This window comes from Lampris incognitus, chromosome 7, assembly GCF_029633865.1.
Source record: "Lampris incognitus isolate fLamInc1 chromosome 7, fLamInc1.hap2, whole genome shotgun sequence".
Lineage (NCBI taxonomy): Eukaryota > Metazoa > Chordata > Actinopteri > Lampriformes > Lampridae > Lampris > Lampris incognitus.
Genome location: NC_079217.1, coordinates 65,563,143 through 65,632,876, shown reverse-complemented (window position 1 = coordinate 65,632,876; position 69,734 = coordinate 65,563,143). Strand labels below are relative to the sequence as shown.

The 69,734-nt window shown below is 49.1% G+C and overlaps 5 protein-coding genes across 5 annotated transcripts in view; 3 read left to right on the top strand and 2 right to left on the bottom strand.

Moving 5' to 3' along the window:
* Positions 1–25,980, top strand: part of abcf3 (ATP-binding cassette, sub-family F (GCN20), member 3) — a 29,733-nt gene extending 3,753 nt beyond the window's left edge. Inside the window, exons 4-21 of the mRNA XM_056283313.1 lie at positions 2,010–2,065; positions 3,295–3,392; positions 3,693–3,815; positions 4,059–4,325; positions 6,076–6,156; positions 6,506–6,565; positions 6,662–6,718; positions 7,207–7,229; positions 7,382–7,437; positions 7,512–7,712; positions 11,662–11,738; positions 13,433–13,477; positions 14,962–15,094; positions 17,271–17,359; positions 17,500–17,591; positions 24,612–24,744; positions 24,864–24,951; positions 25,072–25,980. Of these exons, the coding sequence (XP_056139288.1) occupies positions 2,010–2,065; positions 3,295–3,392; positions 3,693–3,815; positions 4,059–4,325; positions 6,076–6,156; positions 6,506–6,565; positions 6,662–6,718; positions 7,207–7,229; positions 7,382–7,437; positions 7,512–7,712; positions 11,662–11,738; positions 13,433–13,477; positions 14,962–15,094; positions 17,271–17,359; positions 17,500–17,591; positions 24,612–24,744; positions 24,864–24,951; positions 25,072–25,230 (1,838 nt within the window). The 3' untranslated portion in view covers positions 25,231–25,980. The remainder of the gene's footprint in view (positions 1–2,009; positions 2,066–3,294; positions 3,393–3,692; positions 3,816–4,058; positions 4,326–6,075; positions 6,157–6,505; positions 6,566–6,661; positions 6,719–7,206; positions 7,230–7,381; positions 7,438–7,511; positions 7,713–11,661; positions 11,739–13,432; positions 13,478–14,961; positions 15,095–17,270; positions 17,360–17,499; positions 17,592–24,611; positions 24,745–24,863; positions 24,952–25,071) is intronic.
* Positions 25,981–28,749: 2,769 nt separating this feature from the next.
* LOC130115320 (PHD finger protein 13-like) lies at positions 28,750–32,743 on the top strand. Its single transcript, XM_056282928.1, has 5 exons — positions 28,750–28,896; positions 29,856–29,942; positions 31,029–31,608; positions 31,758–31,796; positions 32,514–32,743. The coding sequence occupies exons 1-5, from the start codon at positions 28,885–28,887 to the stop codon at positions 32,741–32,743; spliced, it is 948 nt and encodes a 315-aa protein (XP_056138903.1). The 5' UTR covers positions 28,750–28,884.
* A 5,521-nt stretch (positions 32,744–38,264) lies between these two features.
* On the top strand, positions 38,265–41,283 carry LOC130115621 (dual specificity protein phosphatase 14). The gene is made up of 2 exons (XM_056283356.1): positions 38,265–38,738; positions 40,111–41,283. The coding sequence occupies exons 1-2, from the start codon at positions 38,431–38,433 to the stop codon at positions 40,319–40,321; spliced, it is 519 nt and encodes a 172-aa protein (XP_056139331.1). The 5' UTR covers positions 38,265–38,430; the 3' UTR covers positions 40,322–41,283.
* Positions 41,284–41,586: 303 nt separating this feature from the next.
* On the bottom strand, positions 41,587–47,314 carry polr2d (RNA polymerase II subunit D). The gene is made up of 4 exons (XM_056283357.1): positions 47,066–47,314; positions 45,970–46,150; positions 42,914–43,009; positions 41,587–42,492 (listed from the first exon to the last, which is right to left on the bottom strand). The coding sequence occupies exons 1-4, from the start codon at positions 47,142–47,144 to the stop codon at positions 42,414–42,416; spliced, it is 435 nt and encodes a 144-aa protein (XP_056139332.1). The 5' UTR covers positions 47,145–47,314; the 3' UTR covers positions 41,587–42,413.
* A 4,217-nt stretch (positions 47,315–51,531) lies between these two features.
* On the bottom strand, positions 51,532–63,797 carry rnf169 (ring finger protein 169). The gene is made up of 6 exons (XM_056283733.1): positions 63,470–63,797; positions 55,617–55,687; positions 55,185–55,274; positions 54,436–54,560; positions 54,064–54,160; positions 51,532–53,696 (listed from the first exon to the last, which is right to left on the bottom strand). The coding sequence occupies exons 1-6, from the start codon at positions 63,774–63,776 to the stop codon at positions 52,533–52,535; spliced, it is 1,854 nt and encodes a 617-aa protein (XP_056139708.1). The 5' UTR covers positions 63,777–63,797; the 3' UTR covers positions 51,532–52,532.
* Between the last annotated feature and the right edge of the window lie 5,937 nt (positions 63,798–69,734).

Genomic DNA, 69,734 nt, shown 5'->3' with positions numbered 1-69,734 from the left:
GTGTTATAGACGCAACAGACTCTGAACAGTGTTATAAACTCTGAACAGTGTTATAGACTCTGGACAGACTCTGAACAGTGTTATAGACTCTGAACAGACTCTGAACAGTGTTATAGACTCTCTGAACAATGTTATAGACTCAACAGACTCTGAACAGTGTTGTAGACTCTGAACAGACTCTGAACAGTGTTATAGACTCTGAACAGACTCTGAACAGTGTTATAGACTCTCTGAACAGTGCTATAGACTCAACAGACTCTGAACAGTGTTATAGACTCTGAACAGTGTTATAGACGCAACAGACTCTGAACAGTGTTATAAACTCTGAACAGTGTTATAGACTCAACAGATCCTGAACAGTGTTATAGACTCTGAACAGTGTTATAGACGCAACAGACTCTGAACAGTGTTATAGACTCTGAACAGTGTTATAATTCTGAACAGTGTTATACTCAACAGACTCTGAACAGTGTTATAGACTCTTAACAGACTCCGAACAGTGTTATAGACTCTCTGAACAGACTGAACAGTGTTATAGACTCCCTGAACAGACTCTGAACAGTGTTATACACTGAACAGCATTATAAACTCTGAACTGTGTCACAGACTTTGAACAGTGTTACAAACTCTGAACAATGTTATAGACTTTTGATATTTGTTTTTATTTTTACTGTTTTTGTTTTTACTCTTATTTGATCTTACTCTTATTCCTGCCTCGTCTGGTTTTATCTGTGGGGTTTTTTTGTGAAGCACTTTGTAACATTGTGTTACAAACTCTGGACAGTGTTATACACTGAACAGCATTATAGACTGAATAGTGTTATATACTGGACATTTTTACAAACTCTCTGAACAGTATTATAGACTCTCTGAACAGACTGAACAGTGTTATAGACTCTCTGAACAGTGTTACACATAATAGACTCTGAACAGTGTTATAAACTGAACAGTGTTACGCATAATAGACGGAACAGTATTATAAACTGAACAGTGTTATAGACTCTGAACAGTATTATAGACTCTCTGAACAGTATTATAGACTCTCTGAACAGTGTTATAGACTCTCTGAACAGTATTATAGACTCTCTGAACAGTGTTATAGACTCTCTGAACAGTGTTGTAGACTCTCTGAACAGTATTATAGACTCTCTGAACAGTGTTATAGACTCTCTGAACAGACTCTTAACAGTGTTATAGACTCTGTGAACAGTGTTACAAACTCTCTGAACAGTGTTGTAGAATCTCTGAACAGTGTTATAGACTGTGAACCGACTCTGAACAGTTTTATAGACTCAGAACAGTCTTATAGACTGAACAATATTACACACTGAACAGTATTATAGACTCTTAACTGTGTTATAGACTCTGAACAGATTCTGAACAGTGTTATAGACTCTGAGCAGTGTTATAGACTCTCTGAACAGTGTGATAGACTCTGAACAGACTGAACAGTGTTATAGACTGTGAACACTGTTATAGACTGTCTGAAAAGTGTTATAGACTCTCTGAGCAGTGTTATAGACTGTGAACAGACTGAACAGTGTTATAATCTCTGGACAGTGTTATAGACTCTGTGAACAGACTCTGAACAGTGTTATAACCTCTCTGGACAATGTTATAGACTCTGAAAAGTGTTATAGACTCTGTAAATAGACTCTGAACAGTGTTATAGACTGTGTGAACAGTGTTACAAACTCTCTGAACAGTGTTATAGACTCTGAGCAGTGTTATAGACTGTGAACAGACTCTGAACAGTGTTATATACTCTCTGAACAGTGTTATAAACTCTGTGAACAAACTGAACAGTGTTACAACCTCTCTGGACTGTGTTATAGATTCTGTGAATAGACTCCAAACAGTGTTATACACTCTGAACACTCTGAACAGTGTTATAGACTGTGAACAGTGTTATAAATTCTGTGAACAGACTCTGAACAGTGTATAGACTCTGTGAACAGGGTTTCAGCTTGAAGGAATCAGGCCAACTCTCTCCTTTCCCTTCTGTCTAGGGCCTGCTGCCAATGATGTCCAAGGTATCTGGATGATGAAACGTTCTCAGAACACGGTAGGACCAGGGCAATAGTCTCTAGATTTAACGCGGATTCACATATTTTTCTTTGTTTTTTTTTTTTTTTACACAGTAGTTGATGGGTAGACTGGTCAAGAGATCAAGATTTAGTTTATTGTCGTGGGGGGGTTAGAGGGTGGGGGGGGCATGACTGTGGGGGACACACAGTTTGTCAATGATCCTGACTGCTTTTGGGTAGAAGCTATCTAGCATTCTGCTGGATTTAGCACAGATGCTCCTGTACCTCTTCCCAGGCAGCAGGATGGAGAACAGGTTGTGAGAAGGGTGGTGGGGGTCTTTAATGATGCTGGAGGCTCTGCCAACACAGCGGTGATGGTAAATCTCCAATAGGAAGGGGAGAGGGGGACAAATGATCTTGCTAGCTATCTTCGGGACAGAAAGGAATCAGGAATCGGGAACACTTTATTTGTCATTTCACTTCGTGCACTTGTGTACATGAAATGAAATGAAATGCCGTTGCCCACAGCATTACAACACAAAGACAAAAACACATCCAAAAACTACAAGAACACACATACCCAAACTAAACAAAAAATCACTGTCCAAGAGAATGAACACCAGGCAGGATGACTGTCAGAACCGCCGGTCTGCATGGGCTAGCAGTTAGCTTAGCCCGCCCCACTTCTGCATCCTGTCAGACCGCCCTCGGCGTTTCTTCCTCTGGCGCAGCTCCAGGCAGGGGCCGTGGTCCCCAGGCCCACCGGACGAAATAGACCGAGCTCTCTCAGCCAAATACACCTCCCTGCACTCCTCAGGCTGACATCAAAACACCACAGTCAACGCCAGGTGAGGCCATCGCCAGACCGCCCTCTGTGTTATCGGAACTTCCGGTCTGTATGGGCTAGCAGTTAGCTTAGCCTGCCCCGCTCTCCCAGCCAATCTAGCGCCAGCTCTCCCAGCCATCAAACAAAGACAAAACTTAGACACAGACGTGGACAAAGACACTGCATGGACGGTACTGGGTGAGACCGCCACAAATGTGAATTTGCGCCACCATCTTCCGACACCGGCACTGGGCGAGGCTGCTGCAAACGCGAATTCATGCAGCCATCTTCCCATACCGGAGGTGGTGGATTAGTAATTATTAGCGGATGAGGGGAGGACTGGGAACAAACTTTATCATCTGATGGTGGTGTCTTCTGCTACAATCGCTCTCTGTTATCTGATATATTTCTCTGTCTCTGTCTTTCTCTCTCTCTCTGAAGACTGTTGATGTGAAGAAGTTGGAGAAGGCAGAGGCAAAGCTGAAAGCCAAACATGACAGAAGGAATGAAAAGGACTCACAGAAAACCGCCAGTCCTCTGTCAGTATCCTCCATCTGTCTATTAAAATCTAGAGTTGCACTCAGTCCGTCTTTACATATCAGTCTGAATCTTAACATGGTCACGCTAAAGCTACCTGTCTGTCTGTTAACACGGACACAAACAGATCTGTATTTAGATCTGTAGCTACTGTTGTTGTGTCTTTCCTGCCATCATTGTGTATGTTTATTTGCTTCCTCCTGGTTTTGAAGACTGGGCTGACTCTGATGTTATTGTCAACACTTGGAGTATTGATGACATTAATTTATTAACTCTGACTGAACTTCCCATTCCCACCACAGGGTGCTGGAGGAGGCGTCAGCCAGCCAGGCCAGCAGTAAGAAGGACAGCAGAGTTGACCAATCGGGGAAGAGCCGCAGCTATGACATCCGGATTGAGAACTTTGATGTTTCCTTTGGAGAGAGGTGGGCCTTGCCTCTTCGGTCCTCTGACCAGTTAAAAACCAGTCAGAGCTGATGCCAGCATAATGTTTCCATTGGGAAAAATGCTTGCCATTTGAGGGACCTATTTCCTTTTAGAAAAGAACATGTAATCTAGGCAAATATTTATCTTTCTCTGAGAGGAACATTTCTTTATTTTAGTTTAGAGAAATATTTCCTGTGTTACACTACCTACTGCTTTGAAGAAGCTTGTCCCTGTTGTTCCAGGTCACTCCTACAGGGGGCAGAGCTATCCCTGGCCTCGGGGCGACGCTACGGTCTGATTGGTCGGAACGGGCTAGGTAAGACCACCCTGTTGAAAATGTTGGCCAGTCGCAGCCTGCGTGTTCCCGCCCACATCTCCATCCTGCATGTGGAGCAGGAGGTTGCCGGAGATGACACGAGGGCCCTGCAGAGCGTTTTGGAGAGCGACACAATGAGGGAGGGGCTCCTGAACGAAGAACGCCAACTGAACGCACGCATTGCCAACGGAACGTAAGTCAAAAGCCCCAGCTAGTAAACTGTCTCTCTCTCGTCACTTCGCTATCATCCATCATCATTCTATCTCCCTCTGTCACTTCTATATCATCCATCATCATTCTAACTCCCTGTGTCACTTCTATATCATCCATCATCATTCTCTCTCGTCACTTCTCTATCATTCTAACTCCCTGTGTCACTTCTATATCATCCATCATCATTCTATCTCTGTCACTTCTCTATCATTCATCATCATTCTATCTCTGTCACTTCTGTATCATCCATCATCATGCTATCTCTCTGTCACTTCTGTATCATCCATCATCATTCTATCTCTCTGTCACTTCTATATCATCCATCATCATTCTATCTCTCTGTCACTTCTATATCATCCATCATTATTCTAGCTCTCTGTAACTTCTATATCATCCATCATCATTCTAGCTCTCTGTAACTTCTATATCATCCATCATCATTCTAGCTCTCTGTCACTTCTATATCATCCATCATCATTCTAGCTCTCTGTAACTTCTATATCATCCATCATCATTCTATCTATCTCTGTCACTTCTCTATCATCCATCATCATGCTATCTCTGTCACTTCTGTATCATCCATCATCATTCTATCTCTGTCACTTCTATATCATCCATCATCATGCTATCTCTCTGTAACTTCTATATCATCCGTCATCATTCTATCTATCTCTTTGTCACTTCTCTATATCCTCCGTCGTCATTCTATCTCTCTGTAACTTCATCATCCATTGTCATTCTATCTATCTCTGTCACTTCTCTATCATCCGTCCTCATTCTATCTCTGTCACTTCTCTATCATCCATCCTCATTCTACAGATGTATACATTTATTGTAAAAAATTCTTAACAACAGTATGATGCTACAGCACAGTCTGCTCCTCTGCCTCTGCTATTCAGATATAAAGCTCCATTATAACAGACCTCACTAACGGTTATATCAGCCACCCAGTGCTCTGCTGAGGTTTATGATAAGTCTTTGAATGTTGGAAGGTTCCAGAAAGCCTGGACAGGCTGTAACATGTGAAGGGTTGTCTGAGATGTGTTATTTGACGTTGGACCTAGAGCCATGCTTGGGCCAAAAACGCACACCCTAGGCCGGCCCTGGCCCCTGGTGTTCAAGCACTAGCCTGGACCCAGCCCGACAATGTCCACCATTTTTCACCCAAGACCGACACCAATATCACTTTAAGCTCTCTCTGATACACCCAAACACACACCCATGGCATGGTCGACTGTACCACGCGTGGACATGTGTGTGTGTGAGATATGACTAATATAACAAATTTATAGTAGTATAATATAAATAACAGTATTTCATACAGTGACCTGCCTATGGGTGCTCTGTGCGTACTATGTACATGCAATATTTCAGTTTTTTATTTTTAATAAATTTGCAAAAATTTCTACAAAACCTTTTTCGCTTTGTCATTATGGGGTATTGTGTGTAGATTGATGAGGAAAAAAAAAGGAATTTAATCCATTTTGGAATAAGGCTGTAACATAACAAAATGTGGGGAAAGTGAAGGGGTGTGAATACTTTCCGGATGCACTGTATATGGGCACAATGAAAGGAGAGAAGTTAAATGAGCTTGATTCCAACCCAGGACCGATCTATTAAAAGAAGAAAAAAAAAATTGGCTCAGCCCAAATCGACTCAGCATGTCGGGACCTGTCAGACTCGACGGGCTTGCAGACCTCTGCTTTGACCTCTGGTTTCTGTCATTGCAGTGCTGACGGCTTGGAAAGCATCCGTCTGTCTGAGATTTACACCAAGCTGGAGGAGATCGAGGCAGACAAGGCTCCTGCCAGGTAAACATCTCAGATCACAGCCGACACTGAACACATTGTTTGTTTCATCTGTTGCCATTTTAGATTTGAAATGTAGTCATGGTAGAATGTTGACATCTCTAATATAAAAACTCCTTAGCATTTTAACACCTAAGAATCTGGTGGAAGATACAAAAAGTGCAGGAAAATTTGTGTTGTCCACATTATCAGGATGAGTCATTATCTAGATAATGATCATGATCATTAAGCTAAATAATTATGGTGGTCATTTTAGCCGTAAAGATAATTCAGAGATCTCTTTGTGATTGGTTGAATTTAGCATCAGTCACTGTCAGAGTTCTTAGCCCTGTCTTCTCTGTCACCCAATCAGAGCTTCTGTTATCCTGGCTGGACTTGGATTCTCTCCCAAAATGCAACAGCAGACCACCAAGTAAGTGGCGAACCTTGTTACTGTTGTGTGGGCTTCCGAGGGGCAGCTCTGGGAATGCTTGGCCTGTTTGTCATTTGTCTGTCTGTCTCTCTGCAGGGAGTTTTCTGGTGGTTGGAGGATGAGGTTGGCGTTGGCCAGAGCTCTGTTTGCCCGGTGAGACTATTTATCTGTCTAAGACTCTGATGTCTAAACTGTGTTAAAGCTACAATTCCCACATTTCCTTTGTAGTAAAACATATAAGGAACAAAAACGTACTTTTTTGTTGTTGTACAGTTGTTGTACACAAACTAATAGATCAGTAACAATAACACAGTTACTATCTGTTACAATAACTTCGGTATAGTCATAGTTACTGACACCACTTATTAGTCTGTTACATAGTTAATAGCGGGGCAGTGGTTAGTTTGTTACATAGTTAACAAAAGGACAGTGATTGGTCTATTATATAGTCAACAAAAGGACAGCGATTGGTCTGTTACATAGTTAATAGCAGGGCAGCGGTTAGTTTGTTACATAGTTAACAAAAGAACAGTGACTGGTCTGTTACATAGTTAACAACATGAAAGTGATTATTGTGTTGGTCTCCAGATGGAAAGTCTTGCTCCAGTCTAACTTTGTGTTTGTTCTCTGCTGGTTTACAGGCCTGATCTCTTGTTACTTGACGGCAAGTATCATTTAGTTAACAGTATGAATACACAATGGAATGATAATAACTATTACTTTATTTGTGGTATTGAAGTATTTGGGGTGTTAGTAGTATTTCCATAATAATATGATATTTATGTGTGGTTAAAAATCCTTCATGTTTTTCTTCAGAGCCCACTAATATGTTGGATGTCAGAGCCATCTTATGGTTGGAAAACTACCTTCAGGTTAGTCCTGTAACGTCCATCTCCTCCTCCTGCTCTTGATGAATAGTGGACTAAATATAATGTGTCACCTGCAGACATGGCAGTCCACCATCTTGGTTGTCTCCCATGACCGCAACTTCTTGAATGCCGTAGTGACGGACATCGTCCACCTGCACTCCCAGAGACTGGAGAGTTACCGTGGCAACTACGAGAACTTTGTCAAGACCAAAGAAGACAGACTGAAGAACCAACAGAGAGAATACGAAGCTCAATTGCAATACAGAGAACACATCCAGGTACTACTACTACATTACCCAATTATTACCCAGTTTCCCCTCAGGGATGAATAAAGTATTTTGTTTCCGATTAATGCAGTACTACTACAGCACTACTGCTACCCCACAATAAAACATGCAGACTTAGATGCCGCTCTGATGACCGAGTGTGGAATAAACCGCCGTTCTTGCAATCTGCTCGTCACGTGGCTGGGAGGTTCGTATCCCAGACTCGCCGTAACCGGTCACGGCCAGAGCGTCCACGGGGTAAGGCATTCATTAGGCCACCCTTACCCGAGGGATAGCGGGTGTAGATCGGTGTAGTGTTCGGGGAGTCGTCGTTCTCCAGCGACCCCTCTGGCCCACCCGGGCGCCTGCAGCCAAGCAACTGAAAGCATTCTCCCTATGCCTCCTTCGCGGCCTGAAGGTGATGCAATCCATGCGAGGCTTCAGTGTGTAAAATAGCGAGAGCAGCTGACACGAGTTTGAAGGAAGCTGGTGTTACGCCTATCTCCTTCCTGTGGAAACGTGAGCCAGGGGAGTTATTCCACAAGAGTTCCGGCCATATGCCAGTGGGTTAATCAGGTGGCATAAGGGGAAAAACTAGAAATACATTTGTAAAAAAAATACAGACTTAGGAGTTAAAAGAAAACTCCAGTATTTTGCTGGACTGGCCAGTGGGCCAACCTACAAACACAAATGTCTCTGACTGACTGACTGACTGACTGACTGACTGACTGACTGACTGACTGACTGAACGACCACGTTAGATCAACAACGTCACTGAAGTTACACAATAGGTTGGCCGAGCACCGAAAGGCGCAAGGGAGAGCGCAGAGTTAAAGCACCCCAAATAACAATCACTGACAAAACACTATCTAGTGGGTGTCCGGGTAGCGTAGCAGTCTATTCTGTTGCCTACCAACACGGGGCTCGCCAGATCAAATCCCCGTCTTACCTCCAGCTTGGTTGGGCGTCCCTACACACACAATTGGCCGTGTCTGTGGGTGGGAAGCCGGATGTGGGTGTGTGTTCTGGTCGCTGGACTAGCGCCTCCTCTGGTCGGTCGCGGCACCTGTTCAAGGGGGAACTGGGGGTAATAGCGTGATCCTCCCACGCGTCCCCCTGGTGAAACTCCTCACTGTCAGGTGAAAAGAAGCGGCTGGTGACCCCACATGTATCGGAGGAGACGGGGTGGAGCAGAGACCGGGACAGCTCAAAAGAGTAGGGTAATTATGGTGCCCGGGTAGCGTAGCGTTCTGTACCGTTGCTTACCAACGCGGGGGTCAGCGGTTCGAATCTCCGTGTTACGTCTGCTTGGTCAGGCGTCCCTATAGACACAATTAGCCGTGTCTGCGGGTGGGAAGTTGGATGTGGGTAATTGTCCGGATCGGCAGAGAGGGTGTGGAGCAACCGGGACGGCTCAAAAAGAGCTGGGCAATTGGCCAGATTCAATTGGGGAGGAAAAAAAAAAAGGCGGGGGGGGGGGGGGGACAAAACACTAACTGGTGAATTCACAAAAGGATTGTGCGGCTTTTGCGGCTGCTGAACCTGCACAAACAAGACAAAAAGAAGCCCGTGTAATTCTCAAAGCCCCTGCAAAGGCTGAAATGCCTCCCTGCTGCCAAGCAATTGGCATCTCGGTGCTCCGGTGCTATTTGCATGTATTTAAATTATGCATACATTTGGCACATAATTGGCCTCTTTCTATGCAAATGAGCCTCATTGCAAAACACCAGTGCTAATAGCCACATGCAGTTAGAGTGAAGATTATTAGCATCTTCAGAGAGTTGGTGGTGACTGACGCCCGGACTGACAAGTGATCATGGCAGCAGTGACTGTAGCCGGGTGAGGCATCGCCATGCCAGGCCTGCTGGTGACCAATGTTTCAAAGGAGAATATCACTTTTTGATTGATGTGTGTGTGTGTGCCGCCCTGTGATGGACTGGCGGCCTGTCCAGCGTGTCTTCCCACCTGCCGCCCAATGACTGCTGGGATAGGGACCAGACACACAGGACACGTCACGTCACGTCGCCATCAACATTCCGTCAACGTTACCTTTGACCTGCCTCACAGCGCACGTCGCGTCACGACATGTTCAGCCCACGCACGGCCGACGAGGGGCTGTAAAAACAGCACGAGCGCGCGGCAGAGAAAGCCAAATGACCAACGGCGCTAACGGCAAACGGCAGAGAGTGAGAGGATCTTCAAGATGCGTTAGGCCTACTGCATTGGGACTAGAGAACCAAAATTAGTTTGAAACCATAGTCTGTAAACAGCAGAACCAATATCATTATATCAACTTTATTTCTCATTATTACGATGTACTAGGCTGCTTGACGGATCCGTCAGCCATCGAGAATTCAAACTCTGTAATTCTTGACGTTGAACGGAGCTATGGGACGTGACGGGACGGGACGTGTCCTGTGTGTCTGGTCCGATAGGCTCCAGCATCCCCGCGACCCTGAGAGCAGGATAAGCGGTTTGTATAATGGATGGAGGGATTTAACTGAGACCGAAATCATTCGCTGACAGGCTGCAGGGTGCCAGGTCCAACAGTTCTTGCTATAGTTGATGACATCAAGGAGGACACTGAGCCTGCCTACTGTGTTCTTGGTGCAAAGCCACCATTTATACTTTTGCTACAAGGATAATCGCACTCAGCTGCAAAGCTTTATGGGTGTGTTCGCGCTGTATTAGCACAATATCTTTTGTGAATGGGACCTCGAGATGGGGCAGATAGCGGTTGCAAGTGATGCACAGTTCATGGTGCTATCAGCACCGCAGTTCATTCTTTGTGAATTCACCTGTCGGTACAGTCATGGAAAACTGAGAGTCATCCACATATAGAAACTAACGAAAGAGGAGGAGGAGTAAACAGTTAATTAGAATAGTTATAATCACAATTAAGTTCTAGTTCACATCAAAGATCCAAAGATATGAGTGGGAAGTATTGTTCTTGCAGCAGCTGCATTTATAACCTTTTTTTGTTTGTTTTTTTACTTGAACGTAGCTTAACCATGTCATGTGATACGCTGCTTCAGTACACTTTAACAACAAACATTACTGGGACCACGGCAGAAAACTGCAGATGAGCATGGAATCTCCAGGAATCCACATTATACACACTACCACTGACCAACCCTCGAACACACTGGCCAACATTTCGAACACTGACCATACACGCTGCAGACATGTATTTTGGATTTTTTCCCCACTTTTCTCCTCCTTGATTGTACCTGGCCAATTACCCTATTGTTCAGAGCCATCCCAGTCGCTGCTCCACCCGCTCTGCCAATCCGGGGAGGGGTCAGACTACCACATGCCTCCTCCCATACATGTGGAGTCACCACCAGCTTCTTTTCACCTGACAGTGAGGAGTTTCACCAGGGGGGACGTAGCGCGTGGGAGGATCACGCTACTCCCCCAGTTCCCTCTCCCCCCAAACAGGTGCCCCGGCCTACCAGGCGAGGCGCTAGTGCAGCAACCAGGACACATAACTGCATGCGGCTTCCCACCCGCAGACACGGCCAATTGTGTCTGTAGGGTCGCCCGACCAAGCCGGAGGTAACGCAGGGATTCGAACCGGCGAGCCCCATGTTGTCAACTAAAGGTTCCGACCCTTTAGCCAAGGGCTAGCAAATCTAGTCATCCGTGATTGTTACACTTACCCCCATTCGGGAAGCGTGTCCGACCATCCCACTTTGACGCCAATGTAGCGAATTCGGGGAGCAACCAGGAACCGCTGCAGCCGGGACGTGAACACGGGTCTCCTGCACCACGGGGGACTATGTTAACCAGTCAACGAAAGGGTCCGACCCGTTAGCCAAGGGCTAGCGAGTCTAGTCATCTGTGGTCTTTAAAAAGTTGTTGAGTCCCAGTCAAATTTTTAAGATCCTAAGGAAATCTGTGTGCAACCATCACCGACAATCATTTAATCTGAGCTTGAAAATCTCTCTCGTGTCATCAGGTGTTCATCGACAGGTTTAGGTATAATGCCAACAGAGCTGCTCAAGTCCAGAGTAAACTCAAACTACTGGAGAAACTGTGAGTATAGTTACCTTATCTGCTACACACACTTCCCACTAACACACACTGCACACTCATACTCACGCTGTTAACACTGTGTACACTCTGTATAGACTCCACACACTGTACTGAGATGTTCTACAGCCTGACAGCTCTCTCCTGCCACTCTCCTGCCACTCTCCTGCCCCCCTCCTGTCCCTCTCCTGTCACTGTCCTGCCCCTCTCCTGTCACTCCTGTCCCTCTCCTGTCACTCCTGTCACTCCTGTCCCTCTCCTGCCACTCTCCTGCCACTCTCCTGCCACTCTCCTGCCCCCCTCCCGTCTTTCTCCTGTCACTGTCCTGCCCCTCTCCTGTCCCCTCTCCTGTCCCCCTCCTGTCCCTCTCCTGTCACGCCTGTCCCTCTCCTGTCACTCCTGTCCCTCTCCTGTCACTCCTGTCACTCCTGTCCCTCTCCTGCCACTCTCCTGTCACTCCTGCCCCTCTCCTGCCACTCTCCTGTCACTCCTGCCCCTCTCCTGTCCCCTCTCCTGTCCCTCTCCTGTCACGCCTGTCCCTCTCCTGTCACTCCTGTCCCTCTCCTGCTTCTCTCCTGTCCCTCTCCTGCCCCCCTCCTGTCCTTCTCCTGTCCCTGTCCTGTCCCTCTCCTGTCACTCTCCTGTCACTCCTGCCCCTCTCCTGTCCTTCTCCTGTCACTCCTGTCCCTCTCATGCCCCTCTCCTGCCACTCTCCTGTCCCTCTCCTGCCCCCCTCCTGTCCCTCTCCTGCCCCCCTCCCGTCCTTCTGCTGTCACTATCCTGTCCCTCTCCTGTCACTCCTGCTCCTCTCCTGTCCTTCTCCTGTCACTCCTGTCCCTCTCATGCCCCTCTCCTGTCCTTCTCCTGTCCCTCTCCTGCCACTCCTGACCCCCTCTCCTGCCCCTCTCCTGTCACTCCTGTCCCTCTCCTGTCACTCTCCTGCCCTTCTCCTGTCCCCTCTCCTGCTCTTCTCCTGTCACTCTCCTGTCCCCTCTCCTGTCCCTCTCCTGTCACTCTCCTGCCCTTCTCCTGACCCCCTCTCCTGTCACTGTCCTGTCCCTCTCCTGACCCCCTTTCCTGTCACTGTCCTGTCCCTCTCCTGTCCCTCTCCTGTCCCTCTCCTGTCCCCTCTCCTGCCCTTCTCCTGACCCCCTCTCCTGTCACTGTCCTGTCCCTCTCCTGACCCCCTTTCCTGTCACTGTCCTGTCCCTCTCCTGTCCCTCTCCTGTCCCTCTCCTGTCCCCTCTCCTGCCCTTCTCCTGACCCCCTCTCCTGTCACTCTCCCGTCCCTCTCCTGTCACTCTCCTGTCCCCTCTCCTGTCCCTCTCCTGTCCCTCTCCTGTCACTCTCCTGCCCCTCTCCTGTCCCTCTCTCCTGTCACTCTCCTGTCCCCTCTCCTGTCCCCTCTCCTGTCCCTCTCCTGTCACTGTCCTGTCCCTCTCCTGCCCTGGCAGAGAGCACTACACAGTCCAGTGTGACTTGACTGAAGCTCTGTTAATAATGATGCGCTCGCTCCATTCAGAGAGTGTATTTGTCTTCATGTCAGGCCTGTTGTTGGTAGAATGGAGAAGTTGTATATTGTCTAGTGATGAAGGGGGATCAAACTGTGTCGGCTCCGTTTCTTCCTGTTTAGAGTTCACCCAGAGAGTAGTATGGGAAGTGTTTTTGAGTGTTTGTCTCTGTCCTGTTTCCTGTAGGCCTGAACTGAAACCTATCGAGAAGGAAACAGAGGTCACTTTAAGGTAGGAGGCGTATTGTCCTAGACTGCACACTGTTCACTGTATACACACTACACACATTGTACACACTGTAACTGCTGCATGTAAACATCTTAGTTTGGTTCCTTTCAGCTTTCTGAAATAGTGCGTGTTAAAGGTCAACTGTAAACAGGATATTTGTTCGAGCCGAACAAAAACAGTTAACTGCTGAACAGGATGGCAGTAGGGTTGTGTACTGGTGAGAATCTGTTGATATGATTCGTATCACAATACAGGGTGATACGATACGTATCACGATACAGGGGTTACGGTACGTATCACGATACAGGGGCTACGATTCAATACCTCAGATATATTGTGATACTGTAAGAAAGGTGATATATTGTGATACTGTAAGAAAGGTGATATATTGTGGTTTCATAGGCCTGTGTTCTTTGTGCTTATACTACTTCCTGTCTCAGTTTGCGTTGTTGTGTTGGAGTGGAAGAGTCACATGGCTGAAGATAGATTACAGCACGGTTATCTAGCGGTCGTGGGGTTACACACAACACAAAATGTTTGTCACGAACCTTTACATGTAAACAATTAAAAATCCATATAGTGGTTTTGAGAATCGATACAGTATCACAAAATATAATATTGCGATACTCGAGTGTATCGATGCTTTCTTACACCCCCTAGTGGCAAACAGGAATTTTCATGTCATGGCGTTCTGCATATCGTGTAAAGAACTAGAAAACACAAAGACAATCTGATAAAATGGCAGGAATTTTTTTGGGGGGTGGGATTTTTCCCTCCCTTTTTCTCCCCAATTGTACTTGGCCAATTACCCCACTCTTAGGAGGTGTCCCGGTCACTGCTTCACCCCCTCTGCTGATCCGGGAGGGCTGCGGACTACAACATGCCTCCGATACATGTGGAGTCACCAGCCGCTTCTTTTCACCTGACAGTGAGGAGTTTCGCCAGGGGGACGTAGCTTGTGCAAGGATCACACTATTCCCCCCAGTTCCCTCACCCCCCTGAACAGGCGCCCCGATGCCAGTGGGGCGCTAGTGCCGCGACCAGGACACATACTCACATCCAGCTTCCCACCCGAAGACACGGCCGATTGTGTGTGTAGGGACGCCCGATCAAGCCTGAGGTAACACGGGGATTCAAACCGGTGATCCCCGTGTTGGTAGGCAGTAGAATAGACCGCTACACTAGCCGGACGCCCTCCAGGAAATGTTCATTTGAAGAATGTTCTCGCCATAATCAGGCAGTGATAAGAGGAAGTATCAGAAGAGCCTCAGTAGCTCAGGCTGATGAGTAGAAGAGTTCCTGTCTGTGTGGGAATGAGAGAAATAGCACATGTGTATCGTCACCATTTAAAGCCTTTAATAGAACTGTTTGAAACTGATCACGCCCACCGATTGGTGCGACTGTGATTGGTTGACGGATGGATTGATTGATTTGGTCAGACGACTGGTTTGATTGATGGGTTGATTGTCATGTGTGTTTGGTGTCAGGTTTCCAGACAACTTTGAGAAGCTGTCCCCGCCCATCCTGCAGCTGGACGAGGTGGAGTTCTACTATTCTGCTGACCAACGCCTCTTCTCTGGCCTCAACGTGTCAGCCGACCTCGAATCACGCATCTGCATTGTACGCATCACTCTCTCTCTCTCTCTCTCTCTCTCTCTCTCTCTCTCTCTCTCTCTCTCACACTGTCATCACTGTCATTCACTGTCAGCTTGTATCTGAGCTCTGTCATCGTGATGGTGTTATGCAATAATATTCTCTAATGTTTTTTACAAGGTCAGTTTCCCAAATGACAGAAATAGTTCTCAGACACGTGCACTAATTGTTGACGCCATTTGTTCATAAACTGAATGTACCAACTTTCAGTTACCTTTTAGTCAATACCTTGAAATGCCATAAGGATTACACAGCTGGTTTTAAAGATTAACTAAAGCCTAGTCCATTTTGGTGAGTTTGCTGACATCTAAAGGTTCAACATCATGTAAAGGTTAAAACATGGCAGGCTGGTCTTGGTACTCTGTGATGTAAGCATAGCAGGATAAACACAGCTGCAGCTAATAACATTATGGGTCTGTTTGATTTATCAGCGTTGACAGACAGAACTAGCAATAACAATCAGTACGTTTAGATGACGTTAGAAAAAGTGGATTTATTGTGTTAGTCCAACTACAACTGGACTTGTAAAATACATGTAAACGTGTTAGTCCCACTGAAATCCTTCTAAATCGAATTTCTGGAAGTGGGACTAGCACACCTAGATAACGCGGTTGGGGATGGATTTACTCTGGCATGTATACGCTTCAGTCTGCCCTGAACTGGCCTAGGCGTTCTGCCCATGAGCCATAGTTCCCGCGGCGGTCTTTCATGTGGAAGTTGAAAGGCGTAGTATCAACAGTATCAACATGGCGAGTGCTAGAACGAGAACCACACATTTCTGGACAGACGAGGAGACAAACTTCATGTTGTGTCAGCTAAAGGAGTTGAACATCCTAAAGTACATGGATGAAGGAGAACGTGGAATTGTTTGGTATGTGATGCAATAGGTCAACCGGAAGAAGGTCCAATAGCAACCAACTGAAAGGTGGCATATCGCCACCTACCGTACCGGGATCAGACATACTTGTGTCAATAAATCGATTCTCCCCTGGTTCTTGTATACTGGGATGACAGTAGTCCAATTACATGGCGTAATCAAGTTGTAACCGTAGCTCCACTTACCCGTGCATGTAAACACACTGACTACTGTCAGTAGTACTGTCGATGCTGCTTCTTTGACACCCCTACATCCAACAGAGCCATTGTTAAGGTTATTAGCTGCAGCTGTGTTTACCCTGCCATGCTAGCATCAGAGTACCAAGAGCGGCCTGCCATGTTTTCAACTTTGCGTGGTTTTTAACCCGGAGATGTAAGCAAACTCACTAAAATGGTCTAGGGTTTAGTTACTCTTATTTAGGAGTATTGTGTGGGGAAAAAAACTGATATCTGAGAACTGACCCTTGATCAGGTGCTGGCTGGACATGTCACAGGAAAATGCTGTAAAAACAAAAGAACTTAACTGGTCCAGAAATCAAATTGTTGCTGTCAGAGAGGAATAAAAGCTTCTATTGTAGGTTTATATTTCCTCTACAAGATGTGAATGACCAGTGGGACTGTTGTGTGTATTCATACATAACAGTTGTGATATGACCATTGATCAAAGAAAAATCATCAAATTGTTGAATTCAAAAGATTTCTTATATAGTTTGTATATGATTCAGTATCCCGAAGAAATTGAAGGATGCCCAGATACATATCATGATACATGGGTCACGATACAGTTGTATCACGATACGTTGTGATACAGTACATATCGTGATACATGGCAATACTCTGCATAATTTACTGAACATTTTAAAATACTGCTGAAAACACAACTTGCTGTGTACCACCTGGGTAGTCTAATAGTTACATCACATTATATTTTGATAACTCAGCAGACAGATTGAGTCAAAACGGTTTATTTCAAAATGTCCGTTCCGATTTATTAGAACGGTATTTGCATTGCACAGTGCACACTGTGTCACTGAGCACACTGAACTGAAATCCGTTTGAAACATGATGTACATACAAGGGGCTGGAAACTTGATTATCATGAAAAAAGATATTGCAATACTGAGCTGTCACTTCACATTTTTAAATCTAAAAGATGTGGCTGGTAAAGTCATTTAAGATTTGCAAACCAAGGACTGTTACTGTTTTGTCCGACGTGTGATCGTGTCATGTGATGTGTGCTGTTCATGTTTCCTGTCTCTGCTGTCAGGTGGGGGAAAACGGGGCAGGGAAAACCACCATGCTCAAACTGCTAATGGGCGAGCTAACGCCAGTCAGCGGTGTCAGACACGCCCACAGGTAAGACATCCGGGACTTATTGGTGCCAGTTAATAGAGGCATGCACTATTCAGTCCTACAGCCAGCAAGTTTTAGATCCATGGCGTCTGTACGGATATATCATCTGCTGTTTCTCTGGAACGCATGTTTTATATGTTCAGGAACCTGAAGATCGGCTACTTCAGTCAGCATCACGTTGATCAGCTGGACCTCAACGTCTGCTCAGTAGAGCTGCTGTTAAACAAATTCCCAGGTGAGCTCTCGGACTTCTTGGTGGGATGGTTTCTACCACGTCATGTCACGGTACAGCAACATGTCTCTGAGCATGTATCTACATAACTAAAGCTGCACTCAAGACAACCCAAAGAGCAAATAAGAAAAATATTTAGCAGAAATATATTTCACTATTAAAAGTTTTTCCTTTGGGCATCCATGTCCCCCCGCCCCCCCCCCCCCAGACTAAACAAGCGGCATCATAGTCGTAAATTTCCAACTTGAAATATCCACATTCCAAATTGTCTTGAACGCAGCACAAGTTCTTCTCATGCCGGGATCAGGCTACATGAATTTAGACCAGTTTTGACACGATTTCGTCGTCGCTGACAAATTTCCAGCATCGGGCCCGATTATGAATGTCTGGAACAACAAATGGGTGTCTTTACCCCGTGCAGTGTGATGTAATCCCGGTACAGCCGTGTGACGTCTGGACGCCCCACTGCACCCCGACAAAAAGTCTAGCGTGTCAGAATTTGTCATTTTCCTCCCTCCTCTCACAACTCCTACAATGCTCCTTGAGGTTGACCAGGAGGATGACGGAGTGCTCTCTGGTGCACATGTGTAAACACGGTAAAGGGAAAGCGGTGCTGCTGTTGCTGCTGTCAGGTGGAGCAACAGAACTGAGGAAAGGTTCGTTGAGCAGTGGCAACAACACCCCTGCAGGTCTTTCTGACGTTTCCTTGAGGGAATACCATGACAGAGTCAGAAAAGATAAATGTTGAGGAGAAATCACGGAGGCACGCCAGCAACCCGGTGAGTAGCTGGTTAAGCTATGCTGGTGTAACCTACTGAAAGACTCATTGGTCGTTCGGCCAGGGGGTTGGTCGCCTCATGGTGCAGTACAACCCCGGATGGAATCCCGCAGTGGGTGGAAATTTGCTCAGTTACATTGGTGGCGGCGGTGGGACCCGGAAGTGTCCGGAAGCATGCGGATCCTCATAAGTCTCTTTGGAGCGCGGGAATAATGAATCGCAAGAGTGCGCTTCTGGGAGAGGGTTACTACTGTAACCTACTAAAAGACTCACTGGCTGATCGCCAGGGGATCGGCCCCCTTTACTCGAGCAGTTAGCGAAGTCGCCCCGTGGTGCAGTACAGCTCCGGATCGAATCCCGCAGCAGGCGGAAATATGCTTGGTTACACTAGGCTATCATTCCCGAGTAGCAGTAGCCGCAACAGCGTCCACGACCATTTTATCTTTTTCTTTTTCTTTTTGGAAAACAGGACCGCCAGCATCACACACAACACTTCTGTAGCCAGGATTGAGTATTTCTCGACCATCCTCCCCCACGACCTATGAACTCGTGCAAGATCGTGAAAGGCACCATATAATGATTGGTCGGGGTCATACGTAGTGTTGCCAGTCCTCTCAGCTAAGACACGGCAAGAATTTATGGCAATGTGATTGCATAATCTCACATGGTGACCATCGTGAAAGACAAAAATATTGTGTAGTCTGATCCTAGCATAACAAAGAGCACTTGCAGCCCTGGCCTCTGATTGGCTGACAGCACCAGCTGATCATCTAAATGGAACAACTCTGGTCTTTAAACAGTATTCAAGATTCAAAGGTTCAGTTGTCACATACTTGATGTACAAGTACAATGAGCAGTGAGATTATTTTTTGGCAACCTCCAAAACTGTGCAACAAGGGAAATGAACAGCAATAACAACAGAATGAGAATAAAGTAAAAATACAATACAAAGGCGTCCCTGCAGACATATTGGCCGTGTCTGCGGGTGGGAAGCCGGATGTGGGTATGTGTCCTGGTCGCTGCACTAGCGCCTCCTCTGGTCAGTTGGGGCGCCTGTTCAGGGGGGAGGGGGAACTGGGGGGAATAGCGTGATCCTTCCACGTGCTACGTCCCCCTGGTGAAACTCCTCACTGTCAGGTGAAAAGAAGCGGCTGACGACTCCACATGTATGGGAGGAGGCATGCGGTAGTCTGCAGCCCTCCCCGGATCAGCAGAGGGGGTGGAACAGCGACCGGGACAGCTCGGAAGAGTGGGGTAATTGGCCGAGTACAATTAGGGGGGGAAAGGGGGAAAAAAAATACAATACAGTTTTTAAGAGTTAAAAATATCCGGGGGAGTATACAGAAGGTATATCCTGATGAATACATGTATACAATGTGCAGTTGCTTTATACGTTACATGTACAAGTAAGTGCAAGTGTGCAAATAGACTGAATGAGTTAAGTGTCTGAGGCGAAGTGGTAAAGTAGTAAAATGGGAGTCGTATTATGAATGTTAGTGTTATGTTGTGTTTAGTGTTCTTATGGCCTGTGGGAAGAAACTCCTTCTGAGTCTCTCAGTGTTGGCCTTGTGACTACAGAGGCATCTGCCTGACCGCAGCGGCTGAAACAGTCCATTATTGGAGTGATGGGGAGCCATAGTAATACTTGTATCCCTAGTCCTGCACCGTCCGGTGTAAAAGTCCTGTAGCACTCCTACAGGACTTATAGTACAGGACTACACGGCCTGGTGCAGGATTAGCGTTGTCGTGTTGTAGTGTTGAGTGTTGTCCTGGTGGTACAGTCAGCCGACCATACCACTCTCTTCAGGGTGTTTTGGTCTTGAAAGGTACAGTTCCCATACCAGGCATTGAGACGTCCTACCAGGATGCTCTCAACAGCACCAGAATAAAGTTTTCTGGATCTCTCGGGAGTCACCGAACTTCTTCAGTTGCCTCAGGTGATAAAGACGCTCGCCTTTTTCACCAAAGTGTTTGCGTGGAGTGTCCATGTTAGGTCTTCAGTGAGGTGAGCACCGAGGTACCTGAAGCTGCTCACCCTAGTTACTGGGACCCCATTGATAGAGAGAGGGGTGTAGGTCTTTCGCTGTGTCTTTCTAAAGTACACAAAAGCTTCTTGATGTTAAGGGAGAGGCTGTTGGCTTGCCGTCACAGTGACAGATCCTCCACCTCTTCCAGTTAGGCCATCTCATCGTTGATGGAGATCAGGCCCACTGCTATTGTGTCATCAGCAAACTTAACAATGGTGTTGGAGCTGCTCATGGCCACACAGTCATGAGTGTACAAAGAGTAGAGCAGGGGACTCAGGACACATCCATGGGGGGCTCCTGTGTTGAGGATGAGAGAGCTGGAGGTTTAGCTACCCACCCTAGCCACCTGGGGTCTGCCTGTCAGAAAGTCAAGGACCCAGTTACACAGGGTGATGTTCAGGCTAAGTTCCCTGAACTTGGTGATTAGTCTTGGGGACACGATGGTATTGAAGGCTGAACTATCAAACTTTTTTTGGGGGGTGGGGGGGGGGGAGAGAGAAGAAAAATACAAAACAACAACCTGGTTGCATAAGTGTCGCCACCCTTTTAGGGTGGCATGGCTCAGGATGTAGAGCGGGTCTTCTAGTAATCGGAAGGTCGCGGGCTTGATCCCTGGCTCTTGCGGAAAGTGTGTTGAAGTGTCCTTGAGCAAGACACTGAACCTTTAACTGCTCCTGATGAGCATGTTGGTGCTTTGAATGGCAGCCTCCACCATCAGTGTATGAATGTGTGTGTGAATGGGTGAATGTGAGACGTACACTGTAGAGCGCTTTGAGTGGTCCGTAGACTAGAAAAGTGCTGTATAAATGCCGTGCATTTACCATTACCATTTTATAATTGGGGGTGTGGCTGTGATCAGAATGAACCAATCCTGTTCAAACTCACGTTAGATAGTAATTAGCATACACCTGCCATCAGCTGAAGTGACTGTGAATAACCCAAATAAAGTTCAGCCGTTCCTGTAGGATTTTTCTGACATCCCCTTGGTTGCATCCAGCTACAAAAGCCATGGTCCACAAAGATCTTACAATGCATGAACGGGGTCTCATTGTTGGAAGGTATTGATCAGGAGAGGGGTACAAAAGAGTTCCCAAGGCAGTGAAGACCATCATCAACAAGGCATTAGACCCACCATGGAACACAGTGAAGACCATCATCAACAAGGCATTAGACCCACCATGGAACACAGTGAAGACCATCATCAACAAGGCATTAGATCCACCATGGAACACAGTGAAGACCATCATCAACAAGGCATTAGATCTACCATGGAACACAGTGAAGACCATCATCAACAAGGCATTAGATCCACCATGGAACACAGTGAAGACCATCATCAACAAGGCATTAGATCTACCATGGAACACAGTGAAGACCATCATCAACAAGGCATTAGAGCCACCATGGAACACAGTGAAGACCATCATCAACAAGGCATTAGATCTACCATGGAACACAGTGAAGACCATCATCAACAAGGCATTAGATCTACCATGGAACACAGTGAAGACCATCATCAACAAGGCATTAGATCTACCATGGAACAGAGTGAAGACCATCATCAACAAGGCATTGGATCTACCGTGGAACACAGTGAAAACCATCATCAACAAGGCATTAGATCTACCATGGAACACAGTGAAGACCATCATCAACAAGTGGAGGAAATCTGGCACAACAGTGACATCACTAAGAACAGGACGTCCCTCCAAAATGGATGAGAAGACAAGGAGAAAACTGGTCAGGGAGGCTGCCAAGACGCCTACAGCAACATTAAAGAAGCTGCAGGAACTTCTGCCAAGTCCTGGTTGTTCCCTACATGTGACAACAATCTCCTGTATTCTTCATATGTCTGGGCTATGGGGCAGGGTGGCAAGACAGAAGACTCTTCACAAGAGAAAAAACACCATCCAAGCCCAGCTAAATGCTGCATAAAGATACATCCAGTCTTCCAAAACCATGTGGAAAAATGTGTTCTGGTCTGATGAGAACAAGGTTGAACTTTTTGGCCATAATTCCAAAAAGTATGTTTGGTACTAGAACAACACAGCACGTCAGCAGAAGAACAGCAGACCCACAGTGAAGCATGGTGGTGGTGGAGCATCAGGCTTTGGGGCTGCTTTTCTTCAGCTGGAACTGAGGCTTTAGTCAGGGTGGAGGGAATCATGAAGAGCTCCAAACACCAGTCGAATCTGGCTAAAAACTGTCAGGCGTCTACTAGAAAGATGAAGCTGAAGAGGAATTTCACCTTTATGGGGCGGCATGGCTCAGGAGGTAGAGTGGGTTGTCTAGTAATCGGAAGGTCACTGGTTCAATCCTCGGCTCCTACGGAGAGCATGTCGAAGTGTCCTTGAGCAAGACACTGAATCCCTAACTGCTCCTGATGAGCAGGTTGGCGCCTTGCATGGCAGCCTCCACCATCAGTGTGTGAATGGGTGAATGTGACGCGTACACTGTAGAGCACTTGAGTGGTCAGTGGACTAGAAAAGTGCTAAATAACTGCAGTCCATTTACCATTCAGCATGACAGCGACCCAAAGCACACATCCAAATCCACAAAGGAATGGCTTCACCAGAAGTGGATGGTTTTGGAAAGGCCCAGCTGGGGCCCAGAACCTGAATCCAGTTGAAAATCTGTGGGCTGACCTGAAGAGGGAGGGCTGTGCACAGGACAGGCCCTCACAATCTGGTGGATCTAGAACGTTTTTGCAAGGAAGAGTGGGAAAATATTGCCAAGTCAAGATGTGCCAAGCTGAGAGACTCTCACCCAAAAAGACTGAGTGCTGTAATAAAACCAGAAGGTGCTTCAACAAAGTAATAGTTTAGAGGCGTGCACACTTACACAACCAGGATCTTGTAGGTTTTGTGTTTTTCTTTTTCTTTTCTTCCTAACAGGTTTGTTTGCTTTTCACTTGAATTTTATTGGTTGCAGTTTCACATTAAAGGTGTAAAAACATCAGACATGATTTATCTTGATTTCATTTTTTAAATCACAAAACCTGCCATTTTAACAGGGGGGTGTAGGCTTTTATATCCAGTGTAGGTGTTGGTAAGGTGTCTGAGCTCCATTCCAGATGAAGGACAGTCAGCAGGGCTGTTGTGTCAGAAACACACATAAAACCTGGTGGAACCTGCGTTTTACTTATTGATGGTGTACTATCTGTTGGTGCCAGTAGCGGCTGGCCAGTAGAGGGCGCTGGGGGCGCTGCCCCCTTCAGACATCAAGAGATGAAAATACTTAAACATGTTAAATATGGTTTAGTTGTATATGCAAATAATAATGTAATAAACGTGTTGTCAGTCTGTGAGCGCCTGTCAGCCGCATTAAATACTGGTTCAAATGGTTTTTGGTTGATTTCTGTCTGAAGACATATACTTCCTGTCTGAAGACATATACTTCCTGGGTGAGGGGCGCCGGCCAAACCATACCTTATGTAAGCCCTCAGGTGACCTGAGGCTGCTGTCTGATTGGTTTCTTCAGGTTTTCCAGGGGGCGCAGTTCTGTGCGCCCCAGACACCCCCACTTTTATTGGCAGTCAATTGGTATTGTTTTAATATTTTTTGATCTTATGTGATTGGACAATTCTCGTGGCTGTCAATCATGTTCACACCCACCACGACGCCTCGTCTCGACCGTCAATCATCCACCGTCTACAAACCCCTGATCAAATCTATAGGCTACATGGTCCTTCTGAATACCTCTGTGACTGTGTGGATGTTAAAGCAGCTGTCAGGTGGGCTGCACCAAGGTTCATTGCGCCCCCCCCCCAAACATTTTTAGCACCAGCCGCCACTGGTTGGTAAATTCAATTCAATTCAATTTATTGTCATTAAAAACAATGTGCAGGCACATGTTAAAAATGAAATGAGGGCTGTGTCTTCACCAAACCGTGCAAGACACAAACACAATATAAGATATACACACATGAAGACCAAAAGCTAACAATAAGTTAAACGAGCTGGACTACAAAATATTTAAAAATATCTACAGACAGGTGAAGGTCTTCTACCAGCTTGTTCTGTCATATCTGCTGGTTAGACACAACACCTTCACTTCCTCACACTCAACACTACCTGCCTCCTTCTTCCTCATCTGGCTGCTATGATGAAGATGGAGACACTATGCACCCTCTAATTTTTCCTGGTGAAGTCCTACCAGACACCACCCACACCACACACCACAGTTGAGTTTCTGACTGAAGGTCTTTACGCTGGACAGGTCGGACGGAGGAGGAGTATCGTCACCAGCTGGGAGGTTATGGCATTACAGGGGAGCTGTCCACACGGCCGGTGGCCAGTCTGTCAGGAGGACAGAAGAGCAGGGTGGCCTTCGCCCAGATGACGATGCCATGGTAAGCAAACACACACACACACACACACACACACACACACGGCTGAGGGAGCGACATGTGGTCTCTGAGCTGCTCCTGTCCATAAACTGACTCCTCCTTTTCTACGGTGTCTCCCTCAGCCCAAATTTTTACGTTCTGGACGAGCCCACCAACCACCTGGACATGGAGACTATTGAAGCTCTGGCCAAAGCACTCAACAAGTTTAAAGTAAGACTCGCTTTGTCTGTGCGTCTCTATTTATGTCTCTCTCTCTCTCTCGCTCTCGCTAATGCTTTTTGTCCTGATCCAAATCAAAGATTTTTACTCTGCTATTCTCTCTTTTTCCAGGGCGGGGTGGTTCTGGTCTCCCACGACGAGCGTCTGATCCGGCTGGTGTGCAGGGAGCTGTGGGTGTGTGAGGGCGGGAAGGTCCGGAGGGTCGACGGAGGTTTTGACGAGTACCGTGACATTCTGCAGGAACAGTTCCGTAAGGAGGGCTACCTGTGAAGCCGACAGACGAGACGGACGCCGCTGCAGCCAATCAGAGAACTCCATGCCAGTGACTGACACGCCAAGTTGCCAATAGATCCATAACGTTACCCCCACCACCATCCAAACTGCCAAATCAGCCCCTCCTCTAGAGGGCAGTCTGCCTGCATCGGTCCATGAGCTGATGTGTCTCCACACCTCTGGATCTCCGTTCGTCCCAAAGATCCTCGGGTCGTTTTTCCACAAGAATTCATTTAAAATGACCAAACAGCTGCCTGTCCATTAGTCCGTCTGTCTGTCTGTCTGTCTGTCTGTTGTTCTGTCTGTCTGTCTGCCGCAGGCAGGCAGGAGGGGCGTGAAACAGATGACAGGAGGGTGTAATGTCGGTTTACAGAGCTGCTGGAAGGATGGTTGACTTGGTAAAACACAAACCTCAATATTTGTACACCAAAAGCAGATACTAGACTCCATGGTCCTGAACGGAACCGGTCTTGGATGTGTAAATGGGAAGAAACCAGATTTTTTCCTGTTTAATTAAAAAAGAAGCAGGCATGGAACAGTCTCCCTTACCACTGGGTAATCACTAGTTAGTGAGAGAGAGAGAGTGTGTGAGAGAGAGAGAGAGAGCGAGAGAGATTTCCACCCAGGGGAAGGATAGGACAAAATTTCTGAATATAGATAATTGTTAATGACATTATGAGATCATGTCAGGTCATATCTAACTTATAACTTAAAGCAGTTTTAATAACATCCTACTAATAAAAAGCTTCCAGTCATCTTTCTGTCTTTTTACGTTCTTCACCGTTGGTCGCCTTACTCGGCTTGTCTGTAAATTTGTCACTTATTGAGTTCGACTTGGACATAGAAACCAAATGTCTTCGCAGCTTTGGTCGTTGTCTTGATGCTGCTCCGTAATCCAGGCCAGAACCTCACAGACGGACGGGTGAAGCGGTTCATCTGGACACGTTTCATCACTCACCTAATGCCCCTTTTCCACTACGTGGTACCGGCTCGACTTGTTCGTTTTCCATTACTGGGAACTTCCGGCATTCCGGTACCTGTTACCACTTTTCTGGTACCACCTTTGTCGAGGTTCCAAAACAACTGGAGCGGGTACCAAAATCAGTGCAGACCAGCTACACTGAGGGGGACTGTTACAGTGATGGAAAACGACACTCTGCGAGTCGAGTCGAGCTGAGCCGGTACCGTGTGGTGGAAAAGGGGTATTAGATGAGTGATGACGGGTATCTGTCTGTACACGGTGCTTCCAGATGAACTGATTCACCTTTCTATGAACTCGGGTCATTATTAGGATCGGTATGTTGGCATGTTGTGTCCTCTGAGACGTTACCCACTGAGTCGACACTTCTACACGCGTGACTGTGTCGTGCTGTGGGCTGACGCATCAAAACCTCAGTCTAAACATTCTGGGGGGAAGACGTGGAAACTGCATTTCTGGACCGGTTTTAAATGGCAGGGTATGAACAGTTAAACAGTAAAACAGTAAACGGTAAAACTGTTCATTCCGATATGAACAGTAAAAGGGTGTGAACAGTAAAACAGGGTATGAACAGTAAAACGGTATGAACAGTTTAACAGGGTATGAACAGTTAAACGGTGTGAACAGTAAAACGGTATGAACAGTAAAACGGTATGAATAGTTAAACAGGGTATGAACAGTTAAATGGTATGAACAGTAAAACGGTATGAACAGTTAAACAGGGTATGAACAGTAAAACGGTGTGAACAGTAAAACAGGGTGTGAACAGTGTGTGAACAGTAAAACGGTATGAACAGTTAAACAGGGTATGAACAGTTAAACGGTGTGAACAGTAAAACGGTATGAATAGTTAAACAGGGTATGAACAGTTAAATGGTATGAACAGTAAAACGGTATGAACAGTTAAATGGTATGAACAGTTTAACAGGGTATGAATAGTTAAACAGGGTATGAACAGTTAAATGGTATGAACAGTAAAACGGTATGAAGTTAAACAGGGTATGAACAGTAAAATAGGGAATGAATAGTTAAACAGGGTGTGAACAGTAAAACAGGGTGTGAACAGTTAAACAGGGTGTGAACAGTAAAACAGGGTGTGAACAGTAAAACAGGGTATGAACAGTAAAACAGGGTGTGAACAGGTAAACAGGGTGTGAACAGTAAAATAGGGAATGAATAGTTAAACAGGGTGTGAACAGTAAAACAGGGTGTGAACAGTTAAACAGGGTGTGAACAGTAAAACAGGGTGTGAACAGTAAAACAGGGTATGAACAGTAAAACAGGGTATGAATAGTTAAACAGGGTGTGAACAGGTAAACAGGGTGTGAACAGTTAAACAGGGTGTGAACAGTAAAACAGGGTGTGAACAGTAGTTTGCCAGGAGGCAGGATCCTGGTAACCTTGGATACTGACAGGCTTCCTCACCCTGGTCAATTTAAGGACCGACAAACCACTTTATTGCCACCGGACTCTGGACACACCAGTAACCTCGTTTAACCGAATTCTAAACGTCGCAGTTTGTTTTCAGATCAACGTAAGCCCGGAAGTTGGCTGATCAGAGGGGCGGGGCCAACGCGCCGATTCTTCCGCAAACAGTCGTACTTTTTACCGCGAAAACGATTGGCCACCTGTCACTCGACCCACACGAGTCCCAGAAAGTGTCGCGCCGTCACACAGTGCAGTAGTACAGTAGTACAGTAGTGCAGTAGTACAGTAGTGCAGCAGTACAGTAGTACAGTAGTACAGTAGTGCAGCAGTACAGTAGTGCAGCAGTACAGTAGTACAGTAGTGCAGCAGTGCAGCAGTACAGTAGTACAGTAGTGCAGTAGTGCAGCAGTACAGTAGTGCAGCAGTACAGTAGTGCAGCAGTACAGTAGTACAGTAGTACAGTAGTACAGTAGTGCAGCAGTACAGTAGTGCAGCAGTACAGTAGTACAGTAATGCAGCAGTACAGCAGTACAGTAGTGCAGTAGTACAGTAGTACAGTAGTACAGTAGTACAGTAGACCGGCCCGAACAAGACGCTGAGTGACTTGTTAAAACCTGCTCACGTATTTTATTTTTCCCGGACGCTTTTGTGTACCAACTTCTGCCGCTCGGCAGCCGCTGACGGACGTCGGTACTTCGGCTCGGGGAGGGGGGTCGGGGGGGTCGGGGCTCGTGTAGGCTCAGATTTACTCACCGACACGAAACGTGACGGTTCCAGACGTTCGTGTCGGTTACACGTCATTAACACACAAGTAATTTGGACGCATCATCCTCGTCATAGTGAGTCTTACCTGTGTTCGGGTTTGAACCCCCCCCCCGTGTGGGGAGAATGGTACGGTCGCCTGGCCGGGGTCGGACCCTTTCAGAAGAAAACAGACGCGAAGTTGCAGAAGAAGAAAACAGACGTGAAGTTTAGGGGAGGAGGTCGGTTCGGAAAAGCGCCAAAGTTTGGACGTACCGAAACTTGCAGGTTTTCTTCGCGGTCGTTCCGTTTTGCGTCTCGGAGGCTCGGCACCGGTCCTGGACTCTGTGGGACAAACCTGCCGGGATCGTTCGGGACTCTCATCATGACAATCGGAACCAGAAATTCGCGGTTCGGTTCCTCAGTCAAGTGTCTCCGACCCACTCTTACATGCGTCTGAGGGTACCGTGGAGGTGTGCAGCAAACCGAGCCTGCGTGGGACCATGTTGACCCAGGTGAGGACGTTTACTGTGCCGTCTTATGGGGCTGCTGTAAAGCATCCGAGATAGGAGAAGAAGAGGAAGAAGAAGAAGAAGAAGAAGAACACGCGCCATTATCTGGCATTGGACGCATATGTGTACATATATGCATAGATTCGTGTTCGGTATTTAACCCCCGCGATGCCGGGAGCAGTGGGCAGCCGCAGTGTGGCGCCACATGGATGATGGACGGGTCTGGTCTGGAGCAGGTTTCCTGTATTTACATCGCCCCTGCGTCCGGTTGGATGTTGGTGCTGAGTCCAGTACGGACTGTCCCATGAAAACGAAGCGAGATGAGATGTCCGGGAGCTTCCCGTCATCCAGCATAAACTTGGTGGTTCCCAGTCCAGGCGGCACGATGGCGCAGTGGTTAACACGGTCGCCTCACACACAGCAAGAAGGTCCTGGGTTCCAGCCCCAGGGTAGTCCAACCTTGGGGGTCGTCCCGGGTCGTCCTCTGTGTGCAGTTTGCATGTTCTCCCCGTGTCTGCGTGGGTTTCCTCCGGGGGCTCCGGTTTCCTCCCACAGTCCAAAGACCTGTAGGTCAGGTGACTCAGCTGTACTAGATGTGTGTGTGTGTCTCGGCCCTGTGATGGCACCTGCCGCCCGATGACTGCTGGGGTAGGCTCCAGCATCCCCGCGTCCCTGGGGGCAGGATAAGCGGTTCGGATAGTGGGTGGATGGATGGGTTCCCAGTCCAAACTGCTGGGACAACTCGGCGTGCACGCGCCGTTAGGTGCACGGTGAATGCTGTTCGGTGCACAACATGAGGCGCACCTTCCATCCCAGACAGCATCCGGGCCACAGCAGTGTTCATATCTGGGATTGTTGCAGCTCTCCGCTGCGCTGACCCGAGCGGAAGATGAAATACTGCTTCCTCATTATTCTACACCAGAATACTGACCAACTCTCCATCTGCTTGGTTTTTTTGACAGCGAAAGAGGAAGCGGACTGTAGAGGATTTTAACCAGTTCTGCACCTTTGTGTTGGCCTACGCTGGTTACATCCCCTACCCGAATGAGGTAACTTTGTCATATTAATACTAACTCATTTCTTTCATTATCATTCATTCATTCATCTTCAGCCGCTTCTCCGGGGTCGGGTCGCAGTGGCAGCAAGCTAAGTAGGGCACTCCAGACGACCCTCTCCCAAGCAACGCGCTCCAGCTCCTCCTGGGGGATCCCGAGGCGTTCCCAGGCCAGATTGGACATGCAGTCCCTCCAGCAAGTTCTGGGTCTACCCCGGGGTCTCCTCCCATTTAGCCGTGGCCGGAAAACCTCCAAAGGAAGGCGTCCAGGATGCACCCTAATCAGATGCCCGAACCACCTCAACTGGCTCCTTTCGAAAGGACCAAGAACTCCCTGGCTCGTTTCCCAAGAAACCCAATGAAATTACGCAAGCAGAGTTAGAGCACCTCGTCCGGAAAAGGGAAACTGGGGCCCCCTCCTGGAGCCAGACCTAGGAAGGGAGCTCGCTGGCGAGCATCTGGTGGCTGGGCCTTGGCACGTGGGGCCTGGTCAGGCCCAGCCCGAAAAAACAATATGGAGCCACCACCCCGTGGACCCACCACATGCAGGGATGAGCATTGGGGTAGAATGCAATGCAGGCAGGCAAAGGCGGGGGCCGGGGCGTGCCGACTTCCAAAATCGCAGACTGGTCCTCGGGATGTGGAATGTCACCTCTGTTTCATTATCAACCACTGTAATCTCCGAATCCCATTAATGTCCAGGAAGCCTTCACATTATCAGCTCATTAGGTACCACAGGACATATTGACACACGTGGTGCGCAGACAGGAGTGAACTAGTCAGATATGTGGACAAACAGATATACTGGCAGAATCAAGCTTCCCTTCTTGTTTCAGTACAGGTTAAAATCCAGATTCTAAACAGAAATCCTGCAAATTATTTTCTTCTGCAAGTGATATCCAGAATCTGTGTGTGTGTGTGTGTGTGTGTGTGTGTGTGCATGTGAGAGTGAGAGAGAGAGAGAGGGAGAGAATCAGTTCATTTCCATTCTGTCATGTAAGCCATGTGATGTCGGTCTGGGTTTTGGTCTTTATCTGTCACTTTAAACCCTGTCTAATGTGGGCCATGTCTCTTTCCAAAGGTGTGTTGGAGTTCTGCTTCTGGGCCCTGCCTTCCTGGCCCAAACTCGCACTCTGTCTCTGACCCCGCTCTGTCCAAGGCCAAAAACAAGTCAGAGAAGAAACTGACCAATCAGACAGCACTAAAGTCCAAAGCACCACCTGCACCAGGAAGTATCAGTAAGGTGAAATCTCCCAGCAAGGCAAAGGGGTCCAAGCTGATGGCAGCAGAGTCGAGTGGAGAGAGAGCGGTCCTCCAGAAAGAGGCAAGCATCCAGCTCCCCGGTGATGACATCACTCCACAGACAGGAAGTAGCAGCCAGGGACAGGAAGTAAAGGCAGAACAGGTGGATATCTGTGTGATGCAGACAGGTGGAGGAGAGGAAGACATGCAGCAGAAGAGGAAGACTGAGCCAGAGGACGAAGGGAGGACACTGGAGCAGGAGGAGGTGGAGGGAGGTGACAGGAGCTGGGAGGAGAAGGAGGCTGATGAAATCTCGTGTGAAGTGATGGAGAAGGAGGCTGGTTACTGTAGTGACCTGGAAGAGGCAGCCAGTGACACACATCCTGCTGGCCAGCGGGGGCTTCGGCTCGGCAAGACAGGTGACGGCTCAGCTGTGTTGTTGTTGTTTGACTGGAAGTCCTCTGGTTTGTGAGAAAACCAGAGGAAACATGCTCTGTTCTGTGTGGCGTCAGTCTTTTATAAAATGCTGTCGGTTGCTTGTTTGACCTCCCTGTGGTGTCTTCTGCAGGAGTGGAGGAGACGCCGTCTGACCACAGGAAACAGGAAGGTAAGATGAGGAGCATCAACAGCTTAGCCGTAACACTTTCCCCCAAAGTGCTCACAAACAACAGAGAATGCACATCCAAACCTGTGAGAAGATGCAGGACAGACGGCGCATCAAACTGAAATGTGGGCATCTGGGTGGCGTAGCGGTCTATTCCGTTGCCTACCAACACGGGGATCTGCAGTTCGAATCCCCGTGTTACCTCCGGCTTGGTCAGCCTTCCCTGCAGACACCCTTGGCTGTGCCTGCGGGGGGGAAGCCGGATGTGGGTATGTGTCCTGGTCGCTGCACTAGCACCTCTTCTGGTCAGTCGGGGCGCCTGTTCAGGGGGGAGGGGGAACTGGGGGGAATAGCGTGATCCTCCCACGCGCTACATCCCCCTGGTGAAACTCCTCACTGTCAGGTAAAAAGAAGTAGCTGGAGACTCCACATGTATGGGAGGAGGCATGTGGTAGTCTGCAGCCCTCCCCGGTTCAGCGGAGGGGGTGGAGCAGCGACCGGGACGGCTCGGAAGAGTGGGGTGATTGCCCGGATACAATTGGGGGGGGGGGTCACTTTAAATCACTACACGTTAGTCTGTGTTGTTGCTTTGGACATTCAGAATATTTCTGCAGAATTCTGCATGTGGTGTCAGCTGGATCTTTGTCTTATCGAATGGAGCCATTTCACTACTGTCTCTCTGTCACTGTCTATCCATCTGTCTCTCTGTCCATCTGTTAGATGAGGACGACTCCTGGGATCTGGTCACCTGTTTCTGTCTGAAACCGTTCGCCGGTCGTCCGATGATCGAGTGCAGCGAGTGTCGGACCTGGGTTCATCTGTCCTGCGCCAAAATCCGGCGGAGTCACGTCCCAGACGTCTTTGTGTGCCAGCCCTGCCGCGACGCCAAGCAGAGCATCCGCCGATCCAACCGCCCCCGTGTCCCCGCCAGGAGGCGCTTCAGTGACTAGGAAGCTCACAGATGAGGCGTCCCGATGAGACGCTCCTAACCGGATGAATGGGGAACATGTTTTAACAGGAAATGATGAAGGACGACCGCAGGACACCAAACCTCACACACACGGACAGAGAGGTCTGTCCTAGTTCTCTGCTAGGTGAAGGCACAGGAGGTGGTAGGAGGACTGGACATCTGTGAAACCTGGTTACATGTAGACATCGTGGACTCTGATCAGAGCAACAAGTGTTGTGAGTTTTGATCCTGATGCAGTTTTGTTTGTGAAGATGGCACCGTGTGGTGCCGGAATACTGCCTGAAGACTTTGAGATGGTAGCGATTCGTCATGGATGTTTGAACAAACCCAATGTGACAGCGGGAGGTTGGACTACCTGCGTTCTCTTCTCGGCACAGATCAGATGAATCTCATGACAGACAGACAGACAGACAGACAGACAGACAGACAGACAGACAGACAGACAGACAGACAGACGGCTCTGGGTTCTACCGTGAAAACTTATAGACTGTGTTTTTTCAGCCCTCTGTTCCGTCTGTCTCCTCACAGGTCCTCTAGCAAAACGGCCTGCGTTGAGTCGGACTGTTGAAACAGCAGCGGTGTGTTTTACTGTGTCAGCTGCTGGCGTCAAAGATCTTTGCTGCAAGACTGGTTTACTTAAAGACACTTTATTTTGTCATCGTAAACAGTTGTTCGGTTTCACTCTCTGCATGTAACCATCCTGTTGTACAGGAGCAGGGGGCAGCTGCAGCGCCCGGGGACCAACTCCACTTTTTCTTTCCTGTGCCTTGCTCAGGGGCTAACGGGACGGACCCTTTAGTCAACTGGTTAACGTAGTCGCCCGTGGTGCAGGAGACACGGGTTCACGTCCTGGCTGTGGCGGTTCTCGGCCGCCCACCGAATTGGTGTCAGAAGTGAGACGGTGAGGCCATCGGAGGCACGTGCGCCCAGAGGTGTGAGGGAGCTGATAGGCTGAAGCGCGGGGACGCACTTCCTGAAGGAGCGGGGTAGTGTAGCGACCACGAATGACTAGACTAGCTAGCCCTTGGCTAAGGGGTCGGACCCTTTGTCGACTGGTTAACGTAGTTGCCCGTGGTGCGGGAGATCCGGGTTCGCGTCCTGGCTGTGGCAGTTTGCGGGCTGCACCCCAAATTTGCTACATTGGTGTCAGAGGTGGGATCCAGAAGCATGCAGATCCTCTTAAGTCTCTTTAGAGCGCAGGAATAATGAAGCGTGAGGGTGACTACTGTAAACTACAAAAAGACTCACTGGCCGATCCGCAGCCCCCTTTAGGCGAGCAGTTAGCATTTCTTTTTGATGGTGGGAGGAAACCGGAGCACCTGGAGGAAACCCACGTAGACACGGGGAGAACATGCAAACTCCACACAGAAAGGGCCTGGGACAGCCTGGGGTTCGAACCCAGGACCTTCTTGCTGTGAGGAACAGTACTAACTAACCAGTGGGCCACCGTGCTGCCGGTTTTCAGGGAGAATTTAGAAAGTTTCCCTCCTAGTTGTGAACAGTGCCTGGTGGAGGAAAGATTCGCTGAAATTTACTGAAACTTTCTGTACGATTGTTCATGTCAGTGGGACAACAGTCAGTACAGTTTCTAGAGCTTGTCACATGTATTATGATAATAAAGTAAGAATCACGACCTTTAAGCAGAAGGGTTTTATTAAAATTTGAAATGTGGTCAAATGCTGGATCAGACAAACCCTCTGGTATCATCACTTTATCTCAAGACTCTGATACTTCATTTAACAGTATTCCCTATGGGCTTCACAGCCAAATACTTAACCGCTTGTACGCGGTCTTAAACTCGCATCATTCATGAGTTGTGTTGGTATTTCTAATTTAATGACATATCAAGTACATGATGTAAGAGGAATTAGCCATGTGACCGATGCAGGATGGATCGGAGTTGAGCTTTAAAGAGAGGTAGTCCATCTTGTCGGAGGTCGGGTCAACCCAGGTGCTCTGACATCTGATGTGGAGTGGAGGAGTTGGCCTGCTGTCGGAGGTGAGGCAGGAGTGCGTCTGTTTAAACAATCTCGTTTGACTCCAGTCTCCTCCCAGAACTCAGGGTTAAAGGTCAACGGTACGATGGCGTGCTCCTTCAGCACGAAGACCACCAGGTCTGCCTGTTTGAAGCTGCTGACCGCCAGCTGACACTGGATCTGACTGTAGTAGCGGTGATTCCTCATCAGACGGAAGTCTAGGAGGATATGAATGTGGTTCCTCATCAGACGGGAGTCTAGGAGGATCTGAATGTGGTTCCTCATCAGACGGGAGTCTAGGAGGGTCTGAATGTGGTTCCTCATCAGACGGGAGTCTAGACGGGAGTCTAGGAGGATCTGAATGTGGTTCCTCATCAGACGGGAGTCTAGGAGGGTCTGAATGTGGTTCCTCATCAGACGGGAGTCTAGGAGGGTCTGAATGTGGTTCCTCATCAGACGGGAGTCTAGACGGGAGTCTAGGAGGATCTGAATGTGGTTCCTCATCAGACGGGAGTCTAGGAGGGTCTGAATGTGGTTCCTCATCAGATGGGAGTCTAGGAGGATCTGAATGTGGTTCCTCATCAGACGGGAGTCTAGGAGGATCTGAATGTTGTTCCTCATCAGACGGGAGTCTAGGAGGATCTGAATGTGGTTCCTCATCAGACGGGAGTCAAGGAGGAGGAACGAGGATGGTAAGACCTCCGCTTCTGAAGTTTTAACCTGCTGAAGGTAAATCCTGTTGGATCTACATCCCAACATTTCTTTACATTTTACATTTGTTTGTCCAGATCAAATCCCAGGTCAGCAATAAGCGGACGGACTCGCGTGTCCCCCTGCAGACGCCATGATAAATAATCACTTGAGTGAGCAACAGCGACAGGGCCGTGAAGAAGGATCTGCCCCGTCCTGGTTTCCTCTGGTTTGGCGTATTTGCCACACTGAATGGCTTCAGATCGTCATACAACGTGTTGTATAGGACTGGAGAACCCGAGTAAACGCAAAATACCGTTTTTAGATTATATAATTTAGTTTATTGTGGGGGGAAAAGTTCCGCTTCCGATGTGGGAAGATGGCAGCGCGAATCCACGTTTGAGGCGGCCTCACCCAGTACGGTCCACGCCGTGTCTTTGTCCACGTCTGCGTTTAATGGCTGGGAGAGCTGGCGATGGATCGGCTGGGAGAGCTGGAGCTGGATCGGCTGGGAGAGCTGGTGCTGGATCGGCTGGGAGAGCTGGCGCTGGATCGGCTGGGAGAGCTGGCGCTGGATCGGCTGGGAGAGCTGGCGCTGGATCGGCTGGGAGAGCTTGGTCTGCGGCCTCCTGTGGGCCCGGGGACCACGGCCTTGCCTGGAGCTGTGCCTGAGCAGGAAACACCGAGTGCGGTCTGACAGGACGCGGAAGCGGGGCAGGCTAAGCTAACTGCTAGCCCATGCTGACCGGAGGTTCCGCCAGTCATGCTGGCTGGCGTTCCTTCCCTTGTTGGTTTCGTGTGGATACGTGTGTTAGTTTAGATAGACGTGTGTTAGTGTGTATGTGTCTTCTTGTAGTTTCGGGATATGTGTTTTTGTCTTTGTGTTACACTGCTGAAAAGAAATGACAAATAAAGTTCCTGATTCATAATCCAACACCCCTATCACCCATGTGACAAAGTATAATGTCCCCCCCTGAACCTAGTAGTACTAATAATAATAATAACCTATGATAATAATAACCTAGTAATAATAATAATAATAATAACATAACAGTAATAATAATAATAACCTAGTAATAATAATAGTAATATAACCTAATAATAATAACCTAATAGTAGTAGTAGTAGTAATAATAATAACCTAGTAATAATAATAACCTAGTGATAATAATAATAATAACCTAATAATAATAATAACCTAGTAATAATAATAACCTAGTAATAATAATAATAACCTAATAATAATAATAACCTAGTAATAATAATAATAACCTAATAATAATAATAACCTAGTAATAATAATAACCTAGTAATAATAATAATAATAATAATAATAATATCCTAGTAATAATAATAATAGTACCTGCTTGTTTTCACCATCAGCAGCAACAACCGCAGCCAAACACTGTGGTGGGAGGTCAGGCTTTCACATGTTGGCCCACTCTTCATCACATCACTTTCACATGTTGGCCCACTCTTCATCACATCACTTTCACATGTTGGCCCACTCTTCATCACATCACTTTCACATGTTGGCACACTCTTCATCACATCACTTTCACATGTTGGCACACTCTTCATCACATCGCTTTCACATGTTGGCCCACTCTTCATCACATCACTTTCACATGTTGGCCCACTCTTCATCACATCGCTTTCACATGTTGGCCCACTCTTCATCACATCACTTTCACATGTTGGCCCACTCTTCATCACATCACTTTCACATGTTGGCCCACTCTTCATCACATCACTTTCACATGTTGGCCCACTCTTCATCACATCACTTTCACATGTTGGCCCACTCTTCATCACATCACTTTCACATGTTGGCCCACTCTTCATCACATCACTTTCACATGTTGGCCCACTCTTCATCACATCACTTTCACATGTTGGCCCACTCTTCATCACATCACTTTCACATGTTGGCCCACTCTTCATCACATCACTTTCACATGTTGGCCCACTCTTCATCACATCACTTTCACATGTTGGCCCACTCTTCATCACATCGCTTTCACATGTTGGCCCACTCTTCATCACATCACTTTCACATGTTGGCCCAGTCTTCATCACATCACTTTCACATGTTGGCCCAGTCTTCATCACATCACTTTCACATGTTGGCCCAGTCTTCATCACATCACTTTCACATGTTGGCCCAGTCTTCATCACATCACTTTCACATGTTGGCCCAGTCTTCATCACATCACTTTCACATGTTGGCCCAGTCTTCATCACATCACTTTCACATGTTGGGGGAAAAGTGGTATACAAATTCAGTCTATATATAAACGCAGTCGATTTTAACAGCTTTCCAGAACGGTTGAGCCCAGGACTGAAGTCCCTGGGTCAAAGTTCAAAGGTCAACAACACGTTGGCGAGGCCATCCAGGGGGGCTGTATCATAAAAGCCACTTTATTTTGTCATTGTAGAGGTTACTGAGAATGTGTTGTCTGCATGTAAGCCATGCTGTTGTATGGGAGCAGTGGGCAGCTGCAGCGCTCGGGGACCAACTCCAGTTCTCCTTTCCACTGCCTTGCTCAGGGGCACAGACAGGAGTATCAACCCTAACATGCATGTCTTTTTGCTGGTGGGAGGAAACCGGAGCACCCGGAGGAAACCCACGCAGACACGGGGAGAACATGCACGGGGAGAACATGCAAACTCCACACAGAAGGGACCTGGGACGGCCTGGGGTTCGAACCCAGGACCTCCTTGCTGTGAGGACCAGTGCTAACCACTGGACCACCGCGCCGGCATGGAAGATCAGTGCAGGTAACTGGATAAAGCCTGGCATCCCCCACATCTGAAACATGGGCTGGAGTACAAAGAACTGTTCCGGGTTTGACTCAGTGCACTGGGGTGAACAGAATCCATCTAACTCACACTCCAGCCCAGTAGGTGGCGGTAATGCTCCACGAAGCGCAATGTCAACTATAGTAAAGCTGAACAGGCGGAGGAAGAGTGAAGCGGACTCCTCAGGGTGGGGGACGACATGTCGGTCTCTCAGGTGGCTCCTGGTCTGTTCCTCAGCGGTCTGGACGCCGCTCTGAACCGCAGCCTGGTCGCCAGCCGGGACGTCACCCTGATCGTTAACGCCAGCGGGCTGGAGGTGGCTTACCCGCACCCGGACTCCGTCAAGGTCCTGCAGGTCCCCGTCCAGGACCAGCCGCACGCCCCCATAGACCGGTATTTCGACTCGGTGGCCAAGCGGATCTCCGAGAACCGAACCGGGAGCAGCCTGGTCCACTGCGTGGCCGGCAGGAGTCGCTCTCCGGCCCTGGTCTTGGCTTATCTCATGAAGTACGACATGACACCTGTTTCACGTGGATCAGTCAAGCTATCGATTAGTTTATCAGTCAGTCAGTTAAATCAGTTAATTAGTCAATCAGTTAATTAATTAATCAGTAAAGCCCCTTGAGGCAAACGTGTAATTTGATACTGGGCTACACAAATATAATTCACTTGACTTGACTTAATCTATCAGCCATTCAATCAGCTACTTCCAATCAGTTAATCGATCAGATCAGATATTCAGTCACTCAATCTTAAATCATTCAGTCAGTCAGTAAATCTGTCTCCAATCAACTGATCTCAGTATAGCAGTTAATCTATCGGTCAGTTAATGAATCAATCAGTTAATGAATCAGTCAAGCAGTCATTTAATTAATAACTTCTGTAAGAAAGGGAATTTGTGGCAGTCGGGATTACAAGCAGAGACAGACGGTCCACATTAAGACCAGTCCACATCCACATACTGTAAACGTTCACAGTATCAGAGACAGGAAGCAGCGTCACTTCTGCTAACAACGCCCTAAATCTGCACATGCGCAGAGAGGAAGGTCAGCAGCCAGTAGAACCGAGTCGACTGCAGAGCTGATGTGAGCCACGGCTATAAAACGGCTCTTCTATATTTATATATATTGATATGTATTTATATATATTTATATTTATTCATATGTATTTTTTATATTTATATGTATTTATATATACTTACATATATTTATATATATTGGTATGTATTTATATATATTTATATGTATTGATATATCTATGTGTATATATACTTACATATATTTACATGTATTTATATTGATATTTACATGTATTTATATTGATATTTACATGTATTTATATATATTTACATGTATTTATATGTATTGATATACATTGATATGTATTTACATGTATTTATATATTGATATGTATTGATATATATTTACATGTATTTATATATATTGATATGTATTTATATGTGTTTATATATACGTGTTTATATATATATTTATATGTGTTTATATATATCTATATGTATTTATATGACTCTGTAAGATGCTGACAGTGATATCTCAGCAGGCCAGTCAAACTGAATTACAGGTATGAGGAGCTCCATGAATCACACCACCAAACACTGACTGATAAGCCTTCATTAAGGTTTCTAATGGTCATCAAGAGGAGACTCATCTGTCCCTAGCTAAAGCTTTATGTCTGCAGGACATACTTCCTGCGTTGACTTAACTGTATAAAATTGAATGAGCAGTTTTCAGTGGTTCATAAGTCCACGGCTCTTCCTGCTCTTACAAGCTGAGAGTTTCCTTATGAGACTCACAGCTGTTGGTCTGGTCTGAAGGCTGATGAGGAAGACCTCATCCGCTCCTCTTCTCTCTGGTTGCAGATGTGAAGGTGTCAGCCTCCGTCAGGCCCACGAGTTGGTGATGGAGAAGCGGTCCTTCATCAGGCCCAACGCCGGTTTCTGGAGACAGCTGATGGCCTATGAGAGGAGCCTGTTTGGGAGAAACTCTATGCGGATGACCAACACCTGCTGCGGTCTCCTACTGGAGGCAGTGGACGCTGATGACACGCCGGCCTACTGCGTCAACATTTGACCCTGTTGGACCAAAACCAGAGGCTGAGTTTCTGCTGGGACCGGACCAGTCCCACCAGTCCGTGCTGGAGATGGGAACTGTGTCCAATAGTGAATGTGACGTCAGTGAAGAAACGAGTCGTATGACCCGGCCAGAGACTGCAGCATGGCTGCCGTCACATTTATGACTCCTTTAAAATTCTGCTGCATCACATTTTGGGTCAGGGTCCAGCACTGTGATGGGAACGTCCACATTCTCTAAACCCGTCTCAATAAGAGAAACCACAGGAGATCTCAGACCAAGATAGTCGTGATGAATGTCTGGGATCCAGCTCTGAAAGGCGAGGCTTCCCTCCTCTCCAGAGCTGCTGACGGTCGGCTAACACCAGGACAGGGACCAGCCGAGCAGCCCGGCGGACTGGGAACCAGCCTCTGGGTCAGAGGGTTAAAGTCTGCAGGTTCTGTTCATTTTTTGTCTTTTTCTTAACACGAGAAACTGATCTTAACTGTAGCTGTGCCTGAATACTCCATTCTATGGCCACAGTACATATTATGTTGTACTTGTACCCATTCTTAGCATACTATATCAACATCTGAAGTGTGGAAGAATACAGTGTACTAAAAACTGATGTGTATGTACCATTTTCATCAGAACATCTAATATGAGTCAACAGGACACTATTCTGGAACAAAATGTCCTCTTTGGATGGTTACCATGGAGATATAGGTTGTTACCATGGAGATATATTGTCACGGAGATAAAGGTTGTTACCATGGAGATATAGGTTGTGTGAACCGTAGTCACTTGCCAGTGACTTTCTTTCTCTGGTTGAGGATAGTATAGTAGATTTTACTAATCATGTGGTCTTGTAAGTACGCTGTATATTGTATTAGTATGAAGTACATGGAGTATTCGGACACAGCCTGTCATTTCTCGGGAAATAAAAACTACTACTTTCGGCTGCTCCCGTTAGGGGGCGCCACAGCGGATCATCCGTTTCCATCTCTTCCTGTCCTCTGCGTCTTCCTCTGTCACACCAGCCACCTGCATGTCCTCCCTCACCACCTCCATAAACCTCCTCTTTGGCCTTCCTCTTCTCCTCTTCCCTGGCAGCTCCATATTCAGCATCCTTCTCCCAATATACCCAGCATCTCTCCTCCACACATGTCCACACCATCTCCATCTTGCCTCTCTTGCTTTGTCTCCAAACCGTCCAACCTGAGCTGTCCCTCTAATCGATTTCTCAGGAAATAAAACCAAGCGGTCCTTAAAAAAGCACACTGGGGTTTATTGGAAACAAAGGAATGTGGCATGGTTGTAAAACGGCGACTTCATGAAAACCTGAATTTAGGTTCAGAATAAATCATCATATCACACAGCTCTACAGGAGTGTCTCTTGTCTCTACAAAGAGACACGTGGCAGTCAGAACAATTCAAAGTTACCAGTCCCCCCCCCTTTTACTCCCCAGTTGTATCCGGCCAATTACCCCACTCTTCTGAGCCGTCCCGGTCGCTGCTCCACCCACTCTGCTGATTCAGGAGGGCTGCAGACTACCACATGTCTCCTCCCATACATGTGGAGTCACCAGCCGCTTCTTTTCACCTGACAGTGAGGAGTTTCACCAGGGGGACGTAGCACGGGGGAGGATCACGCTATTCCCCCCAGTTCCCCCACCCCCCCGAGCAGGCGCCCCAACCGACCAGAGAAGGCACTAGTGCAGCGACCAGGACACATACCCACATCCGGCTTCCCACCCGCAGACACGGCCAATTGTGTCTGTAGGGACGCCCAACCAAGCCGGAGGTAACACAGGGATTTGAACTGGCGATCCCCGTGTTGGTTGGCACCAGAATAGACCGCCACGCTACCCGGACGCCCCCTTAGTTCCCAGTTTTCTTGAATGAGTGATGATAACGCCACATGAATCTTAAAGTGAAACCCAAACAGGCCGGCGGTCCCGTTGTGTCAGAGCCAACCAGAAACAGACGAGCGATGGGGTGCAGGAAACACTGATTCAAATGTTCTGTTGTTCCCTGCCGGGTTCTGAGTCCTTTATAAAAAAAAGTGGTGGTTGTGATCCGGTGGAGCCGGCAGGTCCAGACCGGTCCTCCTTCAGTACTGGAAGCTTCTCTTGGTCTGGATGTCGTCCAGAATCTGCTGGAGCTCTTCATCCTCAAAGCGTCCCTCCAGACTGTACAGAACCAATACAGAACCAATACAGAATCAATACACAGCACAAACCGAACCGGTTCAGGGGGGTTTATATTCTATATGTTATACCTCGTGTAGCAGTGGATAGATTATCAGAATATGAAGCACCAGCAGCCACGTTTCCTTCAAAGCTTCTTAAAGTTCGTTATGACGTCTCATGAGAATGGACGGAAACGGCAAAACTCAATAAAACTTCTTCAATATCACCAAAACCTTTATGACCGCTTGAGGGGGTTTTTGCTTCGGTCCATAAAGTTTTTTATTTGTTTTTATTTTCCCCCCTTTTCTCCCCAGTTGTACTTGGCCAATTACTGGTCAGACAGGGACTGCTGGTCAGACTGGGACTTGACTGGGCTCCTAAGGTGTTTATAGTGGTGTGGCTGGTGAAGGACTGGACTAACCTGGGAATGAGGGCTTTGGCCTCCTCTGCCGCCTCAGGACACAGGTTGGCCAGACTGGCCAGTTCAAACTTATGGAGCTTCTTCTGCAGGAGCAGACTGGACGAGACAACATGGCCGACAAAACATTAAAGGCAGATTTTCAGTAGGTGGGAGGACATGAAGGGACGAATCGACTTATGTCCCTGTAGTTTGGTATTCATACGGAGCGCCAACATGTTCGTTAAAACTGATTCCTGCCTGACAGTTTAAGGACCAGACTGTGTTTCTGCATCCTCCAGCCCACTTACTCCCAACGGACTACACTTTGTCTTGATGCTGCTCAACAATCCAGGTAAGGAAACCACAGAAAGGTGAATCAGTTCCTCTGGACACAACGTTCACTGACAGATACGTTTCACCATCATCTAAGGGACCTCTTCAGTCTCACCTGACTGCAGGTGTCCCCACCCTTATACACAATACAGTGGCATAACGACCAGTTTCATATGCAAATTACTGTGACCATTAACTAGCGTTTCAATGGTCATGTGTACTGTTCACAGAGGGTTGTGGAATGTTTGCAGTCACAGCATTGTAAGATGGTGACAGATCAGATCCCCCGGCACAAACAGAGCAATGTAGTGTAGCTGTGAAGTGTCGGGAGGATTGTCATGACTTGTACATCGAGGAAACCAAACAGACGCTGGACAAGAGGATGGCACAACACAGGAGAGCTAACACATCAGACCAGGACTCCAGTCTACACCATCTACAGGCCAGGAGTCCACAGTCTACACCATCTACAGGCCAGGACTCCACAGTCTACACCATCTACAGACCAGGACTCCACAGTCTACACCATCTACAGGCCAGGACTCCACAGTCTACGCCATCTACAGGCCGAGAGTCCACAATCTACACCATCTACAGGCCAGTGGCCACTCTTTCAAGGATGAGGATGTGCACATCCTTGATAGGAGGAACGCTGGTTTGAACGGGGAGTCAAAGAGGCCATCTGTGTGAAGAGGGAACGACCATCCCTGAACTGGCGGGGGGGGGGGGCTAAGACTACATCTGTCACCATCTTACAATGCTGTGATTGCAACTATTCCCCAACTCTCTGTGAATAGTACACATTGCCATTGTCTACTACTACTACTTTCGGTTGCTCCCATTAGGGGGCGCCACAGCGGATCATCCGTTTCCATCTCTTCCTGTCCTCTGCATCTTCCTCTGTCACACCAGCCACCTGCATGTCCTCCCTCACCACATCCATAAACCTCCTCTTTGGCCTTCCTCTTCTCCTCTTCCCTGGCAGCTCCATATTCAGCATCCTTCTCCCAGTATACCCAGCATCTCTCCTCCACACATGTCCAAACCATCTCAATCTTGCCTCTCTTGCTTTGTCTCCAAACCGTCCAACCTGAGCTGTCCCTCTAATATACTCCTTCCTAATCCTGTCCTTCTTCATCACTCCCAGTGAAAATCTTAACATCTTCACCTCTGCCACCTCCAGCTCCTCCTCCTGTCTTTTCATCAGTGCCACTGTCTCCAGACCTTCCCTTTAACTCTTGCTGGTACCCTTCTGTCACACATCACTCCTGACACTCTTCTCCACCCACTCCACCCTGCCTGCACTCTCTTCTTCACTTCTGCACTCCCCGTTACTTTGGACACTTGACCCCAAGTATTTAAACTCATACGCCTTCGCCACCTCTACTCCTTGCATCCTCACCACTCCACTGTCCTCCCTCTCGTTCACACACAGGTATTCCTACACATAGCCATTGTAACTCGTCAATGGTTGCGGTAATTTGCATATGAAACTGGTGGTTGGTTTGGGTCGCCATGCCACTGTATTGTTTATAAGGGTGGGGACACCTGCAGTCAGGTGAGACTGAAGAGGTCAGTTAGATGTTTCGACTTAGATGACGATGAAACATTTTTCTCAATAAATACTGTGTCCAGATGAACTGATTCAACTTTCTTAGGCCTCTACTTTACTGACTGCTGAGTGGTTTCCACAGCATGCCGTAGATCTTTAAATGCGTTTCCTTCCTCTCAGACAGCCACTGGTTTCAGTTCATTTCAGTTTGGTATAAAAGTCAACTTGCAGAGACTCGAAACTTGCCTGAGATAAATCATCCATCTCAGTCAACATTTAATCAACTTTATATATATATATATATATATATATATATATTTATTATTGTTGTGGGATAGTGTATTTGAAAAGGTGGGCTGGTTTGAAAGGTGTCCGGGGCTTTAAATCCCAACAGTCCCACAGTGGTCATGTAACTTGGACAAAAACAAAGTTGACCAAGTGTTCACTGTGACGGATGATCAGTGTCAAACGAGCCTCAGGTTTCTGCAAGTTTCTTTTTATACTGAACTGAAATGAATGGAGGTGGCGCAGTGGGTAGCGCGGTCGCCTCACAGCAAGAAGGTCTTGGGTTCGAGCCCCGGGGTAGTCCAACCTTGGGGGTTGTCCTCCTCTGTGTTGGAGTTTGCATGTTCTCCCCGTGTCTGCGTGGGTTTCCTCCGGGGCTCCGGTTCCCTCCCACAGTTGTCTCCAGTCCCACAATTGTCCCTAGGTATGAATGTGTGTGTGTGTGAGTGAGTGTCGGCCTTGTGTGGTGGACTGGTGGCCTGTCCAGGGTGTCTCCCTGTCTGCCGCCCAATGAGTGCTGGGATAGGCTCCAGCATCCCCGCGACCCTGAGAGCAGGGTGAGCGGGTGGGGTAATGGATGGATGACGTGAGTGGAAACCAGTGGCTGTCTGCAAGGAAGGAAACATCCACGGCACCACGGCTCGCTGTGGGAGCCAGTGGGCAGCAAGGGGAAACATGTGTGAGTTGTGCTCGTGACTGGGCTAAAATGTGCAGCAACACTGAGAAAGTTCTTTATGTGGATCCAGTTTTCCTCTCAGCACACACTTCCTTATTTTACTGTAAAATAACCCGCCACTTGAGATGGTTCGGGATAACTTCCTTTTTGGAACTTAATTATGAGACCGTACTGATGAAGTGAAGGCATTTAAATCGGGTTGAGGGGATGTGGGTGCTGTTGAGCTCAGACCTGCGGACGCTGGCGATGGTCTCTCGGTTCTTGAAGCGGCTGAAGCGGGCGGTGTAGTTCAGCGTCTTCATGAAGACCTCGGAGAGCTCCTGCTCGTCCTCGGCGCTCTCGTTCTGCTGCTTCCGGTGCTCCAGCAGCATGTGGACCTCCGAGTTCAGCAGCGTCTCCGCGTTCTCAAACTCTACGGGTCAAAGGTCAGAGGGTTCAATCCACCTCCGTTCTCTCATCCTGCCTCTCTGCAGCGCGGCTACTTGACACTACACCTGCTGCTGAGAGGTTCGCAGTATTGTTGGCTCTTCATCATTTCAGGGGGATTCTTCAGTTAAGGGAGTTTTCATTTGTTAGAGTTACGCTGTGCTGGCTATGACTCAGTCATGACACTAACACAGGGAACGTGCAGATAGAATAAAGTAAAGTAAGACAGGGAACGTGCAGATAGAATAAAGTAAAGACAGGGAACGTGCAGATAGACTAAAGTAAAGACAGGGAACGTGCAGATAGAACAAAGTAAAGACAGGGAACGTGCAGATAGAATAAAGTAAAGTAAGACAGGGAACGTGCAGATAGAACAAAGTAAAGACAGGGAACGTGCAGATAGACTAAAGTAAAGACAGGGAACGTGCAGATAGAACAAAGTAAAGACAGGGAACGTGCAGATAGACTAAAGTAAAGTAAGACAGGGAACGTGCAGATAGAACAAAGTAAAGACAGGGAACGTGCAGATAGAATAAAGTAAAGTAAGACAGGGAACGTGCAGATAGAATAAAGTAAAGTAAAGACAGGGAACGTGCAGATAGACTAAAGTAAAGTAAGACTGGGAACGTGCAGATAGAATAAAGTAAAGTAACACAGGGAACGTGCAGATAGAATAAAGTAAAGTAAGACAGGGAACGTGCAGATAGTAAAGACAGGGAACGTGCAGATAGTAAAGACGGGGAACGTGCAGATAGTAAAGACAGGGAACGTGCAGATAGTAAAGAGAGGGAACATGCAGATAGTAAAGACAGGGAACGTGCAGATAGTAAAGACAGGGAACGTGCAGATAGTAAAGACAGGGAACGTGCAGATAGTAAAGACAGGGAACGTGCAGGCAGACCTTTGGGGAAGAGAAGCTGCGACGCGTCTTCCTCGACGTCTCCGACCTGCGGCGGAACCGCAGCGCCTCCGGACGCCATTCAGCCGAACTGTACCCGAACACGAACTTTATGTGGCCGAAACGCAGAAACAAGGAGCAGCAGAATCAGAACCGGATTTCTAAAGTCACACCATGAACAAGGACACGAGTAGAAACAACGAGCATCCGCGACGACTGACGCGTTCTGCGCGCGGCCCACACAAACTAAAAGTCCCCATATCCGGGATAGCAAAGGTTTGCTTCCGGCCAGACAAAGATAGCCTTCAAAAGAAAAGCGTATCTCTAAACAGCAGCGCCCTCCAATGGGCACTGAATATAATATTTAGGCAACAAACAGGTTTAAAAAAGAAAAGAAAGAAAGTCAAGTTATTTGTGTAGCCCAACATCACCAATTACAGCTTTGTCTGGAGGGGCTTTACAGCAACACAACATCCTGCCCTTGTACAGGGCTGGCCAGTCCAACCCAGAAAGGGCCAGTGTGGGAGAAGGTTTTTGTTCCAATGACACACCTGTGTCTCCTAATCAAGTTCCTCAGCAAAGACTCTGCTGGTGGATCAGTGGGATCAGGTGTGTACAACAAAACCTGCACCCACACTGGCCCTTTCTGGATAAGCCTGGCCAGCCCTGCCCTGGACCCACGCATCGGATAAGGAACAACTCCATAAAGAAAAAGAAGAAAAACTGAGATGGGACGTGGAGCTCACTGGATAGAATGTCAGGCAGGCAAAATACACCAACATGCTGCCCACGAAGCGAACGCAAGATGGAACCTTTCTGAAGTTACTGAACACACTTTGTTTCATACCCAATCTCAGTCCTGACACATTCATCTCGTCTCGTCTCATCCCATCTCATCTCATCTCGTCTCATTCCATCTCATCTCATCTCATATCGTCTCGTCCCGTCTCTTCTCGTCCCGTCTCGTCTCGTCCCGTCTCTTCTTGTCTCGTCTCATCTCGTCTCGTCTCGTCTCGTCTTCGTCTCATCTTCAGCCGCTTCTCCGGGGTTGCGGTGGCAGCAAGCTAAGTAGGTTACCCCAGAAGTCCCTCTCCCCAGCAACGCCCTCCAGCTCCTCCTGGGGGATCCCAAGGTGTTCCCAGGCCAGACTGGACATGTAGTCCCTCCAGCGAGTTCTGGGTCTGGGTCGTGATGGACTGCGCCACACTATTCTGCTAATCACAGCTTAACACACACACACACGCATTGACCTCCCCTGGTGGGCTTCTATAACCTGGTCTGGTACGTCGGCCCTTTGCCTCCCAGCCACACTGCTGCAAAAACCTTTGTTTGGTTCTTTCCTGCATATGGAGGGATGGATCAGCATACTTCCACCTCTGCTGTGTTTGGTTCTTCCCTTTATATGGAGGGATGGATCAGCATACTTCCACCACTGCTGTGTTTGGTTCTTCCCTTTATATGGAGGGATGGATACAGCATACTTCCACCACTGCTGTGTTTGGTTCTGTCCTGCATAGGGAGGGAGGGATACAGCATACTTCCACCACTGCTGTGTTTGGTTCTGTCCTGCATATGGAGGGATGGATACAGCATACTTCCACCTCTGCTGTGTTTGGTTCTTTCCTGCATATGGAGGGCTGGATACAGCATACTTCCACCTCTGCTGTGTTGGTTCTTTCCTGCATATGGAGGGATGGATACAGCATACATCCACCACTGCTGTGTTTGGTTCTGTCCTGCATAGGGAGGGATGGATACAGCATACTTCCACCACTGCTGTGTTTGGTTCTTTCCTGCATAGGGAGGGATGGATACAGCATACTTCCACCACTGCTGTGTTTGGTTCTTTCCTGCATAGGGAGGGATGGATACAGCATACTTCCACCTCTGCTGTGTTGGTTCTTTCCTGCATATGGAGGGATGGATACAGCATACTTCCACCTCTGCTGTGTTGGTTCTTTCCTGCATAGGGAGGGATGGATACAGCATACTTCCACCTCTGCTGTGTTGGTTCTTTCCTGCATAGGGAGGGATGGATACAGCATACTTCCACCACTGCTGTGTTTGGTTCTGTCCTGCATATGGAGGGATGGATACAGCATACTTCCACCACTGCTGTGTTTGGTTCTTTCCTTTATATGGAGGGCTGGATACAGCATACTTCCACCACTGCTGTGTTAGGTTCTGTCCTGCATATGGAGGGATGGATACAGCATACTTCCACCTCTGCTCTGTTTGGTTCTTTCCTGCATAGGGAGGGATGGATACAGCATACTTCCACCACTGCTGTGTTAGGTTCTGTCCTGCATATGGAGGGATGGATACAGCATACTTCCACCACTGCTGTGTTAGGTTCTGTCCTGCATAGGGAGGGCTGGATACAGCATACTTCCACCACTGCTGTGTTAGGTTCTGTCCTGCATAGGGAGGGATGGATACAGCATACTTCCACCACTGCTCTGGAAAGAAAGAATACGATGAAGAACCGTGGTCGACTTTCACGTGACTGTACAAAAAGATGTGTTGTAATGTGTTTTCTCGCCTCGGTTTAATTAAGGAAGTCATAGGACCCCCGGGACCCCCCCCCAAAAAAAAGATCCAACTTCCGTGTGACGAAAGCGTTGCCTCTGACTGGTCAATCCTAACCCAACCTTAATCAATCAGAGGCAGGGTTTGCTGGCTGACGTAAAACGCATCACTACCGGTGCTCCAGCGCGGGAACGTCGCCCCAGACACCAGACTTAAAACGCCGGTATGCTTGTTTGCAGTCACGTGATTCTGATGACGCGCGAGATTCAGATGGAGGGCAGGAAGTGAAAGCAGAACGGACGAGATGGAGCTAGTCTAACCCGGACTGTGCTAGTCTAGACGATATTCTGAGAGAAAGGTGTAAACAGAAAGTAAGACATGTTGGACATGGTCCTTATGTTGGACATGATCTTATGTCGGACATGTTGGACATGGTCCTTATGTTGGACATGTTGGACATGATCTTATGCTGGACATGTTGGACATGATCTTATTGTGGACATGTTGGACATGATCTTATGTTATGAAGACTGATTTTTTGACGAAGTGGTCACTGCACACGCGCGTTATCCGTTTCCGGTCCTCCCGACCACAGGCGGCGGTTCCAAGCCCCTTTTTCCGGCGTTTTCGGTCAATTTCTTGCATTTTCCCGCTCATGAACAACAACAACAAACCCTCCCATGTCCCATGTCGCCTCCCGGGCTCCGTAAACAACTTCTGGTACTCAGTAACAACTCCTTGTGGTTTCTCAGTTAATGGCGCCAAACATAGGCGTTTCGAAAGTTTATGACAGCGCTTCCTATGTAGAAAATCACTTCCTGCCCTCCACCTGTAGGTCGTGACGTCATATGCAACAACTGGGAAGTAGAGAGCGTTACCTGGCGGTGGTAAGGACTTGGATGTCACGGATGTTCATTTATAAGTGGAAGTCCCGCACTCCAGCTTTACATGAAGGTTTTGTTTTTTTGTTTGGTTCTCAGAAGCTTCACTGGTCCATGAAGATTTAATAACCACATGAATCTGGGGCACCCCAGTGGCTCACCTGGTGGAGAAGGTACCACGTAAGGCTGAGTACTTACTGTAGCAGCCTAGGTCCCAACCCAGCCTGGGCCCACTTCCGGTCACTGTCAAATAAAGCGGAAAATGCCATACACAAAAAAATATTTAAAAAAAGGAACCACGTGAAGCTGAAATGCATAATATTGTAACGTGCATGGATAAGAAGACACGCTGGCCGCTGGCTCGCGGGTCTGAGCCTTTAGTCTAGCAGTTAGCGATGTCTCCTGCGGTGCGGGCGATACGGGTTCGCTTCCCGGCCGCGGCAGTTCCTGTGGTTGCGTTGTCCCCCGAGTTCGCTACAATATCAAAACAATGGCGGTCGTGGCGCCTGATACTAAGTTTCGAGAACTGTAATATAAATTGAAGGCCACTACCAACAGCGCCACCCATCAAACTCAAATGGACTTCTGTAGCGCTGCACTGAAGTACATCTGAAGAACCAGGGCCCAGGCATTTTGGGCCGCTGCTTTTGGGCGTTTCTGGGGTCATCACTAGTAGATGGCTACGCTAGAAAGGATTTAAGTCCTCAGATCCTTACCCTAACCTTATCCATCTCTTTAACCTCCCGTTAGTGGCCTGGACTTCTGTCCAACCCATTCCTGGGCCCACAGAGGCCTGGAGGGAAAACGAAATCATAAGAGCGAGAGCCATCATGACAAGACGTCTGCTTCATTGCCACTATCGCCTCTTATTGGTGACATTTAATTACTGCTGCATTTCCTCGATTATGGCTGTCCTTTGAATATTTCAACAGGCCTACTGCTCTGTGGCCATAACGCTTGGAGCTCCTGCCAAAATAATCACACTTACGTAAAATCAGAATCTATTGTTTTTGGTTGATCGTGTTACTGAAAGAAATGTGAAAGGAACACACATCCGTTTTACAAGTATTTAATAGACTGTGAGTGAGAAGTGGATTTGGTTGAGATTGACATTCAAGCACATTTCTTAAACATCTGTTATCAGAAAATGTATTCGTGAAAAGATTCACGAGTATTTACGCCCCACACTAAAGCAAACTCATTCTCCCAACAAAGACATTCATTGCAGCGCTCCTGGTGTCGCTAATGCTACTGATGTATGGTCTTATGCTGGGAATCATGGTCTAGAATTCTGTTTTTAGAAAAATAATTCATCCCATTTCTAGGTTATGGTGATCATCATCCCAAGACAGAACCAAGTCAAAACAACTGGATTTTAGGACCTGTGACTGGGGGAGAAAACAAATGAATATCAGCATGTTGAATTTGACTGGTGATCAATGAGGAACATGCTCTTTCAGCCCAAACACCATTGCCCTTAAGTGATTGTTTTTATTTCACTGCGTCTCCTGTCAGAAAATCGTTGACCGCCTGGTTAACGGTTGCCATTGGGACTACTGCCCGATAAATCGTATACCAGTCACAGGCCGTGTTTAGCATGTTTGAGATTGTTTGCAACATCATCCTCATTCGATTTTTGCAGAAAGCTGTTGATTTGAAATGGTTTCATCTGATTTGAGAATATACAATATCATGATTACCCTGCTAAGACTCCTGCTGACGTAGAATTAGCTCCTAGACAACTCTTCCTTTGATATTAGCCTTTATTATTGGCCTCTGGTGGTTCCTGAGGACTAATGTTGTGTGGCAGAAACTAAACCCTAAATTTAGGCTCTACCTGGTTTCTTAGACGGTCAAAGTCATCATCTGTGAAAAACAGGATTTATGCTTTAGTTCTCAAAGTGCGTCAAAAAAAAGGTTTTCTGTTTCAGTAATCTCTGTCTAAACTTTCTCATGTCACGATGACTCCTCCTATCTCTCTTTCCTCTTGAGCAGGTCTCTGTGCCTCTATTAGCAAAAACTGGTCCCTCCAAAAATCGTTCCACACTACACTCTGTTAGCTAATGCTGTTTGGAAATTTGTCTTGACTTCCGTGGACTTCGCCTTTTCCGATTCTGATTGGCCATCCAAGACCGTAGGAAGTACTTCTCTGGACTCTGCCTCTGTTGAATGACTGTCTGATTCTCCAGATCAAACTGTGTCTGGAGTTTTATGGCTAGTGCCCGGTCCTCTCGCTCCTGCTGGACTCGCTGAAGGTACCCATCGCTCCCACAGCGTCCCATGACAGAGGCCTCCTGGCTGACTGTCCTGGCTCTCTTTAGGTCTGACTCAGGGTCCTCTAAGTGTTTGGTTTTCTGGTTCCTCTTCCTGCCTTTCCTTGAGTTAGACTGGTTCTGGGAGCAGGTACTACCACCTGCCTCCCTCCTATGGCCATGTGGCTCTTTTGAGATCAGTTTACAAGAATGGAAACCAAAGCTCCTTGCATATGGGGAAAATGAATTAATTGTACTAAAAATGGTTCCACTACAGGATTCAGGGGCCCCCACCACTTGGTCCAAACCTGAGCTCCCTCTACATAGACCCTCTCTGCTGTTGTTCAGAGTGGGCTTAGGAATCTTAACAGCTGGTTTCTCGCTGTTGTCGCTTTCTTGAGTCATTGTATCAAACACCAACTTCCTTCTGTCGAATGGACGCGCTCTGTCATTTGCCCCTTCTGTGGTGGAACATGTTGTGGCCATGTTGTAGCTGCAAGCTCTGCTCCTTTGGTGATCTGAAGGGCTCTTCTGGCCCTGCGGCTCACTCACAGGGCTCGTCAACGTCCCCTTGGAGGTCATCATAACACTCTGGCGGTCCAACTCGATCTGCCGCCATTTCTGCAAGACAGCAGGGCTGGCCTCATAGTTAGTGGCCCTGTACAGGCTGCCACGGGTTAGATTCCGGGGGGTGGACTTGACGATGGTGGGCTCCAGCACTCGGCCATCAGGGAGGCGTTTGGGGGGCGTGCATGGGGAGCAGACAATTGGTTTGAAGTGGGTTAGCTCCTCTGAGATGCTGTCGTTACTCTCGGGGCTGATGGAAGGTTCCTGTCTGCCCTGGGGAACACCCAAAGGGGTTGATGATGTCATCATGCAGCGAAAGGTGAGTCTTCTGTCGGGAACGGAGCCAACACGGCTGTTCTCTGACGAAAGGAGGATACCTGCCATGTCACTGTGAGTGATGCCAGCCTGGCAGAGGAACAGAAATCAAGGGGAGAAAAATAGAGAGCAGCTCTGTTACAGACCAGACAAGAATTCAGTGTATTTCTATTTCAAGTTAGAATCCTGATTGACATATGAACAAATGTTCTTTTTGATCCTTTAAGTTTGGTCTGTGTTCCGTCAGGTTTAGATATTCACAGGTTAGTTGTCAAGACGACAACTAACCTGTGAATACCTAAATACCAGATCAATAAGCAGCATTGGTAAGAATAGTACCGTTAAAATCATAACGATACCCATCCCTATCGTCCAGAAAAAAACACAACCTTGTATTGTTGGCTACTGGGAGCTGCCCAGTAGAACCAGTTTCTCACTGGTGTAACAGGTGACTTACCTCCACCCCAGAGGTGTGGGAGAGGAGCCTCAGCCTCCCTCTGGCCTCCACCGAGCCACTGCAGCTCTGACTTCTCTGAGCAGTTCTCTGGACTCCACTGAGAGACAACACACACATACCACTTTACCACCAATATTTCCAATCATGTTCATATTGCATCTGTGCCATAAGAGCTTTTAAAATGATAGGAAAAGTTTGAGCTGCATTAAAAAAAGATCATGTTGGTCACTGCGTGGCACTTTCCTTGATTTACTTGTTTACTGGATCATTCGCGCTATCTTGAAAGTTCAATGTGAGAAAGCTGAAGTGAGAAATTCTTGTCTATCTCCACAGAGAATAGAGGTCTGCAGTAGAAGTCAGTAGGATCCCTACTTTCTGCCGGCCGAGGAGGTTTTGGCTTTTCTGACGAAGGCTGATACGTCCCTGGTTCTGCTGCTGACCGGCTCTTCGTTCTCCGAGTCCGACAGCACCCCCAGCGCCCGGAAGCCGCCGCCGCCCTCCACACAGCACAGGAACCAGCAGAGAGCACAGGTTAGTGCATCACAGTCTGAGCCGATTCAACTACTAATGTGTTGTCCCTCTGAGTGAGACTCAGATGGAGTGTAAATGAATGTGATATTGGAGAGTCTTATCCCGACACATCCATTATCCAAGCCGCCCATCCCAACCGGGGTGGCGGGGATGCTGGAGCCTATCCCAGCAGTCATTGGGCGGCAGGCGGGGAGACACCCTGGACAGGCCACCAGTCCATCACAGGGCCAACACACACATTCACACCTAGGGACAATTTAGTACGGCCGAGTCACCTGACCTACATGTCTTTGGACTGTGGGAGGAAACCAGAGCCCCCGGAGGAAACCCACACAGACACGGGGAGAACATGCAAACTCCACACAGAGGAGGGACTGGGACGACCCCCAAGGTTGGACTACCCTGGGGCTCGAACCCAGGACCTTCTTGCTGTGAGGCGCTAACCACTGTGCCACCGTGCCGTACTCCGACACGCTTTTCAGGAAAAACACCAAACCACATTGATCACCGTGTAGCACTTCCCCCATCAGTCTGTGGTGCTGTCAGTGGTGTGGAGTTACGTGACTGGATGAAAACAGGTTTCTACTTACAGGGTCCTCAGGCAGTCTGAGAGCTCCACACTCCTTCAGGGGATGGAAGAGCTTCCTCTTTGTCTCCTCTTTGTCCTCACTCGTTGATGTCTGAGAAAAAAAAACATGAATTCCTGACTTGTTCACATAGTGGGCCAGGAATCATCCTGAGCACTCAAAAATCATTCTGACTGCTGGAAAACTCTGGGTGAGCATAACAGCTAAAGGGCTTTATGTCTGGTTTGCATGTGAATCTTCAGGATTGTAACTTCAACTCTAAAGTTTTCCTGTCTCTCTGTGCTTCTGATGTACAAGTAGTGGCAACACACTGCCTTAACAGAGACAGTAAGGAGTCTGCTCGGGAAGGTCAGTTTTTTTGGATCCAAGTCTTGCCATGACAGCGGTGAGAAGGACTGCTGTGAAGAAAGGAGCAGTGGCTGTGGTTCTGCTCACCTGGTGTTTGGAAGTCTGCTCTGATAGAACATCCCCACACTTAGAAAGCTGGGCGGGCAGGATGAAGATCTCTGAAGAAAAAGAGAAGAATTCAAGATGGCTTTACCCTCTGGATCAAACCTCACCACAACAGGCTGTGGACAGTGCAGTTCATATTTAGTTCTCCCATCACTCCCTCCCCACACACTTGTATACTAATCCATCCATCCATTAGCCGAACCGCTTACCCTGCTCTCAGGGTGGCGGGGGTGCTGGAGCCTATCCCAGCAGTCACCGGGCGGCGGGCGGGGAGACACCCTGGACAGGCCGCCAGGCCATCACACAGGGCCCCCCCACACACACACACACACACACACTCATACCTACGGACAATTTAGTACGGGTGATCCACCTGACCTACATGTCTTTGGACTGTGGGAGGAAACCCACACAGACACGAGGAGAACATGGAAACTCCACATAGAGGAGGGACCGGGACGACCCCCCTCCCAAGGTTGGACTACCCCGGGGCTCGAACCCAGGACCCTCTTACTGTGAGGCGACCGTGCTAACCACTGCGCCACCGTGCCGCCCCCCCCCCTTACAGGAAGTGCACTCTGAATGGACCCTTTTACAGTTGGTAAGCCGTGATCACGTGATTTAGCATGCACGCTCGTTTTGGCAGCAGAAAATGGCGGAAGTACGTACGGTCGTACCTACTATGTGTGACGTCGGTCACAAAAGGGTCTATACACCAATACACTAAGTACACACACTACCTTAAATACTGTAGGACCCCACACGACACACACACTCTACTACGACATCATCACCATTTTGTAAATGTATTACTACTACTACTGCTACAACATACAGTACTACTGTGATCTAAACATCTAACAAGTAGTGCAGCAGTACTTCTTCCTACAGCAGCAGTATGGCAGGATGTAGTGTGTACTGTCCTGACGCCAGCCGCTAACACTGCAGCTGACCGGACTGTTTCCTGACTGGCTGTGGATTATAGCCACGTTAAACCAGTAAATAGAGAGCAGCGGCGCCCAGCGGGCCCCCATGCCCCCATACCAGGGCCCAGAAAGGGGGAGAGCAGGAAGCCTGGAATCCAAAGTTTGTTTTGGTTTGCAAATTTTATTTCTGTAAATAAATTAAAGTGATTTGTGTGTAAATATACTGCATTTATACAGTACATTTATATTATACGGTATATTTACATATAGATTTATACAGTATATTTATAAATAGATTTATACAGTATATATTTATACAGTATATTTATAAATAGATTTATACAGTATATATTTATATATAGATTTATACAGTATTTATACAGTATATTTATATATAGATTTATGCAGTATATATTTATATATAGATTTATACAGTATATTTATATTATACAGTACATTTATATATAGATTTATACAGTATATTTATAAGTATATATTTATATATAGATTTATACAGTATTTATACAGTATATTTATATATAGATTTATACAGTATATTTATAAATAGATTTATACAGTATATTTATATTATACAGTACATTTATATATAGATTTATACAGCACCTCTCTAGTCTACCCACCACTCAGAGCGCTTTACAACGTATGTCCCACATTCACACACTGATGGCAGAGGCCGCCATCGTAAGGTGCCAAGCTTGCAACCCCCAACTGCTCCTGATGAGCAGTTGGGGGTTCAGTGTCTTGCTCAAGGACACTTCGACGTGCTTTCTGAAGGAGCCGGGGATCGAACCAGGAACCTTCCTATTACTGTACGGCCCGATCTAGCTCCTCAGTCATGCCGCCCCACTGCCCAAGTGTTTCAGTTTCTAACTAATTAGTGTCATAACCTCAGCTACAACTGGCTCAGTACACCAGCTGAGGGACTTCAAGAAAACAGTGGAGGCTCCCTGAGGCCCCTCTCTCTCACCCCTCCCTGAGGCCCCTCTCATCCCTCTCTGAGGCCCCTCTCATCCCTCTCTGAGGCCCCTCTCATCCCTCCCTGGTCCCCTCTCATCCCTCCCTGAGGCCCCTCTCACCCCTCCCTGAGGCCCCTCTCATCCCTCTCTGAGGCCCCTCTCATCCCTCCCTGGGGCCCCTCTCACCCCTCCCTGAGGCCCCTCTCACCCCTCCCTGAGGCCCCTCTCATCCCTCTCTGAGGCCCCTCTCACCCCTCCCTGAGGCCCCTCTCACCCCTCTCTGAGGCCCCTCTCTGAGGCCCCTCTCATCCCTCTCTGAGACCCCTCTCTGAGATCCCTCTCTTAGGCCCCTCTCACTCCTCTCTGAGGCTCCTCTCAGAGGCCCCGCTCACCCCTCTCTGAGGCCCCTCTCAGAGGCCCCGCTCACCCCTCTCTGAGGCCCCTCTCATCCCTCTCTGAGGCCCCTCTCAGAGGCCCCTCTCACCCCTCTCTGAGACCCCTCTCATCCCTCTCTGAGGCCCCTCTCAGAGGCCCCGCTCACCCCTCTCTGAGGCCCCTCTCAGAGGCCCCGCTCACCCCTCTCTGAGGCCCCTCTCATCCCTCTCAGAGGCCCCGCTCACCCCTCTCTGAGTCCCCTCTCACCCCTCTCTGAGGCCCCTCTCAGAGGCCCCGCTCACCCCTCTCTGAGGCCCCTCTCACCCCTCTCTGAAGCCCCTCTCACCCCGCTCTGAGGCCCCTCTCAGAGGCCCCGCTCACCCCTCTCTGAGACCCCTCTCACCCCGCTCTGAGGCCCCTCTCAGAGGCCCCTCTCACCCCTCTCTGAGGCCCCTCTCAGAGGCCCCGCTCACCCCTCTCTGAGGCCCCTCTCACCCCTCTCTGAAGCCCCTCTCACCCCGCTCTGAGGCCCCTCTCAGAGGCCCCGCTCACCCCTCTCTGAGGCCCCGCTCACCCCTCTCTGAGGCCCCTCTCACCCCTCTCTGAAGCCCCTCTCACCCCGCTCTGAGGCCCCTCTCAGAGGCTCTGCTCACCCCTCTCTGAGGCCCCTCTCAGAGGCCCCGCTCACCCCTCTCTGAGGCCCCTCTCATCCCTCTCTGAGGCCCCTCTCAGAGGCCCCGCTCACCCCTCTCTGAGTTCCCTCTCACCCCTCTCTGAGGCCCCTATCATCCCTCTCTGAGACCCCTCTCTGAGGCCCCTCTCATCCCTCTCTGAGGCCCCTCTCACCCCTCCCTGAGGCCCCTCTCACCCCTCTCTGAGGCCCCTCTCAACCCTCTCTGAGATCCCTCTCTTAGGCCCCTCTCACTCCTCTCTGAGGCTCCTCTCAGAGGCCCCGCTCACCCCTCTCTGAGGCCCCTCTCATCCCTCTCTGAGGCCCCTCTCAGAGGCCCCGCTCACCCCTCTCTGAGTCCCCTCTCACCCCTCTCTGAGGCCCCTATCATCCCTCTCTGAGACCCCTCTCTGAGGCCCCTCTCATCCCTCTCTGAGGCCCCTCTCACCCCTCCCTGAGGCCCCTCTCACCCCTCTCTGAGGCCCCTCTCATCCCTCTCTGAGACCCCTCTCTGAGGCCCCTCTCATCCCTCTCTGAGGCTCCTCTCAGAGGCCCCGCTCACCCCTCTCTGAGGCCCCTCTCATCCCTCTCTGAGATCCCTCTCTTAGGCCTCTCTCACTCCTCTCTGAGGCTCCTCTCAGAGGCCCCGCTCACCCCTCTCTGAGGCCCCTCTCATCCCTCTCTGAGGCCCCTCTCAGAGGCCCCGCTCACCCCTCTCTGAGGCCCCTCTCATCCCTCTCTGAGGCCCCTCTCAGAGGCCCCGCTCACCCCTCTCTGAGGCCCCTCTCAGAGGCCCCGCTCACCCCTCTCTGAGACCCCTCTCAGAGGCCCCGCTCACCCCTCTCTGAGTCCCCTCTCACCCCTCTCTGAGGCCCCTCTCAGAGGCCCCGCTCACCCCTCTCTGAGGCCCCTCTCATCCCTCTCTGAGGCTCCTCTCAGAGGCCCCGCTCACCCCTCTCTGAGGCCCCTCTCATCCCTCTCTGAGATCCCTCTCTTAGGCCTCTCTCACTCCTCTCTGAGGCTCCTCTCAGAGGCCCCGCTCACCCCTCTCTGAGGCCCCTCTCATCCCTCTCTGAGGCCCCTCTCAGAGGCCCCGCTCACCCCTCTCTGAGGCCCCTCTCATCCCTCTCTGAGGCCCCTCTCAGAGGCCCCGCTCACCCCTCTCTGAGGCCCCTCTCAGAGGCCCCGCTCACCCCTCTCTGAGACCCCTCTCAGAGGCCCCGCTCACCCCTCTCTGAGTCCCCTCTCACCCCTCTCTGAGGCCCCTCTCAGAGGCCCCGCTCACCCCTCTCTGGGGCCCCTCTCACCCCTCCCTGAGGCCCCTCTCACCCCTCCCTGAGGCCCCTCTCATCCCTCTCTGAGGCCCCTCTCACCCCTCCCTGAGGCCCCTCTCACCCCTCTCTGAGGCCCCTCTCTGAGGCCCCTCTCATCCCTCTCTGAGACCCCTCTCTGAGATCCCTCTCTTAGGCCCCGCTCACCCCTCTCTGAGGCCCCTCTCAGAGGCCCCGCTCACCCCTCTCTGAGGCCCCTCTCATCCCTCTCTGAGGCCCCTCTCAGAGGCCCCTCTCACCCCTCTCTGAGACCCCTCTCATCCCTCTCTGAGGCCCCTCTCAGAGGCCCCGCTCACCCCTCTCTGAGGCCCCTCTCAGAGGCCCCGCTCACCCCTCTCTGAGGCCCCTCTCATCCCTCTCAGAGGCCCCGCTCACCCCTCTCTGAGTCCCCTCTCACCCCTCTCTGAGGCCCCTCTCAGAGGCCCCGCTCACCCCTCTCTGAGGCCCCTCTCACCCCTCTCTGAAGCCCCTCTCACCCCGCTCTGAGGCCCCTCTCAGAGGCCCCGCTCACCCCTCTCTGAGACCCCTCTCACCCCGCTCTGAGGCCCCTCTCAGAGGCCCCTCTCACCCCTCTCTGAGGCCCCTCTCAGAGGCCCCGCTCACCCCTCTCTGAGGCCCCTCTCACCCCTCTCTGAAGCCCCTCTCACCCCGCTCTGAGGCCCCTCTCAGAGGCCCCGCTCACCCCTCTCTGAGGCCCCGCTCACCCCTCTCTGAGGCCCCTCTCACCCCTCTCTGAAGCCCCTCTCACCCCGCTCTGAGGCCCCTCTCAGAGGCTCTGCTCACCCCTCTCTGAGGCCCCTCTCAGAGGCCCCGCTCACCCCTCTCTGAGGCCCCTCTCATCCCTCTCTGAGGCCCCTCTCAGAGGCCCCGCTCACCCCTCTCTGAGTTCCCTCTCACCCCTCTCTGAGGCCCCTATCATCCCTCTCTGAGACCCCTCTCTGAGGCCCCTCTCATCCCTCTCTGAGGCCCCTCTCACCCCTCCCTGAGGCCCCTCTCACCCCTCTCTGAGGCCCCTCTCAACCCTCTCTGAGATCCCTCTCTTAGGCCCCTCTCACTCCTCTCTGAGGCTCCTCTCAGAGGCCCCGCTCACCCCTCTCTGAGGCCCCTCTCATCCCTCTCTGAGGCCCCTCTCAGAGGCCCCGCTCACCCCTCTCTGAGTCCCCTCTCACCCCTCTCTGAGGCCCCTATCATCCCTCTCTGAGACCCCTCTCTGAGGCCCCTCTCATCCCTCTCTGAGGCCCCTCTCACCCCTCCCTGAGGCCCCTCTCACCCCTCTCTGAGGCCCCTCTCATCCCTCTCTGAGACCCCTCTCTGAGGCCCCTCTCATCCCTCTCTGAGGCTCCTCTCAGAGGCCCCGCTCACCCCTCTCTGAGGCCCCTCTCATCCCTCTCTGAGATCCCTCTCTTAGGCCTCTCTCACTCCTCTCTGAGGCTCCTCTCAGAGGCCCCGCTCACCCCTCTCTGAGGCCCCTCTCATCCCTCTCTGAGGCCCCTCTCAGAGGCCCCGCTCACCCCTCTCTGAGGCCCCTCTCATCCCTCTCTGAGGCCCCTCTCAGAGGCCCCGCTCACCCCTCTCTGAGGCCCCTCTCAGAGGCCCCGCTCACCCCTCTCTGAGACCCCTCTCAGAGGCCCCGCTCACCCCTCTCTGAGTCCCCTCTCACCCCTCTCTGAGGCCCCTCTCAGAGGCCCCGCTCACCCCTCTCTGAGGCCCCTCTCACCCCTCTCTGAGGCCCCTCTCAGAGGCCCCGCTCACCCCTCTCTGAGGCCCCGCTCACCCCTCTCTTAGGCCCCTCTCACCCCTCTCTGAGGCCCCGCTCACTCCTCTCTTAGTCCCCTCTCACCCCTCTCCGAGGCCCCTCTCACCCCTCTCTGAGGCCCCTCTCAGAGGCCCCGCTCACCCCTCTCTGAGTCCCCTCTCACCCCTCTCTGAGGCCCCTCTCAGAGGCCCCGCTCATCCCTCTCTGAGTCCCCTCTCACCCCTCTCTGAGGCCCCTCTCATCCCTCTCTGAGGGCCCTCTCACCCCTCTCTGAGGCCCCTCTCTTAGTCCCCTCTCACCCCTCTCTGAGGCCCCTCTCAGAGGCCCCGCTCACCCCTCTCTGAGTCCCCTCTCACCCCTCTCTGAGGCCCCTCTCAGAGGCCCCGCTCACCCCTCTCTGAGGCCCCTCTCACCCCTCTCTTAGGCCCCTCTCACCCCTCTCTGAGGCCCCTCTCACCCCTCTCTGAGGCCCCTCTCAGAGGCCCCGCTCACCCCTCTCTGAGGCCCCTCTCACCCCTCTCTGAGGCCCCTCTCAGAGGCCCCGCTCACCCCTCTCTGAGGCCCCTCTCACCCCTCTCCGAGGCCCCTCTCACCCCTCTCTGAGGCCCCGCTCACTCCTCTCTTAGGCCCCTCTCACCCCTCTCTTAGGCCCCTCTCACCCCTCTCCGAGGCCCCTCTCACCCCTTACAAAAGGTGCAAAACGGTTTAGTCGGCCCCTCACCAGCGTGTCTCGGAGCAGCTCATCTAGTCCAGTTCGAGTGACTGCTGACACCAGGTTGAGTCAGGTTAAAGTAGATTCGTGTAAATAAATAATACACAGCACGCTACAACTCAAAACAGTGACGCGAGAGCGACAAAAGAGGAAGGGGGGCCACAGAGGCTGCTGACGTAGAGGGCCCAGGACTCGGAGCTACGCCCCTGCGCTCCGTAGAACAGCAAAACCTTTATTTCGACCGTCTGGCAGCTTGGATCGAACAAATGCAGAAACGTCTGGAGAAGCCTCCTCCAGCCCAGCTCTCCTCACCAGCGAGGAAAACTAAGTCACCCCGCGGTAGAAACAACAGGGGGCGCTAAGTGGAAGAAGTGAAAATGAAAAAAAAAACAAAAAAACAGGAGGCAAGTGTGTTAATAACTCCTCCCATGCAAGCGGTTTGTGAAACAAGTCTGGACAAGTCAGTTCCCTATGCAGCTAATCCGAATGACCCAGACCGGAGGAAGAGCCGGACTCTTCCTCAACAGAAATAAGAGCCGGACTCTTCCTCCGCCGGAGTAAGAGTCTGGCTCTTCCTCAACAGAAATAAGAGTCTGACTCTTCCTCCGCAGAAATAAGAGTCTGACTCTTCCTCCGCAGACGTAAGAGCCGGACTCTTCCTCAACAGAAATAAGAGCCGGACTCTTCCTCAACAGAAATAAGAGCCGGACTCTTCCTCCGCCGGAATAAGAGCCGGACTCTTCCTCCGCCGGAGTAAGAGCCGGACTCTTCCTCCGCCGGAGTAAGAGCCGGACTCTTCTTCGGCAGGAGTAAGAAACCATAATCAGACCAAAGCCCGCCGCGGGACGTGTGGCCGGCCGGCTGCACACGTATCATAAAGTTACCCGAACTTCATCACGTTTGGTTTTAGACCCGCCGTCGCAGGACCGACTCCGGTCCGTTACGGGCAGGGGACCGACATACTTCACGTCATGTGCATTAGAGGGTTTCGAGCGGAATCGGACACGGAACACAGACAAACTGCCGGATTCTGGGTCGTCCGGCGGACTTTTCACCGGTCGGACAAACGGAACCAAAAGCGGGCCAACCTTTGCGAGTGTCGCAGTCGTTCCGCTCCGGGTGGCTCCTCCTCGGCGGGCCCGGCTCCGGCCCGGACGGTCTGCGGCCCCCGCCGGACCCCCGCTGCCGACAGAGGGGACAGAACCGCGGGCTGCCCCGCTCCGCCGCGGTCCGCTGGAGGCAGCGCGGGCAGCAGGCGACCTCCGTCCGGAGCTCCGGGCAGACCGGAGGAGGGGACGGAGGAGCGGAACCGGAGAACCGGAGCGCGTCTGCGGAGCCGCCCCGGCGTTTCTGTCCCAGGCTACCCGAACACTTGTAGGACCCCGCGGCCGCCATTTTCCCCGATCCGGTCGGTCGGTCTCGGTCTCTCTCGGTGGAGTTTGAAAATAGGCCCCGCCCAGTCAGCGCACGGAGGGTCCGTCTGCGGACGGCGAGACAGGGGCGGGACGTGTAGGGGCGGGGCTTCGTTTTAAACCTGTTAAAAAAAAACATAAGCAACAAAAACAAACACGCAAACCAACAAAATCACCAGCGACGTAAAAGCCACAAACAAGCGGCTGGAATAATACCGGTCATGTTCAAAAGGGGCCAGAAGAAGAAGTTGAGAACTTTCCTAGCCCCCCCTTCCCCCCTCATACTAGTCATGCACTGATCACAGAAAATGAATGAAAGTCCAACTTACAGACGTCAGTGTCCGTAATATCTAACTCAGTCCACTCTAGCAAATCAACCCATTTGAACAAATAAGTAAATAAAATAAAATAAATGTAACCGGTTATTTTCTTGCCCGGTGCGGGATTCGATACGGGTGTACTGCACCACAAGGTGACGTCACTAACCGCTCGGCTAAAGGGTCACACCTGTTAGCTAGCTAGGGACTAACGTGTCTTATTAGTAGTTTATATAAATAAAAACCTGGTCCATCTCATAACCGTTCAGTATGTTGTTCCCAGTGGCGGCTGGTGCGAAAGATGTTTGGGGGGGGGCGCAATGTACCTTGGCGCAGCCCACCTGACAGCTGCTTTAACGTCCGCACAGTCACAGAGGTATTCAGAAGGACCATGTAGCCTATAGATTTGATCAGGGCTCGTAGACGGTGGATGATTGACGGTCGAGACGAGGCGTTGCGGTGGGTGTGAACGTGATTGACAGCCACGAGAAATGTCCAATCACAGATCAGAAAAATGTTAAAACAATACCAGTTCGCTGCTAATAAAAGTGGGCGTGTCTGGGGCGCAGCTGTGCGCCCCCTGGAAAATCTGAAGAAACCAATCAGACAGCAGCCTCAGGTCACCTGCTCGCCACAACATAAGGTATGGTTTGGCCGGCGCCCCTCACCCAGGAAGAATATGTATTCAGACAGGAAGTATATGTATTCAGACAGGAAGTATATGTATTCAGACAGGAAGTATATGTATTCAGACAGGAAGTATATGTCTTCAGACAGAAACCAACCAAACTCCATTGGAACCAGTATTTAATGCTGCTGACAGCCGCTCACAGACTGTAAAACACTTAGTTCATCATTATTTGCATTACAAAACTAAATTATATTTAACATGTTTAAGTAGATTTTCATCTCTTGATGTTTGAAGGGGGCAGCGCCCCAGCGCCCTCTGCTGGCCAGCCGCCACTGTGAAGAGTGTTTTAGTCCAGATAAAGTACCACATGTCTTCAGCTCATCACTGCAGTTGTTCAACTCTTCATCCTGCCCAGTTCCTTTTCCTCTGTATCCAGGAGTTGTCCTACGTTGTCTCCACAGCAGAGTAAGTTTGTCTCATCTGCGAATAGAATGGTTTTCTGGGTTTTTGACACCTCACATGTATTGTTTATGTACAACATCGTGGCGATCGGAGGAGGCGGTCACGCTAACCATCCACAGTTCTGCGCTGGAGGTGCGCAAGGCCTCGTGGGACAGTTGGATGTTAAGGTTGGAGCCGTTTTAGTGATGCGGTGTCCATGTTTGGATGTGTTGTTTGTTTGCGGGTTTGACTCCGACGAAACAGAAGACCGTTTACCGACTGACTGACGGAAGGACCGTGACTTAGACTAACACTGCCTGTTGTGACCTTGGGGGGGGAAGTTATTGCAGATTTTGATTCTTGTCAAATGCTAGGTATTGTCAAAATAAAAGCCACTCGTCATGCGGTGCGCCGTGCGGTGTATGGGATGCAGGTTTGGCATTAAGGGAAAGCTCGTGTCTTGTAATCAATTCGTTTACAGCATAGCCTGCCGCATTGGTGTCAGAAGTTGGATCCGGGCATTTTCGGCTGAATAATGAAGAGAGAGATCCAGAGATTGGATCCAGCAAGACATTGAGCGGACCTGTTGGCGCTTGGAAAACCTGGCATGGCAAAGGATGGAGCCCACTAGAGACGGGAGTTTTCCAGCCCACACTGATGGCTCCAGTGCACCACGACCCCACCGCCCCCTAGAGGCCAGAAGTGCCAATACAGGGGAATGCCTGCTGCCGCCGCCACCAACCGCCCCCTTGCGACCAGGAGGGCTGCTGCCAATGAACGACCACCACCGGTCCCCATACCCAGCCTATCACACCTCGCAGTTGCACATATAGAACACTAGCCAAGCTGCCAAAGTACAACGGGATAACACAGCTAGAGCCCTACTTCTTGCAAGTCCAACTAGCGGCATGGCAGCATGGAGCAACGAAGAAGCTGGATTTCACCTGGTCCTGGTATTGGAGGGAAAGGCTTTGCAGGTGCTCGACCTAGCCCCAATGGTTGGACTATTATAACAGACACAATGTGTTCTTCCAGATAAGTAAGACTTAAGCCAAGTGAGAGCTAAGCAAGAGACACCAAAATTACAATTTATTCTGTCTAATAGTATACAGTGATCAGTGGTGTCAAAGGCTGCACTGAGGTCCAGTAGTAGAAGCACAGAAGTGGGGTCAGAGTCCATAGTTAGTAGAAGAACATTCACCACTCTGATCAGAGGAGTTTCACTGGAGTGACAGGGCCTGAAAGCCGATCGAAAAGGTTCATATAGATGGTTTTCTTCTATATGGGTTGAAAGTTGTTGATACGCAACTCTCTCTAGTACTTTAGAAAAGAATGGAAGATTAGAGACTGGTCAATAGTTATTAAGAGACCCTGGATGGAGGTGCGGTTTTTAAGTAGAGGTTTAACGACTTTCTTGGGTTTAGGGGGTAAGCATGATCAATAACTACGGGAGAGGTAAAGTTATCAGCACCCAGAATCTCGTGGATAAGCTCCGTCATGAGCTTGGGGGGGCTAGAGCCTTCAGCACCTTCTGGGATCTCGATAAACTCAAGAGTCGGCCGTCGACTCCCACTCTCAAGGTCAGTGCATTTGTCCAAAAAGTTTCATGTCTTTGGACTTTACCTAATTCTGGTGCTCAAGCTTTGCATTCACTCTATGGTATTATTGAGCTGAAGTGCCATGTCTGCTTTCTTGCTCGGTGGTTGTTCACATTTTCAAACAGCCACCGAGCAAGTAGACATGGCGCTTTGCTTATTTCCTCCTCCGAATCCTGGCACAGTCCTTGTAGGGTGGAGGGTATCTCAGACTGTATGGCTTCCATCTTGTTTCAGCTCTTGGCGGAAGACTTGACATTTCAGTTCTGAAGTCAGCTAGAGTCACGTTGCAGGAAAGTTCTTAAGGATTGGATAGTAAATTGCTCGTGTTCTGACATCTTGTCAGATTTAGCCCCAGAAGTTTTGGACACATTTAGCTTTTTGCTGGCTTCCTTGGTTCAGGGTGCGGCTCATGTTGAACTAGGATCTAATATCAATAGCCTTGTAAATCAGTTTTAACAAATAGGAGGTATCAATGTGTGAAATGAAAATACGGGAGCGATCGGGAACTAGCTCATGTCAATCGGAAGCGGAAGTATGAGTATATTTGACCTATTCTCACAGACTGGGGCCTGCCTGTCCGGAAATCAAACAGCCAGTTACAGATACTGGTGCCCAGGTCAAGACCTCTGAGTTTCTTTAAATTTATTTCTGATTTTCTCCCAATTTAGTGGCCAAGCGATCCCTATTCTAGTACAAACACCCACCCTCATGCTGCATGCGTTCACCAACTGCATCTCTCAGGCCAGCAGTCTGGAAGGAGACGCCTCGCCACTTCCATGACAAGGTGAAACCAGGCCGAAACCACTGCTTTTTCCTACACACCCAGAGACGCATTCATGTGACGAACACAAGCCGACTCCACCCCCCTCCCGAAGACAGCGTTGCCAATTATTGCTGCTTCATGGAGTCCGGCCATAGTCGGATCTGACGAGACCGGGGCGCGAACCCCAGTCCCCAGTGGGCAACTGCATCGACACAAAGCCGATGCTTAGACTGCTACACCCCCGCGGACCCAAGACCTCTGAGTTTCAACACCAATCTCATCACATGATCCACCATCGAAAAACAAAAGGAAAACACGAGAAGACTGTGACTAGAGAAGAACATAATGACTTTTATTTTAGCTGACACGGTGGGGCAGAAACCCACAAAGTCACATCACATGTGAAAATGCAGCTGGCAATAATCAGGGTCTTCTTGTGACCGTACTGGTGACTTTATTTGTGGAAATCTGCATTAGAGAACGAAACTGTCTTCTAATAACATGCTAGACAGAGCTTTACGCCTTCATCATCGGGTCATAAAGCACACTTGTACTGTATAGTCACTGCATATTATATATAGATATTTACTGATATTTACTGGGACCAAACCTTCGTATCCTCCCGAGATATATATAATTCTAATTTTATTCTAATGTTTTATTATTATTGTTCCAGTTCTCTTTTGTTGCACAGTTTAGCAGTTTGCCAAAAATCATTTCACTGCTTACTGTAATCGTACACAAAGTATGTGACAGATAAAACTTTGAATCTAAAACGGACATTGTAGGAAGGGTCTGACGTCTCTGTCTGGACCTGCCACGCCGTCCACCAGCCTGTCTGTCCTCACAGAATGTGTGCGACGCAGCATCTGAAAGACACAACAGACTTTGAAAGACTTGGAAGACCTTTTCACACATGCAGCCTTTAACATCACTTAAGGGTCATTTTACTGTCATAGGGTCAGTGTGTGCACAGTTAAGACCTGCAAACATTAGCTTAAGCTCAACACCAGCAAACGTGTGAACAAACACATAATGATTATTATTATTGTTAACATTATTATTATTATTGTTTCTTTCGTGTTTCCTATTTTACATCCTGTAGGCACTACAGGGCAGATGTCACTTGATTGACAGTACTCGTCGTAATATGTGGGCTGTTCCGAGTAGGCCGATCTTCTGGACTGCACAGATGTTGATGTTTCCTGGGATACGGTTGGTGAACTTTTCCATTCCCTTCTTCATGAGTGCTGGAGCTCCAGTGACCACTGGTGTTGTTTCGGTCTTCATTCCCCACATCCTGTTGATTTCAGTCTCCAGGTCTTTGTACTTGGTCAGCTTCTCTGTGACTTTCACTGAGGTGTTTGTTTCGGATGGTGGTGTTATTATTATTATTATCATCATCATCATTATTTGTCCGCCTTTTTCTCCCCAATCATACTTACCCTATTTTTCGAGTCGTCCCGGTTGCTGCTCCACCCCCTGTGCTGATCTGGGGAGGGCTGCAGACTACCACATGTCTCGTGCGATACACGTGGAGTCACCGGCCGCTTCTTTTCACCTGACAGTGAGGAGTTTCACCAGGGGGAAGTAGGATCACGCTATTCCCCCCAGTTCCCCCTCCCCCATGAACAAGCGCCCCGACCGACCAGAGGAGGCGCTAGTGCAGCGACCAGGACACATACCCACATCGGCCAATTGTGTCTGTAGGGAGGCCCGATTCGAAGCAGCGATCCCCATATTGTTAGGCAATGGAATAGACCGCCACCCTACCCGGACACTCCACAAACACATTATATTAGCATATGCAACACCAGGACGCTCTGACGTACGCTCTTACGTCAGCGTGCATAGACCAATCACAGAACCCTCAGGAGATGACGAGACTATTCAGTAGCATCTAAGCAGTGGCGTCCAACCCTGCTCCTGGAGAACTACCCTCCTGCTGGTTTTCACTCCAACCTTATTTTAACACGTCTGATTCAATTAATCAAGGTCTTGGTCAGTAGGTAATTAGTATAATCTGGTGTGTTAAATTAGGGTTGGAGTGAAAACTGGCAGGATGGTAGCTCACCGGGAACAAGGTTGGACATCACTGATCTAAAGTGTTTAAAACGTGTAGCATGGGAGATTCTGTTGCCCATCCATAAAACGTGCTATTGAAAAATAAGTATTTTATCACAAGTGGTTC

What these genes read in the sequence shown, in the direction of transcription:
- LOC130115621 (XM_056283356.1), top strand. Translation starts at nt 38,431, where the DNA reads ATGTCGGTCTCTCAGGTGGCTCCTGGTCTGTTCCTCAGCGGTCTGGAC. An exon ending in GTCTTGGCTTATCTCATGAA is followed by an intron (nt 38,739 to 40,110) that starts GTACGACATGAC and finishes CTCTGGTTGCAG; the next exon opens with ATGTGAAGGTGTCAGCCTCC.
- LOC130115320 (XM_056282928.1), top strand. An exon ending in ACATCCCCTACCCGAATGAG is followed by an intron (nt 29,943 to 31,028) that starts GTAACTTTGTCA and finishes CTCTTTCCAAAG; the next exon opens with GTGTGTTGGAGTTCTGCTTC. An exon ending in TGACCACAGGAAACAGGAAG is followed by an intron (nt 31,797 to 32,513) that starts GTAAGATGAGGA and finishes TCCATCTGTTAG; the next exon opens with ATGAGGACGACTCCTGGGAT.
- rnf169 (XM_056283733.1), bottom strand. Translation starts at nt 63,776, where the DNA reads ATGGCGGCCGCGGGGTCCTACAAGTGTTCGGGTAGCCTGGGACAGAAA. An exon ending in CGACTGCGACACTCGCAAAG is followed by an intron (nt 55,688 to 63,469) that starts GTTGGCCCGCTT and finishes CTTTTTCTTCAG; the next exon opens with AGATCTTCATCCTGCCCGCC. An exon ending in CCCACACCTCTGGGGTGGAG is followed by an intron (nt 53,697 to 54,063) that starts GTAAGTCACCTG and finishes TTCCTCTGCCAG; the next exon opens with GCTGGCATCACTCACAGTGA.
- polr2d (XM_056283357.1), bottom strand. Translation starts at nt 47,144, where the DNA reads ATGGCGTCCGGAGGCGCTGCGGTTCCGCCGCAGGTCGGAGACGTCGAG. An exon ending in GCAGCTTCTCTTCCCCAAAG is followed by an intron (nt 46,151 to 47,065) that starts GTCTGCCTGCAC and finishes TTTGACCCGTAG; the next exon opens with AGTTTGAGAACGCGGAGACG. An exon ending in GCCAAAGCCCTCATTCCCAG is followed by an intron (nt 42,493 to 42,913) that starts GTTAGTCCAGTC and finishes GGTTCTGTACAG; the next exon opens with TCTGGAGGGACGCTTTGAGG.